Genomic DNA, 62,531 nt, shown 5'->3' with positions numbered 1-62,531 from the left:
TCACTTTGTGTTCGCTGTTTGCCGCAAAACTTTTTTGGCTACACGCTACAGAAACCAAGGGTTTTATTTCAGCCGCAGTGGTTGTAAAAAATAAAATTCTACTAGCTACTGTTGCACACACGGTAGAAATGCATTTAGAAATAAAAAATCTCGCGATTTTTGGGACATTATAAAACCGGATGGAACGGCTGCATACTTTTTCACAAGGACATTTCTATTCGCTTTGGTTTGTGTCCGCTATGTTTCTCATCTATCTGTATTATCATATGCAAATAAACCAATAGGTATCTTATGGTAATACTTAGTGGATGGCCCCGGAAGTTCTATGAATAACAGATAAAACTTTGACACTGCATACATGTATAACATAGTTTATTCGAAGAAAAATGATTATAATTTTTAGATTAATTCCTTAGTTAGTAGAATTCGTGTTTCAAATTGACAGGGTTTTGAAATGTTTATCAAATTTTACCAGAACAAAAAATAAATTGCTTATTAATTTTGTTTATTCTTTTGATGTGTTTTATTATAATTATCTTTACAGAGCGTATTGATGTTAAATATATTTGTTAGGAAGTGACAACACACAATAATGTTTTTTATCTTGAGTTGATGAGTTTCATTTATAATAGTTTGTTTCGTAACAAGGTTTTTATTTAACATATTTTATTACGAAACGAGGGTGAAAATTCTTCATCCACTATAAAATACACTGGCAGGAAATATGTTACTCACATGAGCTGTTTTAAATTCCTTAAGTTCATCGTAAAATGATTGATGATGCCAATCATCGATGGCTATCGATTGGCCGATGATATAAACTGGCTTAACAACAACGAGCAAGGTTCGGCACGGCGCATGTCAGGGTTACGGTATCCGGGGATACGTCGATGCACTGAGGAGATTTTTGTTCCCGCTGTTCGTTCCTTTGCATCACTTTGTGCAGTAGCAAGGGTCCCAGAAACGATGATATCAATGACCCTTTCGTTCCACGCTGCGTCCTTGTAACGTGCCACTTCGCGAGTTCAAACGTGCATAATAGCCCTCGGCCGTCTCGGTCGATAATGATGATTAAAAAGGGCGGCTTCTTTGCTTCCGACTGAACCATGACGATGTCGATGTACTGTGATAAAAACATTCAAGTCTGATTATCGAACGGTTTTCTGGTTTTCATCAAGTAGCATGTTGCAAAGGTGAAGTTTAAAAGCATGAATTACTTTTTCTCATTATAAATTTTACCAAACTTAACCAGAACTAGAGGACTTTCTGCATATTCATCAATTTATATAAAATTTGGAAATGCTTACACTCAGTTGCTCACAAGAAAACACTTGCATACTCCAACATTCTCAAAATACCAATAATAGTAAAGAACATGTAACATTCAAATAATTTCCAATAATTTAAATACAATCTAAACAACATATACAACAAGTTGAGACATAAAAAATTTCATCAATGTTTGTACACACCGCCGCATCAGATCAAATATATTTAGAATAACATTAAAAAATCACTCATCTTCGTATATTAATATATTTACAAAATCATTGCTTCTGTACATTTCATTTGACAGATACAACATTTTTCTGTGAACATTTCACCATAATGAAACGACCCAGCTTTGATAACTGTTTTTATTAATTCAAATTATTGTAAAATTTGCCTTCCATGAATCAAATGGCTGGATAAAAATAATGCAAAAAATCAGGGTTCGTCTAAAAAATCCTTTTATTTATGAAACGGCTTTGAAGCAATAGATCTTAACGGTTGGAATTAATAGAATCAGGAAGTTGTTAATTATTTTTAAATTCGCTCCATAACCTTCTGGGCGCTTAGTTGTGCTGCTTCGTATCACTCAATTCTAGAGAAAAAAAATATCCAAAGATGGGTTTTGCATACGCCCAAGTTTTTCCGAAAATCCTTAAGTACTTTAATCGGTCAGAGGTGAAGTAAAATGTACGGGACATTAATCAATTTTCATATTTTTTTCATTCCAGGTTCTAATGGCAAGCAGCCAAGAATGTACGACGTCCATTTGTGAAGTGCTTTAAGGGTGCTAAACGCACCACGGAAAACAAGATTTGTTCTAGATACCATCTGATATGGTGAAAGTTTGCATCAAACGTACTCACTCTTTCCTGTGGTGGCTTGGCTTTTGTGAACGATAGTTAAACGGTACGTCCCGGTGCCCAAGGAAGCAAACACGTCGACAAACGCTGAATACCAGCCCGGTATTATCTCGCCGAAGCGCAAAAAGCGCCTTCGTATCGCCACTGCACGATGCACGGAATAAACGCCGTCCTTTCACGAGAGCATCTAAGAAGCGGAGCGGATCCAGTTCAACATTCATAGTCCTCGATAATGATCGAAGCGTCGAGTTCAATCAATTGTCATCACCAACCTACATCCAATCAGTGAGCCCAACCACCGTTTCGCCGATTTGATTGGAATGTATTGGACTGAAAGTAGTCACGACGCCGGTGACTGTCCGTAAATCTCTTGAGTAAAGCAGGCAACCCTCGGAAATGTCTTCCGTCGACGCGCGTATGCCGGACACCGGACTGCCTAGTCTTTATGCTGGCGAGGAGCGCCGTCCTCGGAGTCATCATCATGCGTAATACGCCGTCCGTGAGTCACGAAACAATCGCCTTAACATTGCGTCCAGACGATGAGAATATTATGGCTTGACCGGTAACGCCAGCAGTTTTGCAGCAGACCAACATCGGTTTTCAAAGGAACCTACTACATCGCCCGTTGCTGACGGTCGCCTTTAATTGACTACCTTTTGATTTTGGACCCCCGAAAAAAAATTCGTGTATCTCGTCCGTGGCGCGATTGAACGCAAAGGCGTGGAAGACGTTGGCTAAATTGCAACAAATCATTGGGTCACGCCAAGAATGTCAGTTTCTTTTTTAGTGTTGCCGTGATACACTGGTGGAAAAGTGTGCGTGGTTTGATAAAACCTCATTAGTGGTGGTATTAGTTTGAATGTTAAAAAAGGAGAAAAAAAACATTTCAAGATCACCATCGGTGTTCGCTTAGCAACGCATAGTTTACGGCATTTTACTTTATTCGTCGTCATATCCACACGGTTCTGCCTCAAACACGATAGAATATTTATGATACCATCGCGAACTCGTTAGAAGTCGGTCGTTTGCAAGCTGAGGCAAATCGATTATACTGGGTCTGTGCCGTTCACCGTGCCATAAATAACCGATATCCAACTAACCGACCCATACCGTGCGAGCCGCACGGTAGAACGCGTAAGGACAACTTTTCGGACGTTGGTTTGAGTTTTCTTTCTCGTTGCGCGTTTACGCGGCGGCACCGCATGAATGTCCTCACAGATGGGACACTTTCTTGGACCGGACGACTCCTCCGAAATCGAGCCGTTCGATCCGGAGGCCCTACATTACAGAGGCTCGACGACGTCGGGCACCCCGTCAGCGGCTGCGGGTCGCAAGGTGAAACAGAATCCGGTCATCGTTAGCGGGTCCGGTGCTGGAACTAGCAATGGCAGGAACGGTTCCCGATCGAATCAGAAAACTTCACCCAACACACCAAAGCAGAAAACGCGGGATTCCGATTGTTGTAGCATTAACTTCATTAAGTATTCCTTGCACATATTCAACACAATGTTCCTGGTAAGTAACTATCGTTTCATAGCTCTTAATGTAACTCTAGAAGATATAGCTCTACCATAACGTTGTTCGATTCTTAGTTTTTTACCTAGGTTTTTTTTTCAAGTTTATCATAAACAATTTTATTTCAATGTAGTATAGACAAATAAAGCAAATTTCACTCAGTTTTTTGAAGCCAGAACGATTTCATTCAACGAAATATCAGCGATTACAACTGTTCAAATAACATAAACGGAAATATTCTACTGATATGCCCAGGAGCAATTATCCACACGAAAATAGAAATGGGTAGAGTTCATGCCGTCGTTTGCCTCAAATTAGATGCCACCCACCAAATAGCTCTAAAGCTCGAAAGCTTTAGATTCTAATTATCTGATCGGATAGATCATAAATCTACCGATAACAACACGGCGGGCTTAGTTTCGTGGCGAATTTCATTGTATCGAGCTAGCGCGGAATGAAAAGCCTTTGAAACAGGCAGGTGTCTTGGGAAAACTGATTGCTTTCCCCCATTCGTTCAAGCATCCAGCACTCCACAGTAGACATTAAAGTTGTTTGAGAACGTCTAGAAAGCGAAAAATGTCAGGAAACGAACCATATTAAGCTGGCACAAATCATTGAGGCAACTTGCGGTAGCACGTGATGGTGGCCACTATCAAAAAGATGACTTTCTGGGTTGATTTATTTTTATACTTTCTTTTTTGTACCCTTCCTTTCTCTTGATATAGGTTTCGAAAGAGTCGGTTTGACACGTGAAGTCAAAATCGACATCGGGTCAATTTTTGTTTCAAATCTGTCAGGTCGTTAGAGATCAAACTTGTCGTTGGAAAAGTGGTCCGATGTTATCGTCAGACCATCCATCTTTTTGGAGGGAAATGAAAACAAAATCTTTGAAAGAAAAAAACATAGCAGAATGATTGGTACAAAATGCGATGAATTTCAAGCAGTTTGGGGTAGTAGGAGTCGCAACCCCGGCCATTTAGCCCACGCCATGTCGTTTTTCATGAATCGGCCCTTTTGTGAAGACAGATATTCTAACGCTACCGCAACATTATGTTTACCTGCTGACCCGTGCAGGTATTTCTCTTTTATCATCGTTGTTTTTTCTTAACTCTCTACCATTTCACCCTCCGGCGAGACACCTCAGCATAATTTTTAACTACCGTCGACATTTGTATGGTGCATAATTTAGTATCCCATTTGGAGCACCTGTCTGGGAACGGGAGTCCGTGAATGTTTTCTATTTACGAAATCAAAACAAATCACTGGCCCATATAGCATTTTTGCCTCTCTTAGGTATGCAAAAGAAATAATGCGTTGAAATATGCCTGAAAACATGGACTCGGGTTTATTTTAAAATAGCCTCATTGTTGATTACGTTGCTATCATTGTGCATACCTGCGAAACCGTCTCAGAAATTCGTTCGGAATCGTACAAGATCCCAATGCTTAAAGGCACAAATTCAGTAGGGAATCATCATTGTACATTACGATAACTTTTAGAACTTTGGCTGACAGACAGTAATTCATGACCGTTAATACGATCCAGTCTACACCAACTGCGGCTGTAGTCCTCCTTTTTTCTTATTAGAAATGGGATGTGCGCAATAATTCGCTAACTTTAATATGAAAACAGTATCAGTTCCTTATACTTACCTTTGATTTTACTCTACGAATATTTTTTTAAACCTATCTTATTATTTCGTCTTGAACACGGACCACAAAAAGACCTGTTAACAATTGTTAATTGTTTCCTTTTAAAAAAATACTGTAATAGTCGATGTATTTTTACAGTATTGATTAAAATCTCAAATTTTCAACTCACTATGATACTTTTAAAGTATCATTGTTTTTCATTTCTGATGTCTGCAGATTTTTAATGTAAAAGAAAGTTAACATGTAAATCAAACTAAACCTTGCGCAGGACCAATATCGTAGATCAATATCGAAATATTCCATTTAGAACAGTCTTTGACAACGAACATTCTCTACTATCGTGAATATAGTAAGTACTTCCTGTTCTCAAATTGTAATTGACAGCTCAAATTCTCCGTGTAAGGACGAAATGTGTGCTGCATCAACACCACACAGACGAGCATATAATCCGATAAAATAACCGCGCAATCCTGTTTCTGCCAGTTTTGGCCAACGCTGGATTCAATCACCAGTAGACGAAGGTACCAATTATGACTTTCGTTGGGTTGATCCGATTTTGTTCACTCGCTGTTCGTCTAATACTGCTTCGCACATCAACACCTGTCCGGGGGACACCTGTCAAATCTATCATTTAAACCCGTCCATTCCAGAGAGAAAATTGGATTGCATATCGGCATTGCTGTTTTCTCTATCTTTTTTCTTGCTCCGGTTGATTCCACATTGGATTTGCAAGCCTCTAGAGGAAGAATTTAGACTCGTTTCGGATTCCGATTCCTTTTTACGAATGAAATAAAAAAACTGCCCAATCACATAGAAAATCCACAGGGCCATTCGTGAAACGTACTCGCGTTGGGAATGGAAATAATGTTGGCTTTGCTTCCTGGAACCCCCAGAATTTTACCACATCTAACATCTTCCAAAACAGTCCGTCACTGCACCGCAGTGTCGAGTGACTGAACCTTCTCTGTGGGCTCCAAACGAACGGCTTGACAAATATCAGCTTGTGTATGCAACTATTTTCCTTTCCCGGCTCTTCAGGTTTCTTCATCTAGACCCCATAACGAACTGTAGACGAAGGCCTAACCACCACCCACGAATCGAGAGACGCAGGAACAAACTTCCCAGAACGGAACGACTGTGTTTGATTTGTACTTGAAAACTATTTCGTCTACCAATCATCTAGCACCATCGATTAGAACCGCTCCCCAAAATTCGATTTTGCCGCACATTATAGAGCTCTCGAAAACCGGTGTCACATCCGACGGTCCCATTCGTAAAACGACTTGTACGATAGCGTGAGCCAAAAAGCTGCGACTGGTTGCGTGGATACTTGCTGCCGACTAGAAGCCGTAAGCTATTGTGTTCAAATAGAGATGTGACAGCGTCGATTGAAACTGTACGTCAGTATTCCGGGACTGTTGAGACGAGGAATTGCGGCCAAAGTCATTGAAATACCTGTTTCCAATATTTTGCTTTGGTGCGAGCGATAGTACCCGCCGCATGTGTAATAGAAAGCTTTGAACTGTCGTACGCCATATGCCAATAGAAGATTCTGTTGAGCATTACGTAAATATAAATTTAAAAACTCCAACTTTCAAAACTATCAAGCATGCCAATAGGATTCTTATCTTACTTACTAATTTTTTAGTAAAATCTTAAATGTTGCTGTGGTTTCGACCGTTTACCTTTGATAAAATCCCCCTAGTAGGATTTGGTTAGGTGAGTTGCTGTGACCATTTGACGAATGCTCTATTGTTTATCGGTTGTCAGCCATTGTATCAGCGGGGTTCACGGTTAGAACCCCCGATTTCTTACATAATGTGTCCACTCGCACCTGCAAACATGGCATATAAAAACAAATTACAGTTTTGACGTGCATTGCAGAGGTTTCTTTAAAGACACAAAGTAGCCTACAACATACAATTTAATTTGGCTTCTAGTTTCCAAATCTTGCACAAAGGCTGTTCATAGTCAATTGTTTGTCGAAACATTGTTTACAGTAAAAATGATAAATGCCGCGTAAGACGCCCCTGGGACATGGGATTTGACATGAACTCAGAACCACTAGATTGGTTAAGAGCTGGCAAATAAACCTTTCGTATTGTATACGACACAACGGAGAGTAAATTTGGCGAGCTAAACGACACTTGGTGGCCCCATAATGACATCGATTAATAATCACCTGCTGGTTTATTACTCTTTCAAAATTACCTATCATGTGCAAACGAGCGAACACCTTTGTCGGAGTGTTTTATTTGTGGGAAGTAAATCTTGTCTAAATGCTCTAAATGAAATTTAACATCTACCACACATATGGTAAAAATATCAAATAATGAGAATATTTGAGTTCAATCATTTTAAACAAATGGTTAATCAATATATTTTTCATCGACAATAATTAGGTAATCAATATTTGAAATGAATATGTCAGGTATGTGGATCACTTCTGTTGAACTGTTCTGAGTTAAGCAGAATCTAATAAACTTGCAAACTTAACGGTAGTACTTGAATACTGGTCATATGTTCTGAAGAGCATCCTCCAGAACATACCTAGCTCGTTGATTTAGCACATCGACTAGTTTAACGATTTCTTGACCAGGCACAGCAGCAAAATGGACGTCAACCCACGTATCCCGCACGATTCGACTACCGCAATAGGACGTATCTTGTTCGGCAATAAATTTCCCAACTGAAATAGGCCATTAGATGCTAGTCCAAGGAGCTTTCATGGTCGCGCCATGTTGTAGCGGTAATTATGACAACAAATAGTGATTAGACAATCGCAATAAATTTGGATCCAGGACTGTTACATTCCCCGCTTCTGTTACGCTTCATTGCTACGCAGGTCATCACGCCAATGTACGTTGGCACGTGGTCAAATACGGAGCAGTGTTGCGTAGCTAAAGGAATTCCATAAAGTATGTCTCGCAATCAGGTGGGTGCTTGAGTTGAAGAGCTATGAAGTATCCATGCAACAGGGACTATAATTCTGCCGTTGGGTGTGTTCTGCTAGGAACTCAAATAATCAGCCATTCGAATAACAGTATCCTAACAATCAACCTCAGGCCACTTGTGTTTTGAGGCAAACGATATCTCTCCTGTTACAGCTACTTGGCATTACGCTGAGCTTCCGCTTAGATGGCTCTAAAATCACTTCAAATTCCCAGAGAGTGATGTTAAGTTGCTGGTAGGAAATATATTAACACAAATTGTCAATTCTACACCAAACTTTTTTATTTATTGCCTAGATTGGTGGAAACATCTTTTTTCATCAAGAAATTTAAAGTTTTTAACTTAAAATAATTGATTATAAAAAATAGAATGCATGCCCTCCACCAGAGGTAACTATTCTTTAACTTGAGCCTTTCTTTTTTTCTCTCAAGCGTTCACAAATATTGCATGAGCCTTGATGAGTATCTTGGAGGTATTAGAAATATAGCAAGGAGGCTACTATTCTATAAATAAGGAAAACTAATTGAACAGCGGTTACGTCATAATCGTTTATGAGTAAAAAAAGACCAACGAGAACATAGTTTATACGCAATGGATGTTATGTAGATTTCACTGTGTTTGTAAACACATTGCAACATAACCGAAGCCTTAGAAAAACTAAAATTCTGGCTATCTGATTTTAACAGTTTCTTATGATGTGATGTCGCTTTTTTTTTAATTCACTCTTTATTGAACGCTCCTGTTTTTTTGACAAAAAGTAATCGTTTCTTTTTTGCCAAACTTTGGGTGTTGTTCCATGGTCCAAGAAATTAAAGAACTGGAAGGAAGTTGAGTTAAATAGATAGAGAATTGACTTGCCTATGTGCGGCCGCGTGGTAGTGAACGAATAGTGCATTAATTTGTGCGTTCTGTGTTAATGAAGATTTATTGTATGACTGGTCGAATTTCATGCTAGCGTAAATGAATCAGGGTCTTAGAAGTGTTTTCGACTGTTATTGGATGCCAAACCAATCCGAAACCATTACGAGAGCCAACCGGAAACCAACCAGTGACTCGAAATGAAAGCTATTGATTTTTGAACCCTTTTTTAACCGACATCAGAGTGTGTTCGGTCGTTACGATCGATGATGTTAGAATTCTCCGGGTGATTGTACGAATCCTCACAACATTGTATTCCCGAGAATTTGTTCCCAAATAGAAAAGCCCCCATCAATTCTCCGGCCATTGGCCTCGTTCTTTTACAATTTGTTTGGTCATATTTTTCCGATAATGTATGAAATAAATTTTTATTGTTTGCCAGTGAAGCCTTCAGGCAGTTAGCTTATCAGCTAAAAAACATACAGAACGAATGCAGTGGCTGTTAAACTGAATCTGAACAAATAAGATTTAACAAACCGTTATTAAAACATTGATTTCTATGAAGTCATCAGAAGTGTTAAAACTGTTGAATGAGCTCCTTGTATGAGCGCTACAGCAGTTAACGTACAAAATTTAAATCAAAGTAGAAAAGCGAGGTAATTGGGCTTAGGAACAGGAATTTTTGAAGTACATCACTCTAACTTTTTTATGATTCTGAACCGCTTTATCATACTGATGCTTCCTGTTGACTTGAAGACCGAAAGTTTTCAGGATTCACCAGCTGCCGTTTTCAGCAGTTTTTTTTATCTCGTCAATTCAACTGCACCATTTTATGATGACGCTGTTTCAAGTAGACATCCTTCATCAACGGCGAGTCGGGCATACTGTTTTTATGCCACGAAAAACCATCATAGAAAGTGCTAAAAGAAAAAAAATCAACGCTTTCCTATCACTTTCAAGAAATTCACTGCATTTTTTATGTTTGTCCATTATACCATTTCCTAACCCAAGCGCTGAGTGTCACAAACAGCTTTATTGCGTTGCAGAATTGCCACCAGGATAAGGTGCTACAGCTATTGCATGAATGGATATAACGCATTTGAATCATCCTATGGACATTAATATTTCCGCTCTGTCAACTCTGAAACGCAAATTTTAGCACGATAGAACTGCAGTACGTGAGGAATAATAATTGTGCTTCTTGAAGTCTTCCCGTTTTACTTTATTAGCTAATCTCTGCCTTGTCTTGTGTTCTGAAACTATATCTTTTTTAATTTAACTTACATTAAAGAGCGCCGGGGCTCACCACCTCGACGGCGTGGGTTCGAATCCCAACCGAGACCGGACCCTCCCCTGTACGAGAGGACTGACTATCCACGTACAACAGGGAAACAAGTTTCGTAAGCCCTTAACGGGCAGGCATGACCAAGAGGTCGTTACGCCAAGAAGAAGAAGATATTAAAGAGCAATAGAATTCTCAAAAGAACAATGTAAGATCCCAAATATCAAAGGTCAAAACGACTTTTCTTATTTATTTTGTAATTTTTCGAAATTGTTATATTAACGAAAATTATTCCTAAAAACCATTGAGTTTATCGCTATCAGATGATGACCTCATGATGGCGTTGATGTGGAAACTACCCTCGAATACCAAATTTTTTTTTAGTTCTGTATTCGACGCCTGTACTTTAAGCCCCCGTGCATACGATACGATACGACATGTATGGACAAGAAACAGTACAACAGGAAAGAAACATCATAATTTTGTAAAATATCAGTACGTAAACCATAAAACCTATGCAAACTTAACAAACCAGAGGTATGTTTGAATTTTGTTTCCTTTCTCGTTCTTAACTTCGTTGCCTCATGCATTAGTCAACTGGATGTGATATGTAAAGTTGCTCGGGCTGCTTATCGTACTGTGCCTTCGCGTTTATTTATTTTGAATGTTTGCTTTATATGTTAGCGTTAAACCTCATCGAGAACGTTTACTCATGACCAACCAAAATATTTGTTAGACACACTCTAACCAATTTCCTCCAATGATCTTACGAACTGTAGCTCTTTGGAACAATTGTGTTGCTCACATAAAAAATACTCATCTGCAATTTTCTTGTTCTTAGGCAACACATAGCTAGCTGATGAAGCACATGAAGCAACAAACAGCCACTGACTTCGAGGGGTCCGACAAACCCTTCTTTGCCCAATTCAGATGCAGCCTTAAAAATTCAATATAAGCAGACACAACAGTGGCTGCCACTTGAAGCTAATGACTTCTGGTACTTCGAGTGTCGAGTTGGAATCCATCCACTAAAACCAGTCCTCCAAACGACTTCCATTTCTAATCAACCGTCAATGCCACAGATTCGGCCGCCTTTGGTGCAAATGCAGTCAAAAAACCTTGCACCAAAACCAAACCCCAATCCCACCAACACAACTTTTTCTGTCGCGTGCGCCCGCTTGCATTAATCTGGCTGTTGATGTTTGATGAATGTTCTCCATTATTGCTACAGAAACCAGCGCAACCGACTGTGTCTGGAATGCATCTGAATACAGTATCAATATTGTTATGCACTGAAGAAATATGTTTACCACTCACACCCATTGAATCCAATTACGTTGATTTAAACCAATTGGAATAGAATGAATGTAGAGCATAACAGTTTAAGATCCGTTTGATATATTCAGTACAATTTTTGAAAATTTTTAACTCGAATATTTGCAAACGATTTATTTTAATTTTTTATTCTGGGAAATAGTTATGCTGATCCCACAACCAAACATTCTCATATGAAGAAATTATTATTCACGTATAATGAAAGTTAGCTTATAGTCACTTAAATTAAGCGTCAACCTATCTATTAGCAAAGGTTACCGAGCGTATTCGTAAACTTTTCTGAACAAAAAATCTTAACCCGATTTTATTATAATTTGTTTCAACGAACGTTTTACGTCTCCATGGTTTTGTTTTTTACCTGTTGGGAATGAATAATAATCCCCACGATTAACCAAGTAGAAATATTTTAATGAATAACCAGATGATAAAATTTTAACGATCAATCAAACAGTGTTCTTAGGGTTTGAATACAACGAAGCACGATATTTATAAGCATACGTGTATGTATATCAACACTTTAATGATGAAAAAGCTTATAGTTTTTTACTTTAATGTCTTTAATTGATTAAACCGATTCCTTTCTTTCGTTTCGTTGCATCAGCTGTCAAGAATGTTAAAGGGATGCAATATCGATGATGTATCGATGAGTTTGAAGTAAATTAAACCAATACCCATAAAATATTGGGATGAACAGGCGTGCCTTTCAAATGCTCACACAAGCATTTAATCTATACAAATTCCAAAGAAAATCAATCCTATGCTCGCCTGCGTAAGATTGGAATGGTGACTGAATCAAACGAAACGCAAATGTACCCCTCTGTGGCATTCCCATATCACACACAGATCATGGTTTACTGGTCGTTATTCCAACTGATGCTGCGGTCAGCTGAATGAGTCGTCTCATTTAAGATTTGCTCGACTTGCCCAACCAATGTCCAGCTGGAAAGTAAATACATCCAAAATGCTCAGCTTCGCTTTATCTATATCTTAATTGATTCCTAGTGGCCTTGCCTTCGCTTCATTGCCTGGGCATAAAGCTACCGTTATAGAAACTTCAGATGGACAGAATCGTTGTTCCAGGCGATCGATCCAGGCAGACCGCACACAGCTACAAGAGAACCTCCATATTTGGAAAGCGATGAGCTATGCGGGGCACTACTGTAGAACGTGTAACTCTAAAATGCTAACTCTGAAGTACTGGAGAGAATGAAGAAGCCAACGATAAGAACGGTTGAATACGTAATGTTCGGTGCAGATTCGGTTTGTATTATTTTTTCGTCTCAAGTGCTTCAAGAATGTTTGTCTGTAGCTCAATTCAATTGGCTCGTATGTATGTTCGAAAGCGGTTCGGGTGAATGTTAAGAAAATGAAAAGAACTTCGTCAATTAAAATACCATTAATATAGCAGATTGCCAATGCTGGTAGCTTCGGGAAAAGTAAGATTTACGATAAAGTTGTGCATACACCGTGCACCAAAGGGAATGAAAGGAATGGAACATAAAAGTTTTCAAGAGTTTATGTATCTAGAATAACATTAGAATCTGTACAGCTTTCTGTAGTTCAAGATTTGTGATACAATGTAATCCTCAAATAAACCAAAGTTGTAAAACTCACGAAAAATAAAAATAATGTTATTTGTTGGGTGATCGTCGAAACGAAGTGAAGCGGATGCGCAGAGCTACGGCGTTGAACGGCAAAGAAGTCAAAATAATTCCTTGGTGGAAGTTCTGAAAAGAACTGGTGTTTATTTTGCTCCTATCTCTGGATCATGATGTTCACTTGTCGGAGGTTTTCTACGTTGTGACCCTTTTCTAACTGGAATACTCTTTTTATAGCGAGTTAGGCGAGCTGCGCGAATTTTCTACCCTAAATTACTTCTCTAACTTGAATGACCTATCCTTCTCTTTGTAAGTAAGCTGTGAATGACTTATTTCCTGCGCTTGATCATTTTCTAACTATTCTTGTGTGCCACTCAACATTATTACTTGGCTTCTACTAACTACCTCAAGCAATTATTTTACCCTCAACAATAGTGTTGACTTCAATTTAATCGGCAAATGCTTTCATTTTTCTCTGATCGGTTCTAACACAAAGGTAGTATCCAACTTCTACTTTAGCTCCTAACGCAAAAAGTTTGACTTTTGTTCGCTGTGCTATTCCCATAAATTTTATTTCAATTCGATTCTTTTCGATTCGATTTCTCACCGCAAACGAGCTAACGTGTCAGAAACCAATTGCAATAGTCAATAAACCCTGCACCGCTTGATGGTTATAACATTATTCGAATACGGTTGGATACTTGACCAGCTACTTTTTCCTTTCCTTTCGAACTCATTCTGCATTTACTCGTGAGGCTTTCATCAGGAGTCGGAAGTTGATGAAGAAATAATGGTTTCTTCTTCTATGCATTACTGCAAACCTTGAACCCGTCCTGGGAAAGCCAAAGTCCAATTGGACTTTCCGCAGTCCATCGCATCCTGATGGGAACTACCACTTTCGCGTTAAGTGAAGAGCTATCTCTGGACCTATTTTCTCGTTCCCCAAGGAACAATTGAATTTTTACATCTACTACCGGTACCTTATGGACCAGACACTCTGTGAACCTCGGAGAGGAATGACAATTTAGTTTGCGAACAATTTGTAGCATAGCATGGACGAAACGGACCAAGTGCACTCGAACTTTTCTCTTCATTTCATGGCCACTTGATACTCATTCTCTTTTCTGCTCGGTCTTGTGCCAAATCACACTGCTAACGATTTCCATACCCTGCGAATTAGAATTGCTGCTCGTTACACTAACAACCAAGTTAGTGGAGGGATAAAATTGAAGAAAAACAGTTCAGAAGATTATGCCGTTGTATTTTTTTTGTCTATTTGGCTGTATGTAACATGACTTCCATGCCTTCCATGACCATAAGCATGAAAGAGCTATATCGAAAGAAGTTCAGATATTTAAAGTTTTATTGCCCAATTGTACACCAGTTGCAGAGATTTTCTATTATTTACAAAACAAAATTGAATTTAATTTATGTATCCATCTTCGCTATTTCGTCGTTACAATAATCTTTTCATCTTCTATTTATAGATTTCAGGAATGGTTATCGTTGGCGTTACACTTTGGACAGTTTTCTGGAAACATCAGTACATTTCCCTCCTATCAACAACCAACTACGTAATCGGAACGTATGCCCTACTGGCGGCCGGCCTACTTGCAGTAATCGGCGGAGTGCTCGGTTGTTGTGCCGTTTGTCACGAGCACCGAGGTATTTTGTTAATGGTAAGTAGAGGTTTTATAACAATGATACTCAAGTTGATACAGCCGAAACGTTTGTAATCGATTTAACATTATGCATATTGAATTTATGAATCGTTACCATCGTTACCTATTTTTATAAAACCGATTATAAATAAAATAGTACAACAATTTCGTGTACACTTTACGCCACGACCATGTTCCTTCGGAAACAGTACACACCTAAACTGACATAGTATGTAACGGAGAACGAGAAAATATTCATTTAATGTTGGCACTTGTCTAAATTAATGCTGCTCTTGGCAATTTTCCCCCGAAAATCCCCAAACTACCTCATATTCATGAGCTACGCTACATTTGAAGGCCTGCAGCCCGCAGCTGTTTGTGGTTGACTGGCGAAGAAAAATGAATTATTAATCATTCGATTGGTTTTAAATTGTGCCAACACCAACAGCTGCTGGCTCTCGCTCTGACAATCGTTCGTCTGATCGTTCGTGCGTCGTTAGAGGAAAAAATTAGCATCTTGATTTAACTTGCCTGCTGGATGATCTGGAAACATTCTAGGCACCGTTCGGGGGCGATGCTTTCCATCATGGTCGATAAGTTGCGATGAATAATTACAACCGTCAGGCATGATCCCGTTAGAATATTTTATGTTGACTTATCTCTATCAGTACAACGCCTATCTTTTTTATTTCATCTTATTTTTCCTGCGCATGGAAAATCCCTTTCAATTATTCATCGACGAAAAGCAAACAGCGATACTGAACAAATTTTTCGAATCGAATTTGCTCCAGACCCATCGTTTCAACAAATTAAGGTCGGAAATGTATATACCATTCTACTAAAATTTGTCAGTGCTCCAGCCAAAAATAGAATCGTTATAGCGTTATCAACATGAATTAATATTCATAAAAAGAAAGTTGTTTGGTAACCAACTGGAGCATTGTTTTGTAAAATGTTTTTAACCAAACCTTAAAGTTGTGTCACACACAGAACTACTTTTTTATTTCGTATTTCATCAATCATGTAGATCAACTTGAAGGACCTTTTTTGAAAACCCGTATCAATTTGTTGAAATATATTGTTGCACGGCAAAAAAATCCATTGTTGTCATTCTCAGTACATAACATTTCTGCCAAAGTAGTTAATTATCTTTACTTTTAATCACATGAGATTTGTATTGACGGCTTCTGTTTAGACAAACTTGAACCATCTGCACAATCTGGGCAAGAGTGCGCGAGGACTGGCACGTCAGAACATCAATTGTCATGTCCAGAAATTACCTAATGCAAGATCATGCACGACTACTCTTGCTTTCCCCAGCACGCATAGCTTCTCTTTCCACGACGCAGACGATACCCACGTGCCCCTCTAGCATGGTTTGACGCACGAATTCCCGACTTCATCGTTAATCACATTGATGTATGTTCAATTAAACGTCCTACCGACAAGTTTATAATCGATTAATTAATGTCACACTGCTCGTGCTCCTTGGCTTGACTCACCCCTGGTCGCGGTCATAAGCAATGGAAATGTCACGTCCGATAGCCCCAGGTTAAAATGTTTTTACATAACCTCAAATTCCCGATGGCGCTAATGTGACATTTTCCGGCGGCAATTCGTGCGACCCGGTGCATACAGGCCCATCCCATGTCCAAACATTGGCCATTTCACGCCTCGGGAAATGTTTGCTCATAGAATGCTAAAACTAATACACGGCTATTCCACCTGTCCCCACACCGATTCACCAGTGCGCAATAAACACCTAGCTTCCTGGATCATCCCGCGAGCTGTAACATGGCTTTCGGCGCTCTGGGGCTGCCGCCAGTTGCCGTCTAGCTTCGGTTCAATTTCAACCTTCCTCGCTAGCATGCACCAAAGGCACTCCGAATCGTACGGCGAGTAGCCCATCGATAATAAATTAAATTCTATTACTGTCCGCACGCGGTCACGATTTTCATTTTATTGCCGACTGCTTTACGGATGGTGCATTTTGAATCGGTATCTGGTGGACGCGACCGATCGATTCTACCGATACCAGCTGGTTGGTGCAGGAATTTTGTGGATTGTCCGATGCGGTCAGCTACGCGGGACCCGTTTAGTCTGTTAGCAATAATAACGTGAAACTATTCCGGCATCACCACCATAGGGACTATAAGTGTAACGATCCTAACCGTGATGATGGATGGTTTAGTTTTTATTTCCAGGCTGCGTTTGTCGATTAAATCATCGACAGCCGGTCAAACGCACGGCGAATGCAAATTCGCAGTGGTTTGTGTTTGTTTTTTGCATTGTTTTCGCGTGTCACTATAAACTTAAAACCTTTCTAGATATATCTAAAACCGAATAAAATAAGCAAATTAATAGCGTTTTATGTCAAAATGTATAATTTGTACTGTAAAACAACGCTTGAGACTACACATGCCATAAAGTAATTGTTCAAATTAACAAAACATCAAATAATTAATTTTTCGCTTTACAATTTGCCATATCATCTCTTCAAGCATGGCCATACAATATAGTCTTTAAATTCGTGCTTCCACAGCCCATAATCTCCATGTTCCACCTGCATTACAACAGTGTAATCCATTGGCATGAATCATCCCAAATCGGGTCTGTAAATCTAATCCTCTCAAACAAAACCTCAATCGCCGAGATTTATTGTCACTACTGAAGCGGAAGTTGCTCCATGATCTTTAAACATTGCTACCAATCATTCATCCGGGCGGTTGCTTTCATAGCCCATGAGAATGGCCCGAAATTCATGCCTTACCCGTTGATAAATCGTCAAAAATGATGAACGTACCGATAAGTAACTCCCGCTCTGATTCGGCGAAATACTACCGACTAATTTCTGCTGCAGTAAATCTAATGGCACTGATTCATTCCATCGGGAGAAAAGCACGCTTGATTCGAGACGCAATCGCAGAAAGGATGTTTGAACACTGAGCGAGGTGCCCCGTTTAACTGAGAAAAGTAGGGAAGTGGGGCAAGATGCAGATGTTTTGAGATGAATTAAGCCTCTTAAAAATATATGAAGTAGTGACATGTGTTTATAAACATGTGTAGTACATGCTATCACAATTTCACATCACGACATTACCATCTCATAAAGAAAACGAGAAAAAAAAAACAAATTGGCTCTAAATGATAAAATATTTTGTTACTATTATTTAATTTACTGCAAGTGGTAAAATTCCAACCGAATAGAAGCTGTTTAGATAATCTCAACACTTCAAATAAAATAGTAAAAAACAAATGGTCTTGAGAGTGAAGCAAAGAGCGCAGTAGCATTCAAAATACTCGTATAAACGATAAAAAGATTCAATAAATGTTCGAAAATCAGGAACGAGGGTAAAAGAGTAAATGAATACCTTCGTTTTTTCGAAACCTCTTGTGCGACAATATACTTAAATATATGAAATTGATGATATATTAATTCGTTATTTTCAACCATCGAGTAGTTGAACCATTTTGTGGACCGTTAATATTCGCCTACGCAATCAACCTAGCGGTGCGGTATGAGGGGGACCCACGGGTCGGGGCCTCATTAACCTTTTTTTAAAAGATTTTTAAGAATTCAACTATGAAAACTAGAATGCTTTCAATAAACCGGATAGAAGAAAATAATGTTTTTCGGTTAAGGGATTATTTTGCCCCACATTACCTTACATTAATGCCGGGGAATTGATGTACGGAAACGTTTCGTTGCGGAAATATTTCATTCCGACAATTCATGAAGTGCGCCTAAATGTATGCGATACAGTGTTAGTCGTTTAAACTTGATTTGAAGTTTGATTTTTCATCCTTGCGATTGGTGGTTTTTACATCCTTCCTTTTATCATATTCAGTCACAATTTAATATAATATTTATTATTGAAAAGTGTAACACATCGTTTTCACCTGTTGTTTAACCTTTTTGTTTTCCATGCATATTTTTTCAAACCAAATGTTCTCTTTTCTTTCCAGTATACGTTTATTCTACTGCTTGTGTTCCTATTAGAGGCCATTGTAGGAGGACTAGCTTATCTATACGAGACACAAATCGAAATCGAGCTTCAACATAGCCTCAATTCTACTTTCGGGGAATACTACGGTGTGAGCGAGAGCCAAACGCAGGCTATTGATAGCATGCAGCAAGAGGTACGTATCGTGCTGTATGCTCGGATGAATCGGATACATCCATGCCAAAGGATAAGATATAACTTAGTTTACAAAACAACTGTTCGCATGTAATTAAATGATTTGTTTTTATTTTCGTTATTCGTCCCACGTGCTGGCTTCACTGCGCTGGTTGCTCCATCGTTGTACTGGTTCGTTCCGTTCGGTATCTGACCCGAATGTGAATGGGAATTGAATCGTAAAACGCGACCCGGCTCTACCGTGGAATAAATCACCGGAACAACAGTTTTCCTGTTGTGGTGCCGTTCGTTTTGAGGATTGGAGGAACAGCGTTTGGCTACGGTCTCGCCGAAAGGACCTGATAAGACCAACCGAAGGTCGTTTGGTACCAGATTCGTGTTGCATTACGGTTTCACCACTGTGTGGGCTGCGCGATGGTCCCAGCAATATACACTACACGGTAAGGGGCGTTAAACAACGACAATTTGTAATCGATATCCTCGATATCTCCGGCTAACAATATCCTACCGCTACCCACCTTTTGTTATCTTTTCCACGCGAGCAAATGACTACAACTCGGTCTTTTTCTATTCAAGGGATGCATCTACCAAATGACAGATGATGTAAAGCAGCATCTGATTCTGCTCGGTGCCATCGGTCTCGGGCTGAGCGTGATACAAATATTCGGCATGATTCTATCCTGCTGTCTTTACGTGAAGCTCAAAAATGTACTCGACTGACAAAAGCCAGCGGATCCAGTAGTCGAGCTAATGGATCCGCTCCCGGACAACATAAGCCTTATCTTCAGGTACGAGGAAACAGCGCACTTGGAGTAAGACTCGCGTTGGCTTAGGTGATTTGCTACCACACATCGGTAGGATTAGTACGATGTACATTATGTATTTTTATGGACACGAAAAATCTATTGTACAAAATGAAAAGATGAATGCAATCAAAGAACGCACTTTAAAAATTGCGCCATGCGTTTAGATTTTAAAATGTGTAAAAGAATAATCAGAAGAAGTTAATATAAAAACTACACATTACAATGTGAGTATAATATTTTGTTAATAAAAAGTTCAAATTTATATATAAAAAGATTTTCTATAATATCCCGATATATTATTCTAACTGTATTTGTATCTCAATTTAGTTCAATCCATCACAATATTTTGTAGTTACATGAGTTTCAAAACCTGAGTTGAATCATTATTAACCAACACCAAAACTTTATTTCCTTCGGTCATCTTTTATAAATATAAACTTCTGCTGAAATGGAACAATTCGTAAAACACATTTTATTTTCCGGCTATTTACAGAAAGCTCTACTTTGCTTTCGTTCGGCACTAAAGCAACCAGACTCTTTTTTTACACAAAGCAACAAACCCTTCCACAAGAATCCTGTTGACCTGTTGACGTTCATTGTTTTTATAGGTCGTGTGTGCACCTGTAGCTCAATGTGCCATCCAATACCGACTAACGTGCGGCATTCCTCTGCCATATGAAGCCGTTTCCGAACCATCGTACCATCGGAAATGGCACACAATCATCACTAACACTAAATTGAGCCCTTGCAATTTCACCAGCCGCTACTAATTCTAGCTATGAGGGGTATTTATATTTACATTGACCTACATTGTGCACTATCAGCACTGGCAACATTCGTTCATTCATCCTAGGTTCACCTGTTGCTCCCTGTACTGCATTGTATGCTTCATAAAAACCGAACCTTTCTGTACCCGTGGTACATTTAGCTTACCATATTTCTAGCCTATGGATGCTCTTATTTATTGCAAACCATTACAATCGATCCTACTCAACCTCATACCAAGATCCCGGAATTGCGGGAACACAGTGAAACCTCCTGAGAAGAGTAAATAAATAGACAATACACACACACAGCGGATATTTGCTTCCGTTTTTCACAAGCTACAGTCTTATCAATTATATCCTCACATTTGCGCCACGTTTGGGCGTGTTTAAAGTTAACCCTTTCACTCACGTCGTTTCTCGTGCATACAAAACGAGTCATGTTAAATAACGTTGCTTAAAACAAAAACTCGATACTCAATTAGTTTCAAGTTTGTGCCGATGCAGTCTGCTTCATTCGCACCATGCCACCGCCGCATTGCTTCTCGGTACAGCGTCTTCGGTCCACAGCAACGTACTTTGAAAACTAAGCTAATGAAATTACTACCCGTTAGTCCTCGAGCCGGATCTAAAGGGGAAGGTGCGTTGCTAATTGGAATGAGAGTATGCTGTTCTGTAGTAGTGAAATCGTTTACACCCAAAAAGGTAGCGCGCCAGTAACGGTCCCTTGCGTACGACCGGTAGTACCACGTTGTTTAATGAAATAAAGTTTGTCTGCTGACTCGGGAAGGTTCCATAAGCTTACTCCCGATTAACTCTGAATTATTATCTTCCGCTGTACCGTAGGTAGCTAAGGTCGTCCGTCGGCTCGGTGGCGCCTGCCGGAGGACGAAAGGCGGAGGTGAAAGATTTGGCGGCTCCCTGCGCAATGACGGAAGCACCCAAAAGGAAGTGAAAAGACAGAAAAGTTTCAATTTTAGACCATTACAACAAAGGCCGAATAAATGCGGCCTTGCCTGCCGTCGAATCCTACCTGTAGCGCTACGCCTAGGAACTGTGAAACGGCACGAGTCACACCGATTGCTGCATTCAACAGTTGTCCATCGGGATTGATGCCAAACCCACCGAACAGCGACGGAGCCTCTTCGGTAACGCTGGGGTTGATTGGTTTCTGCAATGAGAAAAGTTTCCATTTTAGCACCAACTTGTTCCGGTTTCGCTGTGTGTTCGCAGTATGGCGAATGCGACTACCCTTACCGCATCTGGATCGAGCCCCTCGTCACGATAGGACTGTGTAAGAGACGCAGTACGGACACCCCCGCCCAGCCCCCCACCACCACTTAATCCAAAAGTTCCCGCATTTAGGCTGGCTGGGTTGGCTCCCCCACTGGGAACTCGATTGCGAGGTTGCGGTGCCGTCGCCTGCCATTCACGCCACAACCAGCTCAAGCCGTCCAGGATGGGACTCTGGGAGCGCAGTGGTGGTGGCTGCGGAGGTCGCACTCGTCTCGGCGTTGGCCGTGGCGTCGTTATCACAATGGGGGGCAACGTTGACGTCCGAGCACCGGGTGAAATCTGCGCCAAAATATCCTCGATGTTGCCGTTCGTGTTCGTTGGCCCTATCCCACGCTGCTTTAGTACGGCGGCCAAAATCGCTTCGTTAGTTTTTCCGTAAAATTCTGGCCGCTCGATAACTGCCGGACTGCTGTTGTGTTGCTGCTGCTGTGTAAGTAGTAACTGCTTCAGCAGCTCCCCGTCCGCAGTCGCGCTAGGTCTACGTGTCGTGGTCGTAGTGGTCGTAGTAGTCGCCCTTACCGTCGCCGGTACATTCCCGAGAAACACACTGGAGCCTCCTCCTCCAACTCCACCACCCGCACCACCACCACCAAGTTGCTTAGTTAGATTCGGTAATTCCTTTGCGGAAATAGGTCTTCCGAGCAGGTTCGAGAGCAGTTTCAAGTCATTGTTGTACTGCTGCAACTCGCGATCCAACTGTTTCTTGGTTTTCTCAATCTCCTCCGGCGACAGAGTCGTTGCAGTAGGCTTCGGTATTTCCTTCACCTGGCTTTCGGTTGGCGTCTTATCGAACGAAGGCGACTCATTGCCCGTCGCCAACGGCAGTCGAGCGATGCTCTTGGGATCACGTTGTATGGCCAGCTGAAGGATACGGTTCGCCAGTGGCGTGTCGACGAGCGGATTCGGAGTGGCAAAGTTTGGCAATTTGCGCTAAGAAAATGAAATGAGACAACGAGCACAATCATATTAACATCTCAATGTTTTGACAAGGGAATAGCTGTAACTAAATGATTTACTTTTGTATTATTTAGTTATGTAACTAATTAAAACTGTGACATTGTGACATCAGGAAGTTCGGAATTCCTCGCAAAAAACATCCCCTGTTACGCGTTCCTTAAACTCACCACATCATTCAGGAAGGCAGGATCATCCTTGTCCACGATAACCGTACTTAAGCTAGGCGTTGTCGTCGGTCTTGGAGTGGTAGTAGTGGTTGTGGAAGTAGTAGTGGTCGTAGTGGTGGTAGAGGTAGTCGTAGTGGTTGGTATCGTTGTCGTTGGCCGCGGCGTTGTAGAAGTGGATGTAGTTGGGGTAGGTTTTCTCGTTGTTTTGCGAGCATTGTTGTTTGGTAGTTGTCCTCCGTTCAAAAATCTCGCTAATTGACGCTGAAATGGTTAAAATTCGGCGTCACTTCAACAATTACAGTATAATAATAATAAGAATGTCGGTTATATTACATACCAGGAATGCCAAATCTTCCGTATCCGAGTACGTTGTGGTGCGTGTTCTTTGTGTAGTTGTAGAGTAGCTTCTAGTGGTTGTTGGACGACTGGTTGTTGTTGTCGTGGTTGGTCGCACTGTTGTAGTTGTCGTTTTTGGCTTCGGGGTTGTTGTGGTAGTACTAGTTGTATACGGAGTTGTGGTTGTTCTAGGAGTTTTTGTGGTTATCCTAGGAGTTGTGGTTGTCCTAGGAGTTGTTGTAGTTGTTCTTGTTGTCCTAGGAGTGGTTGTGGATGTTGTGGTTGTTATCCTAGGCGTTGTTGTAGTTGTACTAGAGGTAGTTTCCACAGGGGTTGAATTTTTCAAAATGGTCAAATCTGTCACTGGTTCCTTAGCAGTTGCTGTGGTTACTGTGGAAACTTCGACAGTTTGTGCCGTCGATGAAAATGGTAGTTCAGGCAGAGGAATTATTCTTCTGCTGTCCTGTAATATATTTCCAATGCTGCCCTTTAACACCAGCCCATCGTTCACGGTGTTCTCAGCCGAATCGGATGACTCCTGGGTGGATCCTCCAAATGGCACCTCGCTGCTATCCACATCCACACGCCCACCTTTACCTACGCCGGTCATATCCGGCACCGTGTTTTCGGAAACGCTCGGGGTAGCGGCTGCCGTCGTATATTTGGGTTCACTGGTGGAAGGCAGCTCAACACCATTTTCAACACTCTCCGTCGAGCTTGCTGTCGCCGGCGGTCTCCAGCGATACACCAAATCGGGTGCATTGGGACGAGCAACGCGAACATCCTCTCGACTTTTATCGATCTTTATGAAAAATAATTCGAGGAAGAAGCGAATCATTCCGAAATCGTAAATTAAATCATCACCCATAGGCGCTGTTGTTACTTACTATGCCATCCTCAACTAATGCGGTGGTCGTTGTAGTGCTTACTACACTCGTAGTACGTATAGGCTGCTTCACCTTGGCCGATGCCAAACTGAACACATTATCCGACTTCACCTTAGCATCCAACTGATTCTCCTCGTTGTACTTGCGCAGTATTTCAATAATAGTCGTTGTACCCTGTGGATACGGAGGCAAACGCCATGTTAGACGGACTCCTGTGGCACATGTCTAATCATAAAGCAGTTTATCTACAGTTGGTGCAATCAAGCAAACATACAAACAGAGGCTCAGCTATCTACAGACATAGTGGTTGGTGGATAAGGAACAGACCAAACAGTAAAGAAAGAACAGCATGTGACACGATAGAAAGACATACGTAAATAAAAGGATTATATGTAAATTTGTTACATCCCCGGCTAGCATGCAGACTTTCAACCATAAAAAGTTGCAGTTGAAGCTGGTCCGCTTATAACAAGAGTATGATAGTTTAAAGCGCATGCAAATTTTGTACATAAACCCGTGAAAATACGGCAAACCAGAACTGTTGGTCTAGCACTAGGTGCTAGACGGTGGAACACATTTCAGCATTGTAGATCAAGCATAGCGTGAAGAATTCAATTTTGACCGGATAGACTATGAATTGAGGAGCTACTGGAAAAGGATACTTAGTGACTTTTAAAATGGAAATACTACAAAGGAGCGATCGGCCTACAAGGTATGGAGGTTCAAAAAGTGTTTTCAAGTACCGTAGGTTGGTTCATTGTGGGTGAGATAGTGATACTAGGAGGTAGAGCAGTGGTGGTGGTACTATGGGCAACGGGTCTCTTCTCTCCGGTGGACATGCCAATGGCATTGGTGGTAGTAGTAGTAGTGGTAGTGCTAGTAGTGCTAGTGCTGCTAGAAGAGCTAGTTCTCGGTGGTGCTCGGTACACTAGCGGTGCTTCCGTCGTGTGATAGATCGCACTGTTGGGGTTGCGTAGCTCGCGCGGGTCAATGTTGGTGACTTCAACCAGAGCTTGGCGACGTTTCACCTCCGGCACAATCGTACCGTTGGGGTAGCGTCGCACCACGGTGCCGTTCGGGAAGATCCCGTACACGACTCGCACATTTTCCGTGGTCGTCTGCACGTACTCATCCTCCCCCCCAATTACACGCCGTATGACGGTGTTATTTGGAAGGATACCGTATACCACAATGCCACGCGATCGTGGTGGTGACCTAGGCGTTTCGCTGGTAGTCGCAGGAGCAGTAGTCCTTCGCACAGTAGGTGCTGTAGAGGTGGTGCTGGTGGTAGTAGTGCTAGATAGACTCTTGGCCACAACCGCCACCGGGGTGACAGGGAAGAGTGTGTGACCCGGCGAGGTGACAGGGGCAGACGCATGGAAACCAATGGGCAAGGCCGGCAAACGCACTTGGAATCTCGGACGGTACTCGTCGTCGGTAGTTTCGGGAGATTTAGCGGAACCGAGCCGAGCCGGCAGAGCGGAAGGAGACTGGCGAGTGGTGACATCGGAAACGGTTGGGAATGGGTGGTGTGTCCTACTTACGGTCATTGGTGCTGACGTAACGTATGCGGTGGAGGTCGTCTGTTCCCGATCAGTGGTGGAAGCGATCGTGATGGTGGAGAAGGTGATGGATGGAGGTGTTCTGTTGGTGATCGTGAGCTCGGGCGAATCGGTTGCAAAGTCGGTGAAGGATGAGGAATGTTCTAGGACGGTGTCGCCCCTGTCGTCGGATATTGTAGACTGATGGTTAGTGTAAGCGACCGTTGTTGAAGCAGAGTCTACGAACTCGTCCGAGCTTTCGGTCGGTGCCATACTGAGTGTATGGGTGGAATCATTCGGCGCCGCGCCCAGCATTGCCGTTGTAGTTGAAACCGTCGGCTCAGAAGGGATGGAAGATGGGCTTTCGAAGGGATAAAGTGTATAGCGGGGACTTGGAGGGACGGAGGTATATGGCGAGGGAATCAAAGGTACTTCGGTCGTCACTTCGGAAGGCACGGAGGTAGAAGCAATGGTAGTAGCGCTATCGATTAGTATCGCATCATTATTGTTGGAAGCTGTAACAATAAACACGCGCTCGGATTGTGCTTGCGGATCGGTAGTAGTGGCTTTACTCAGAAGCATGCTCGCTGGGGAAGCGGTGGTAGTAATGGTAGTAGAAGTAGCGGAAGTAGTAGTAGCACTAGTGGTCGAAGTGATCGCTTCCCCTTCGTCCTCGGCTTCAGTCGAGTGAGTCATGTGCAGTGAAGTCTCGGTTCTTGCAGTCGCAGTCGCCGTCGCCGTCGCCGTCGCCGTCGATTCAGCCGCAGTTACCAGCGGGCTCTGTGTGGTGGACAAAGGAACGACATCATCATCAGCATCTAGATCTACGTCGAGGAACCGATCCGTCGACGGTGGTTCGTCAGTGTCCGAGAGAATACGGTTTTCGATATCGTTTCCACTGTCGGCACTATTTTGGCGACTGTCCCAAGCATCGAACGTTGGCGTCGACGCAATTTCAGCAGAGTCTGCCAACGGGGCCGGCCTAATCGTCACCATCCCCTCCGCGATCCGGGTGCTTGCAGTGGTTAGGTCGGGTTTATTTACAATCGTGTTATCAGCGGGATCCTCATAGCTATTATGTACAAACGCATCGCCCACGCGCGGGGGCAACGCGTCGGAAGGGGGGGCAGAACTGTTGCCCAGCAGTTCCAGTACCTTGTCGTTGGATTTGCTAGGAAATAGAGACGATTCTGGTGATGGAAGCGGTGGAGGTGGTGGTGGCGGTGTAGTAGTCGTAGTGGTGGTAGTGGTGGTGGTGGTGGTGGTAGTAGTAGTTGTGGTTGTAGTGGAAGTTGTGGTCGAAGGGGTGCTCGTTGAAGTTGAAGACACGGTAGAAGAGGGTGCATCGGTGCTGGAGGACAATAATTGTAAACTTTCGGTTGGCTGCGAAAGAATCTCGGAGAGGGCGCTGAATATCGACACGGTGACCGCTTGCGCGCGATGTCCCGGCGTGTCCACGTCGATGCGGCTCTGTGTCAAGCCGGACGAGATGGGGTCGACTTGCGTCTCCGAGCCACCCTCTTTCGCCGTCGGGGCATGGCCGATGGCCACCACATTGGCGTCCTGCCGGCTGGTGGATACCGCCCGCTGGACCTCGCCCGGTTCCAGCTCGTTCTCGCTGTAGTCCTCGCTTTCTTCGGGACCGCCGCCCTCGTCCACCTCGGGAGTGGCCACCGCTCGCTCGTCACCATCGTCCAGACCGATTTCGTTAGCAAGTGCAGCGGTGGAGGAGAGGGAAGAAAGACTAGCGAGGCGGCTTGGCTGTTTTGTGCTGGAGTTAGCGGGCTTTTGAATAGTGTGGCCATCAGGTGAAACCATTACCTGAAATTGACGGGGTTACGGTTTTAGTCGTGAGCATCAACTCGTGGACATTCTGGGCAGGATTCTTAGGAGAGGAAAGCCATTGAAAAGGAAGGTACTATACAGAGTGAGCATAAAAGGATCTGTACAATAACAAGTAATAGACGCAAGTAATGGTTAAAAGAAATCATGCGGGATCCCGTTGGCATGTATGGAATTCAATTTAAACATAATTGAAGCATTACAGATCGCGGAGCGGACGATAGAGAATACATTTTGGATTGGCGTTTTAAGACTTTGTCGAATTGTAAAATCTGCAGCAAACACCAGCGATAGATAGTCAAACAGCAGATGGTGGAGGCTTGTGAAATTAAATTTGATTAAAATATCATTGTGCATTATTGCAAAAACAAATCACACAACACAATTGTAAAATATGGGAGAAGAAAAATTTATGACAAACGGATAGCTCGCTTGCCTCACTAACTAAATAAAATACACATCTTACCTTCATACTTAACCAATGTTACACCTTACCATGCAGTGGAGAATTTCCTTCTCCCAAAATTGTATATCTTAAACGCTAATTGTACAACAAACGATTGACGAAGGCAACGAATACTAATAAAACAGTGACGATCTCGTACTAGAAGCGATTCCTCACACAATACCCCGGGTATGATGCTGATGTTAGATAGACCTCCTCGAATGCTTTTAACTTAAAACAATATATTTGAGTGTAAAACAACGGATCATAACATGCGATGTAAAAGAAGCTTTATTCTAGTAGCCGGATGTATGAAGGGAATAGTTTGCGGATGCCGATGACATGTGATACAAAATGGCGTGCTTTAGGTTGTACCAAAGGTTACGCCCAAATATCTGGATGAATTTTATGGGATTAATCTGCTGGAAGAGAATGTGAAGAATAAAGGAATGTAATGAAACTTCGAGCGACTTATCGTAGACAAAGTTCAAGGGGACATTTCCACTTCCCACAACCAGATGTGTCAGCGCAAGCAAATGAAGTTAGTAGAGCAGTTGCAAAAAGCAGGATTTGCATGCTAAGCGTGCTCCCATTAGATGAATGTTTCGGTTTTTTTTTATTACAAGCTTATTGCTCATTAGCTGCAAATCCGAAATGATTCAAACGGAGCAATTAAATTTGATCCATCATCATGCACTCGCGCTAAAGCCGCAGAGTTAAATATTCACTAGAAGAAAAAACACACTTATTGCAGCTGCTAACAGTGCACACATTGGCGCAGCTCACGGTGACGTATTGCTAAGCCCGGAAAATTAATTTAATAATCCTTTGCATCATGTGCCGCTAAACCCACAGACCGGTGCAGTTGTTAGTTGTTTAATCACAACAGTCAATAAGTAAACGAAAAAAAACAGCGTGAATATTTTAATATCAACTATCAACGGGTAGCTGGCCACAGGAATGATAAACTTTCCTTCACTAGCAAATGACCGTGCACGAGACAAACCAGGATTGAAAAATGAAAGCAACACACGCTGCTGCATCGCCTCAAAAGCCATTTGTGAAACAAACCGTGAAGCACCACCGTGTTCTAGTGTGCTCTTCTGCGCTACAGTTGCGCACTGTTGGTGACTAGGCAATCCTGCGTTGGACGGCAAATCAGGTTAGTAGGTAGATAATGGCATCCATTAACCAAAAAGTTCTCATTATCAACATCGAGCTTGGTATGAGTGGGGGGTGCGGGATGAAGACCTAAAGAACCCGTCGGGAGTTGCGTCGTTCGGTGAGATTTCGTCCACTAGCCTCGGTGCCGGTGGCTTCTTCCTTGGCCCAGGGTACGCTCATATCGTCGACTGCTCGGGGCTGAGAATGCGATACCATATTGGGCACGAGAAACACGACCTCCGGTGGTGGAATTTTTCGCCCAATCTATTTTGGCACCGCATCGGAAACCGATGGGATTCGGTGTGCCGAAATGAGACCGGGGAGCCGACTGTCGGGGAACGGACGAGTGAACCTTCCCACGAGCAATCAGTACGGTGCGGTTGAGGCCATCTGCAGACGTCTCCCCGGGCGTTGCCGTGTCCTGCAAAGTTAAACCTACACTCTCGACCCACGCCCAATGTCGTGCTGTAGATGCGTTCCATGCGATAGCCCCGTTGCCAGTGGTAGTGGAAGCGTGTTCCTGCGAAGCCCCAGACACCGTAGTCTCGTCACCGACACCGAATGCCGACAGTTCCGAACCACCGTACGAAGGATGTTGCAACGGAAGGAGTCGTGCAAATAACTCATCATTGTTTGATGAGTCGTTTTCCGCAAACCGCGAACTTTCCCAATGCTCACTATTTACCTTCGGGCGGGCAGAACACGCCAGCCGGGGGTAAGCAAGCGGGGGGAGCGTGTTCGGGATGCGACAGGTAATGAGAAATGCACGATGTTCATGAAAAAGGGGAATAAAATGACAATGATTAGCATCCAGCATCAAAGGTTTCGCCCAGCTCGGTACGATGAAAGCCCCATGCCATGCGAGTTCATTGCGAGTTGTGCAGTGCATAAAGCGAGAGGTTGTGGTAATTTTTAATCCAACATTTGCGTTGACCGGACAGCGTTCGGGCATGGAGTGCAGTGGTCGCACGCCAAACGCAATTAATCTGACGTCAACGTGCTACACAATCCGCGCGCAATAGACAATGAATCCAATTTCGCCCGTTGGTGACCATTTGAAGAAACGTCGCAGTTGATATGTGACAAGTGCGTACGCAGTGAACTCCTATTTTGGGGATATCGAGCATTTGTGCACCGCTGCGTTGTTTGACTATCCGTTTCATCTGGTTAGGCGGGGCAGACAAGTTAAGTATTATGTTTTTCGAATTTCTTTTCTTTTCGTGTATCGGAATCATTCATCGCCTGGGATGGTGAATTGATCGGACAATTTCCGATTGCGCCGGCAAGTCAGCAAAGGAGCCTACACAGTGGGACGGAGAGGGGTGACGGGCGAGGGTTCTCCCAGTAAACGGTCTGCCCCATACTTACCGTCGATTGTGTCGTAAATGTTGGAATCGTTGGCGTATAAACGGCTGCTTTCTTGTTTCCGCGGCCTGCTGCCGAGAAGGATGGTGGTCGTTTGAGCTTAGGGGTGAAAAGAAAAAATACATTTAAGGCGACAGAGTTCATGCTTTTTTTCTTCTTGCAAACACGAGCGCCCTAATGTCTAATGTGTCAATTTTGGAAAAATTACTGGTACATTCTCTGTACCATTGTGCGCCGGCTTGCTTTCTCTTCGGGACACATTTCCTACCCCTTTGCATGTGAAATGCAATGGAGCTCGAAACTGACCGGGCTGAAGTTGGTTTAAAAGCATTCCTTTTTTTTGTCTACTCCACACGTAGCCTTTGTAACATGTCGTGTCGCTGGAAACTCATATAATTTATTACACCTCACTGAACTTCGGTGAAACGTCCATTCAAACCAAACAATCCAAAATGCCTAAGATTATTAAACTTATCAAAGGCTCATTCCAAAGGCATCGATTTATACTTACGGCAGCATTCGCGAATGGTTTGCTTGTCTGTGGTGGACGAATGGTCGTTTTTGCTTCTCCATTGCCAACCCGGGAGGGCAGTGATTTCCTCGTTTGCGCCCCACGGAACAGTTTTTTCACAGGCAGCTCAACAAGATTTTCATTATCCTCTGCGACAGCCGTCGTTGTCTCAGAAGCTGGGCTTGGCGTGGATCTGCGTAAATACTGCAGCGGATCCGTGTACAGCAGTGATATCTTCCTTGGACCGTCCTCAGGATCGGCTTTAGGCTTTGGCGGGTTCGTTTGACGCGTGTAGGACGCAGGCGCCTTTCTCGCGATGGTGGTTGGCTGCCGGGTGCCGGCGGACGATCGTGGCGACAGTGTTGGCCTTTGGGGTTTTTGTGCTGGTTCAGCAGTTACCTTTGTCACCTCTCCTATCTTCGTGTCGGCAACCGGGGTAGGTGGTTTCCGTTGCACCACGGAACTGTTTCTAGGTGCCGGCGAAAACGGCTTCCTGGTGGTGGTGGTCGGTTCCGTCGTCGTCGACGTTAGATAGCTGAGGGTGTTCTGTCTTCTCGTGTACGTCCGGACAGGTCTGGGTGTGATGAGCTTTACAGTAGTCGTTGGCCCAGGCGTGGTGGTACTTAGCACCTTCACACGGAAACGAATGTCGGTATTTTTACGCCCCTCTTGCACCACCGATTGGAGACGTTCTGCGGAGGTTACGTTGGTACCATTTTCTTTTGAATATCTCGCACTTTCCAGAGCTCCCGAGCTAGCTACTTCTTTAGAGGACTGCACTGTGGACTTTATCTTTTCTTCAGACGACTGCTGGCTCCTCTCCGTGTACCGCGAACGTGTTCTGATCTGCCTGGCAGAGGTCAACCGTTCACCAGATTGAGCCGATTCATTGCTCTCCTTCGAGGTGCGGAACGTTTCCACAACGGCTTCAGTAGATGAGGACTTTTCAACAGAGAATCGCGAACTCCTATACGTTTGTTCGGATGATTTTGTTGGCGGCGATCGTTCCCGGGAATTGCGCGCACTAACGTTTTCTCCTGCATTGTCCCCTTGTTGAGCAGTCTCTTGAATAACTCGTCTGGAAATTTTAACCGTTGCCTCCGTGGTTGTCGGTTTTCGCACCAAAGTTCTCGATATCTTTGCCGATTGCTCCGTGGTCGAATGGGTTCTGGTGCCACCCCGTCCGTTCTTTTCCGGCGTATCCTCCAACTTTTTAACATAGGTATTTTTCAGTTTATTATCAATCAGCTTTGCTTTCAGCAGCTTTTTGAACGGTTCGGGATAATTTTCTTCGGACGAGCTCTCGTCACGCTCATCGGAAGTAGGTTTACGCACCGCCTTTGCGGTTCCTCGAGAAATAATTTGACCGGCAGGCCGTTCGCTGGATCCCAATACATCCTCCGAAGCTGCGTTTGATAATTTGGACGTTTCGGCGGTCAGGCGATTGGACTTCCTCTCCAAACGACCCCTCGACACGGTGGGTCTCGGAGATGCGATCGTTGTCGTATCTACGCGAAATTGTCTCTGCTTCGGCCGGCGCCGGTTAATCGCGACATTTTCGGTGTTTGTTGTGACAACCTCGTTGGCAACAGGGGGAAGATAGTCTACGACGTCCGTGTCGACACGTCTGGCGAAAGTATCTCGGGTCGACGATTCCGAACGTGACGGAATCTGCTGCTTCGCACGCTGACCAACCCTACGCACCTTTGGCGGATCTCCATCCTCTTCCGTGGTCGTGAAGCTTCTACGAGTAGCGGTGGGCCTTGGTTGACCTGTCCGCGCTAACTCGCGCCGGAAAGATGGCGATGAAGTATCCTGCTTTACCAACGGAATTGAGGTGGTTGTACGACGCCGAACAAAGCGATCATTTTGAACCGTTTGCGGTGCTCCGTCGAGATTAACCGGCGAATCAAACGATTCTGGTTCAGGGTCGTTCTTTTGGGAGCGCGAAGAAAACCGAACGGCTCCTCGTTGAGCCTGCAATCAAACAAGATGAAGTTGCAATGCATTAGTCTTGGTTTATCAATAAGAACGTAATGTATAAGAATGTTTGCTGACGATACACAATTTATGAAGAATTGTTAGCTACTTTTTAACTTTCGTTTTCAATGTTCTACATCAAGCCTCCCACTAGTATGATTGTCAAAATGAGAGAAGTCAACATGTTTTTCAGCTTTTAATTAACATTGGCAATCGACTGCTCATCCGCTTTTTCTAGGATTAAAACTATTGCATTCAAGGATCACAAAACATATATTGTCGTTTGTGTTCGGATTGGAAGCGGAGTTTGCTAAATTTATTTTTTCTTAGCGTTCATCTACGCCATTGATTTCTAGGCAAAATGTGCCTGGAAAACTTCTTCCTCCTATAGCTTTTCTAGGGATTTCGGATACTTCCAATAGCCATGTTGTACTGGATATCTCCCTCTTCAGCACAAGGCCCAAACGAACTATTAATCTTCTTTAACAAATGATCTTCAACAGATGGAATAACTTACTCTAGAAAGAAAATAATGAGTTAATTCCTCATGAATCTAAATTCGATACACACAAAGTACATTGTGCAGAATGGCTTTATGGCTATGTAGATGATTCACAATTGGCCTAAGCAGCAAGTTGAAGGGCAATGACACGGATAATCGCTTACATTACTTCATGTTTCATGCAATCGCGATTACAGTGAAAAACATGCAAACCCCTCATTCATATTTCGGATGGAAAAATCCAAAGCTCAAACCAAATGCACGTTACGTTGAAACGCATTACAACCTACCTGATCTACCATCAATACAATTTGCTACCAAACGAGATCACAAAAAGGTTTTATCTTACACATGTTGGTTGGCATTGAAAGCGAAAGTAATACAACCACAGATCTTACGGATTTGAGAATCAGCGAGTCCGTAAAAAAATATCCGATTCCAGGTGAACCCAAGCTGCCTACACCTTCACTTGTGCATACACACACCAAATGTCTTCACTCAGTCGGCCACAGGTGCAGATATGCACGTGCTGCTCGTTTTGCAATCGTTTTGCATCGCTGCACCGGCAAAACCGAATCAACGACCGAAAGCGACTGCATGCACATCGTTCGACCAAACAAACGAATGCACCACAGAAGGCGCCCGGGTACGAGCGAGTGCATTCACTGGCTGCCTACACTCTCGCTGGCGCATTTATCTTTCCGGTGCATTTATGCGGCCCGGCACCGGAGGGCTTCCCGAAACCCGCGTGGCGCGCGTGGCTGCAGTCGTTAGTCACGTGTCGCATTCACAGGCGTCGTAAGTATTTCCACTTTCTCTCAGGCGACTGACGCCTCGACCGGTTGCCCGGAACCGCAAGGATAAGCACACCGAAGGGTCTGCGGTAAGCTATCCCGAACAATGCCGGGCAAGATAGTGCTGCGATTGGCAAATGCATACCCCACCGTTAGAGACGCGAAAGGTACGTAAACAGTATCGATACCGAAAACTTATGAATAGTAAATGTAGCAAACTTAATCTAGTTTCAAATTCATTCGTAAAAAGACATGAATATCTAATCGTGGAGAAAATGGGTTCAAAATTGTACCGGAAAATACTGCAATCGTTGAATGTAGTTTTTACTCAAACTGCCTAAGCTATGTTTAGGTAATGATAAGCAACGTCGTTTTAACAAATATCAAACATGGATGTTCTTCCGGATTATAAAACAAATTTTCGTATGGTAAAAAAGTGATAGAAAGCCCGGTTCATATTGATAACGGACGAACAGTACGAAGTAAATTGAAATATGTTCAACAAGCATGCAACAAAAGCTTTAAATCAAATTGATTTCAAACCAGCTCAGAAAGATCCTTCGATTGAAAACTTTAGCTCTTCATATCATACATGTGTTGTGAATCGATAGCAGCTTTCATTGATTGGTGACATTCAACCATCTAGAACCATGAACTAGACTAAACTGAACTTAACAGTTTCCGTACACACAGCACATAACTTTCTGAGTGGAGGTCATCACTACAAAAAAATGATTGATTTTTTAAAGATTTAGGAATCAATCGTCTCACAAACGTTGTTAAAAGAAGCTGTCAAAACCAAAAGTAGCGAAGCATTAAGAATAGTTGCGCTAAAAATGTTTGGTTGGAAGAGATATTAAATTTAACTTTTTCACATTTTTGGTGATTGAAAAGGACCATCTATCTAAAACTCTACAACGTAGTTCAGTATACGAAGCTTTTCTTATCACGATTGTTCTAGTATCTGTTTGTGAACAAAACCATCCAGAATGTGTTTTATGTTCCTGTTCGTTGAATCAAATTTTATGTTTTGTATTTCTGTTTATTGGATTTATATTTTGGATACTTTCTTAAAACATTATTCTCATCGATTGTGGTTAGTTTTGCAAACACGTTAACGTCGTTGGGTGTCGCTGATTCACCCCCATATAATCCACTATTGCAGGGTAAGGTTTCATCTGCAGTCCAATTGCCATACCAGCATCGGGTATTCGTATGTCATAATGCAATTACGATGGTGCCGAAATTGCGCTACAAAACACTGGAACGCCACTTGCCAGACGACTGTTACTCTTGTAACGGAAGACACATGTTAGCCAATTGCGGTTCGCGTCGGGTTTCGATGGTTTAATTTCAATTTCCTTTCAACGAGCCGAATCACTTACGGTGGCGCAGGAGATAGCACATCCCAACTGCCGGACAATCCATTCGCCCTCAGAGGAGCCTACAGCCGAAGTACAATCACTGGCCATGGGGGAATCGTCCGATGCTCATCTTCCTCGAGAGTGCACAGGAAAGTGAACGTGTTTTAGCACCGGTAACGGTCACGCTCTCCAGCCATCGTTGTTTGCCGGTTGCTGATGGCCGGTGGGCTCTGGTCGGAAAATGCTAATTCGAAAGCATAATCTGCCCCCACTCCTCCCGCAACCCCCACCTGTCCGTCATTACCACTTCGGTCAGAGCCATTTGGAAGATGAGCTTATGTTAAGGTTGATTGCTTGGCTCTTTTTCAAGGAGCGTGTGTTCCACATTCGTAGCACTGTCGTGTTTTACATCTCGACCGTGCTCCGGTCGTCCCGAACAAGCTGTTGTGATGTGGGAAAATGGACACCACAGAAAACATACCGAAAGGAATCGAAATACGGCCTCGGTGCACGGAGAAAAACAATCATACTACTCATTTGCGGTTTTCCTGTATTCACCACTAGAAAGGGATACCGGCGTGGGTGCCATATGCAAAGGGATGGCACCTCGCTCCGTCCAGTTGGGTGTACGAGAAGGGGTTACACAATCCCACGGGCCAATTATTGCAATTTATAACGGCTGCAGACAAATGACGCACTGACGTCCCATGACTTTTCAGGTTGGTGATTTTAATACGATAATTGTCTTTGGTTAGATTGCACACGAAACGACCACATTCCGGATGCTACATCTTGTCTAAATTTGGATTTTTGTGCCGCAACCGCTACCGAAAGATTTAAGTGGTCTATTTTGATATCATATCCAATAGGACACCATCCTAGATCAGGGGTCGGCATAGTTCGGCCAAATCTAACCCATCAACTCATTTTATCCGTAAAAAAAATGTCAGCACTACTTACGAAAAACCCATCTCAAATTCTTTCGAACTTGTTCAGAATTTTAATGAAGATTGGAATTATTGAACGACGTGTACCTATAAAATAACCAGAATATAATATTTGACTTCATTACGAACTAAAATCTTGCTCGCAATGCTGAAAACTTCTCGAAGCTGAATTATTTTAATTACTGGGTATACACCAGTAATAACAAGATGCTGTAAAATTATTTGAGTCGATGATTAATATCAAGTACAGTTGAAGAAACTTATTAGTAGTACAACAAACCAACCAAACCAAACAAATTTGTATGTTGAAAATGTTCAAAACTCAACGAAAATGTTCTAACGAGATTAACATTAAAACTTCAATATTTTATCTTTTTCCACTTTTTATGTATTTTTACAATTCAGAAACTCCATTCAAAAGGATTCAAAAGGATTTAATATTATTTTGTAAACATTAAATCGTCGAGTAAAGTACCCGACCAAACGCTTTCGGGTCGGTTTTATCATCTTGCCGTTTTTAAAAGATGTAGGTCGACCTCTGTTCTAGATTTTTGTAGGGTATGGAGAACGAATCAACGTACCAATAAAATGAGCAGAATTGAATCAGTTGATTGAGAGATCAGTATGTAGATATAAATCCTGGAAAATATAAAAGAATAAGTTACCAACACGCCATCATAAATCGAAGGTATTTACTAAAACTCCCGATAATGTCTTTTACACGACAGCCAATTGCATAACGATTGTATTATGGAAAAATCATAAAACGAATTAAAAGGAAATCATGGACCGTGAGGTACCTCTTATCACTGGCTTTATCACTTTCGCATCATAAAGTTGCCAAGCGAGCGCACTTGGCGGTTTGTTTGTTGAACATGAAAAATGTGCAACCTTTTTCAAGTCCGCCGTCGCTCATCGTACAAACATAATTCGCGTTATGGTTGTTTGATGGGATCAGATTAAATGCTCATTACATCCGACGGTGAGGTGTAATATTGGGATGAGATTTTTTGCGTTCATCAAACTTCATGTGCCCTCGTGCCATCGGTTTCTCCATACCGGCCGTTTGTCCAAAGCGGTGTAAATTACGTAACGACCGTAACCTTGATTCGTTAATACTAACGGGACGAGAAAATTTTGGTTCGTCGGCAATTCGCGGTCCGCCGCGGGCAGGCAGGGTGTCTACGGTAAAGAACATTACGCAAATTAATTAGGTGCCTTCTCCCAAACGCTCTACTTTTTCTCCACGTGGTTCGACAGAAGGTTGAATCTGTTGGAAAATTGTATTGCATATCTACCGTAAAGAGAGGCACAGAAACATGATACCTAAATCATCCACAATATCGATTGATCCACAACGACTGTTTTTCTCTAATACAACCGAAGTGATCACCACTTGGTGCAGCTTTCACTTAACCTTCATGCCTCCCGCTCAAAACTAGTGTCTCATTTTCCAACCTGAAATCGGGCACGAATGAGTACCACTTTCGGGTGAAATCTCTCCAACCCTCGATGTATTTAATCGGCCATCCGATCTCTAAGCACCACAGCTTAGCCACTTCCAGCGGCTTGCAGTACCGAATAATCATACGCTGCACATGGCTCCTAATATTACCACAATTATCCTCACTTTTTGGAACGCTTTTCGAACAGGTTTTTGCGAGATTCAGCCCAGCCCCCCAATTTTCTCCCCCCGATTGGTAAAGAGGGGGAAAACACAACGATGTATCACGTGGCGCGGAAGTCATGGCGCTGCACAGTCATTAATTCTCGATGTTTTTGCCCTCGTCGCCCCGTTGCACCCTTGTAGCAACGGTGAAACCCGCTAGTCACCTCTAACGACGCTTCGGCAGCTACTTGCTGCGAGAGAATCACAGATGCTTTTCGTCAGCAGATTTGCCAGAGGAGAAGTGCGACAAGTGCCTTCGATAGTAGACTATACTTATCTCAATCCTGTAATGATATAGCCACGCTCAAGGCTGCTCAACCGGGTCTAGTAGAACCTTATGCGACTGTCGACATAAATCTCTTGTACCTCACTTACTTAAGAAACGCATGTTTGATGCAAATTGCCTAAAATGTCAACAGAGTTTTTTTATTTGAGCAAACTAATAAAAACATATATGTCATAGTCTACGAAGATAGTGAATTTTTTAACTTAAATTTAAATGCATTATTATCGTTGGGCATTGGTGCTAAGAACCATACTCTCTAGCGCTGGCACTTTCCGGCACTTTGAGGAAATTCTAAACTATTTCTACTTCATTTTCTTGTGTCCTTCCGTTTTCTGTAGATTTTTTGTATATTTTTTAGTTATGTATGTATGTTCTTTAAAAACTGATTTGAATAAGCAATTTTCATTCACCAACTAAAAAACATTTCAACAGATGGATTCAAAACATTTAGCGTTACAATCCTATTTCCGGGTTACATGAAGTTTTCGCTTTACAGAATGTCGAAAATTATCGGTGAGTCAAACTAGCTTTAAACGATAGTTGTGACCGGTGTGAAATTATCAAAGACTAGAACGAACATATCAATCTCGTTGGGTGGTCTTAAACACTTGGCACACACACAAATTAATCGCGGTTAACAGGTAGAAACGATTAGCGGAATCAAATTACCGGCAAATCGATCAACCGTCACTACATCATGGTTTACACACCACCTTCGCTCTCTCCATTTCGATTTGCTTCCCTTTCCGTGACCAATATGATTCGCAGTGACTACGGATCAAATTTGCTGAACATAAAACCGACACGCGAGAGAAAAGTTTTCAAAAAGATATTTAGATATTTCAACGCGTTAGACAAAGCCACCAATGTTTTTCCCAACGTTTTCGCTATTTTGTAAGCTTACATTACGCGGTTCCGTTGCGTAAGGGGCGGGAAAACTACAAGCCCTCGCCCGGAGCACCAACGCCGGTCGTGGCTAAGACATTTGAATTTTCTCTTGCTCAAAAAACTTTCGGCCAACCGATCGCCGGCTCGTGCCGGAAGTCTCGCGTGCGCAGCAAGGGCAGCATTTCGGAACACCGGCGTCCAGCGGCGTGGCAAACCCGCTCGCGCCAGAAAAGTCGATTAGTTGTGTTTTCGCCTATTGTGTAAAAGAAGAAAGTCCCGATATCTTGCGCTCGACTCGTGGCCATCAATTGCCACGGCGAAAACTACCGTCGGTCGTTTGGTTGGCTTTTTCGGCAGGGCCATGGTTTTAGTAAACCTGCGCGTGAGAATGTGTGGACAATACAGCGTCATCACCGCACCGGACTCATCCAAATCAGGAAGACGAGCGCGTCCGTTGAGACGAATGTCAGCCAAGAAAAAAGCGCTCGCCAAACAAGCCAAGATGTAGATTCGCTATCGCCGAATGCATGAATAAGCAATGTTTTCTCTGGAAGAAAGTGCGGAAGGTGGAAGATCCAGCGTCCGCACACACAGCTACCACGTTGAGCTAATGGACGAATTAATTTGTTTTGATCGAGCTGTCTTGGGAATGGAAAGGTTTGTATGTTAAATGGGTTCGTTCCACTTTACCAGCACTTGGATGCCGAAAGCAGCATCGGGATGGACAAAGATTGCATAATTCTTCACTGTTTTTTTTCTAAATCAAACTAAACGGGACAGCTATGTGCGCAGTGACATGTTGATATTTAAAACCATCAGTACGAATAGCGTAAGATATTTTATGCAAGAGATAAACACCGTTTTTTAAGCTAAATCAACGAACAAATCTGCTAAACTAGATCAACATTTTATTTTCGAGATTTTTTTGAACTATTTACATTCTGCCGTTGCTCCGAAAACTTCCAAGCAGGTTTCGGTTTGTGACTTTAAAACATTGGTGCAACGTTACGTTTGGCTCCCGCGTTTCGACGATGACTCAGCTCGCTCGTGTCACTCTGAAGGACCCACACCAGTAGCACCTACCGTGGTGAGAGAGCCCCCGCTCCTCGATGGCCGAGTGCAGTAAGTAAACGAAATAAACTAAATAAACCAAAACCTGCCGCAAGGCTCGACACTGCACCATCACGCCAATGTGGTGGCTCGTCGAGATGAAAATGAAAGTATGCTGAGGCAATACGCTAGCAAATCCAGCGCAAGACCGCAACACGTACTGGCGGCCGGAACTGGTTCCACAAACCACGCCGGCAGAAGACGGAACAGCGGCGGGTGGTGGGCAGAAAGGCCCAAGCGAACCAAAGCGAAAAAAAAGGTCCCCAAACCAACGGGCAAACAAGGGTGCGCTAGAAGTGCATTGCAGACACCACGAGCGTACCGTGCAAACCTGGGGTGTTAGGGTGCCGGGACAAGTTTTCCGGCCGCCGGTCCGCCGATGGAGAGGATATGCATCGTGCATGCGTAAGAACGTTCGTCTTGATAACCGGATTTTCCGGCACAATTGTCTGCTGGATATGGCGAAACAAGCGAAACGAAAAGAACCAAACAAAATGAAGCGCTCGGAAAAAGCGTGGAAAAATATATGTATGACACCCAAATGCACACAAAGGGTACAGCGAAAATCCGCGGTGCGAATCATAACTGCGGTGGTAACATCACACGAGCACCAAAACAAAAAGCAAATCGAAACCAACAAAAAAAGAAAAGGTGGCGGAAACACTGCAGCCACGCGTTCGCTAAGCCGGATCATGTTTATTACTGACATTTTCCCGAGATCCCCGTTGGCCACATACGACTGCATGTGCAGTTGCAACAGTAAACCGATGCGTACATGTAAAACCACCGTTCACATTTCCTTTACGCGACCGAACTGCAAGGAAAAGTTGTGTAAGTGAGGTGTTGTTGGGAAATAATTACAAATCCTGTTCTTTTTTTTAAAATCGTAGGTAAAACGTTTTCATTGCTAAGAAAGTAGTTGGCAAACGATTTACCAAAACTGTCCTCTGCACGATTTCAACCATCAGTTACACTTAGCACTCCCCAGTAGCTCGTAATATAGCAGCACATTTATTTGTCCAGCACTGTACAATATAGGTGATGGTGCCGTTTTTTACCGACATTCTGGTGCAATCGCCCTTTCCCGTGCTCGTTTCCCGTTCCCTTTTTCCACGGTGGCCAAGTCTGGGTCGGGTTTGCTCTTGTTTGTTTCCTCGAATACAGGCGCAACCACTTCCCGGGGTCATGTGCGCCCTCCTGCAACCTTTACAAGCCGGATTGCTCCGGTTTCAGTTGTTGTGCTGACCCTTGGTTTCCTCTTTTTTGGAGTACCGCACACTTGAGAGGACTAACGCCCAGTTGCCAACCTTCCTCTTACGTCGCTTCTTCCTTGCGCCGCCCCGCACGCATCACGTGCCCCAGCTCCGAGCCCTGACGGACGACCATTTAGCGATCCGTCCAGCATAAACCAGTTTATCAGTTCAACTCTGTTACGTAAACTCCACCCGGGCGGCGCTGCAGCAATGGGGGCTTTAGAGGTGGAGAAAGGACTATGTACGAAAAAAAATAAAAGAAAAATAGATCTCAACAGTACTACACTACCAGTATCCCCACCCCCCCCCTCCCGGCAACAACCCCGGGGACCACCGTATTGACCAACCATGCTGGATTAATGGAGGGCAAGCGGCAGTAACGGGAAAGGCGGCGGCCGGACGGTGCTGCCTTCTAAAGTCGGGCTCTCCGTTCGGCGAAGGACGTGACGAGGGAAAAACCTGGCGGCACTGGGAATGGTCCAGTTTTATTTAGTTTTATTTCCGTCCATTAATTTTCGCACTTTTTCCTGTCGAATGGCGGCGCTTTCGCTCTCTCGGGGCGCTGTTCGACGGACGAAGCGCTTCGTACGTACGTACGTACGTAATATTCCATACGGTCTTGGACGCGACGATTACGAAAAGTGGCCCACATCTTCGTCCACCGCTCTCGTTGCCGGGCGCTGCTCTGTTTGTGGAAACATTCTTTCCACTTTTTGCTCCAGTCTCCCACTTTCTCCTAATTGGTGCCAGAATAAGATAAATAATAAAACCAGCGCCACCATCCAGCGCGATGGCTAATGCAAAGCAATCGAGAGCAACTGTTACGTTGCCGGACGCACTTCAATCGGGCCCCCTCCGCCTCGCCACTCCGCCCTCGTCCCCGCCCCGAGACGCAATTAACACTGCGTCGAAAAGCGGATTATTTCACATTATAAATTAACAAATAAATCCTCATTACACACCACAGCGTCGCAGTTTCCAGCCGGCCGGGTGGCTTTGGCCACTTTTTTGTTACAAGTTTATCCAGAGAGTTGGTGGAAAATGAAAAATCACTGCACCAAAATCACGTTCTCATCCACGGAATCCCGGGGTTTTTGCGCCCATTCCCGGCAGCAGCAGCAAAATAAAACAGCATCCCTAATGCGAACCGGGCAGTGCAGCAACGGATCTTCAAGGATAAAGTTAAGTCCGCGCTTTGGTCCAGCACGGAACACGGGGGTGTTTGTTTATTCCGGCTGCGATGTTTGCACCGGCCATATGAACTAGCTGAACACCGGCTAGCCTTTAAGATGCGGCTTGGTACCGAAATGGTCGTGATATATCCTAAAACACGGCCCATTTGTGACCGGGACCATCTGCAGGGGCGGGGGGGGGAGGGGGGGGGTGGCAGGTTGGCCTGTAAATGCCACCGCCATCGAGGATTTGCCAATCCTAATGCATCCAAACATCCAAGGCTCTTCGGCCACTTGATCATCATGGAGGGGAATACGTGCGAACCTCCCGGCAACATATTAGCCAAAATGTCAGTAATCGTTCGGTTTGCTTTGGCCTAAGGTTGTCGACATTTTCGCCATCACATACAAAGCACAGATCGCAAAGCAGGTGCGTTTATGACAAGCGATCTTTCTCGATTCCCGATGTCTAGGAAATATACTAAGGGGCCCCTTAATCCTTAAGCCTTAGCACACGATTTATCCAAAAGTTAAAATGTCATCCGATTAGCATCAATTAACAAGACCGAAGAACGGAATGATTTGTCATTTTTAGGGGTCTCTATTCTTATAATTCGCCGCCAGACGAATGAGCACACCAAGGAACAGAATAACAATCCGGTGTAAAGAAATCAAAAGTATTTCGAAAAATATACCCTTTGCATTCCTCCAAGGCAGCGATATTGTTTTATTTTTGTATAATACTTCATCAGACTTAAATGTCACATAACTTTTTTAGTCGATGGCTAAATGTCAACATCATCCTGTGGTCCTGAGCCCAATATTGAACCATTTTAGTCGCAACCAACGATACCGCTTTGGTCGGAGAGGGGATGGTCCATTAAAAAATCGTAGCAAAACGTAAAGCAGACCACAACCAGTTGCTTAAAGCTACCTCGTTGATGGCCCGGATCAACTTTTAGCAACAAACTAGCAATCTACACACTGCGCTGCCACCGTAATTTTCAGGATGTTTGCTCTGGCCTTGGCATTCTAGTAGCGTAACTGGTTTTCCTGAACCGTTCGTAGAACGCATTCGAATGCGATCAAAGCTGATTGAGACGAAAGAAGAAAAAAAAAGGTAAGATCATCCAGATTATACAGACTGCATCTTGAAGAAAGACAGGAAAGGGAACACCTACGGACACTTATCAATGCATCTGCTATGCGATAACATCGGACGTGCTTTTGACACCGTTGCAAAAAGCCTGCTCCCAAAGGGTTTCCTTTTCAATCCTACATTGGAGCACCCAGAAAGTGTCAATTCATATGAAATGCTCTTGATACACCACTGACGAACGGCAAAGCGTTTCGATTTTCCATTCCTCTCATGAAGGAGCAATTGCCTACCTACAAGTGTCAATCGCCTGTCTGCGAGAAATCGATCGCACACTTCAGCCTTCAGCCAAGTGATCTTCAATGATGCTCAGCCCAGTAGCCGAGCCGAGAACGTGGCCTGTGAAGGGGTTTCGGTTACGCTACAATCGCAGCTATAGTATAATACCTTGATTAATGATCCACCGCCCTGGCCACGGCAAGGCAAGATAGCTGTTGGAGGGAATAAAAACCCAAACCTGTCCGGGGCTACCAAGGGCCACCCGTTTATGCGGGTTCGAAGTGGGCTTCGATCCTTTTCCTTTCACTTTACTGCACGAATGTATCTGTGTGTGTGTGTGAGTGTGTAGCCGGCATGATGTTCATTTGGTGCAGCAAGTGCGCCCGGTGAAATATACGTCTTTGTACGACTTCCGTGATTCAAATCGTAGTCCCTGAGGAGTTTCCGCAAATTGTCAAATTTCCGGTAGGCTCAAAGGTCTTCAAGGTTTTTATAGGTTAATATGGATTATTTTCAATAGTAGCAATATTTTCCGTATTATAACATAAACAAACCCTGCTGAAAAAATAACCAATAAATACTCCAAAAGCGACACAACAAAACGATGGGGTGAATGCATATCGATTATCCAACCGGTGCAAACCGAATGCCATCTGGAGGTTGCAAAACAACACAAACTTGGGCGCCGGTGAAAGTTTTAAAATTGGGAGAAATGCCCACTTTCACCATATTGCTAAAGTAAGTGAATGAATTTGGTATGACTTGAACGATGGGAAAAGCTTTTACGACAATGTGTAAGGCATCATTTTGAAGGGCCAAAACGTTCTTATGACATTTCCCTTATTTGTCCCATCACGTGGCATATTGACACAAAGTCTCAGTATACAACTAAAACAACCTATTTCGTTCTCCAAAACAGTTGCTACATTAAATTCTCATGCAATTTTGAGCGTCAATACTGTTACACAATCTATTTTTTTTTTTGTAAGTTCTCTTAAGTAAAATTATTGAATAACTGTTGTGCAACGATCTCGACAATCGAGAATCAAATGCTTTCAAATTATTTAAATCGATCAACGACGCGATTCGACTCGCTTTCATGCTCACTGAAGCGGTTCATTTCCAATGCCTCTCCAACGTCATCATTGCTACACAAGAAATGTATATTCAGCAACCTGTTTAAATGCTTTTCGATGTCTCCAAACATAGATGAATGCAACAATATCAAATTTATGAAACGGTGTCGTGAGGTTTCAGTGGAATTGGCAAAAAGCGTATACTTTATGTTTCTGTGGCAAAGTTTCTCTTTCCAACTCTTAATGAAAATCAATTCCTGTAGTGTCAGCTATGTACAACTGTTGTCTTATTTAACGTTCTTCTTAGTGTTTTCTTTGTAACAAACGATTTGAATACAATTTTAAAACCCTTTTTCAATTTATTTATTTTTTTTTTCATTTGTTATGTTACGCACAATGTCTTTCACCAGAATGCTGTTCATCAGTTAGCATTTTGAGGCTAAGCGGTTTCTTAGTTTAAATTATCTAAGTTTAAATTATCTTAGTTGTCTTTTCTTTAAACCTTTCATGAATAAAATCGAACAAATAATCTGATGACATCGTCAAGATTGGCTCAGCCGATTTTGAGTTTTAGCGTTAAAAACAAACAAACACTCATTTTTATAAATTTCAATTTTTTTATGGAAAAAAATATCGAGTTTTCTGGGTTTTTGGCTTTTCCTAAGAATTTTTCTAACTTTTATTGTTTTTATTAAGCCAAAAGAAACAAATCATCGGAAGACTTCGTTGGGATAAGTCCAACCGTTTTCGTTAGAAAAGGTAATATTTTTTTTTATATATGGAAAAAAGTCGTTTTGACCGAATTTTCCCATTTTCCGGCTTTTCCTTGGGAATTTTTAAATTCTCTTTTTTCCTAAACCTTCCTTGGGTAAAAAGGAACAAATCATACGAAGACGTCATCAAGATTGGTCCAGCCGATTTTGAGTTTTAGCATCACGAACATACAAACATTCATTTTTATAGATATAGAGATGTAGTACATTTATTTTTACTTTTTTGTCGTGAAAAAGCCTTTAAGCATTTCATAATGGCTTTTGTTTTCTTCCCCGTATTTGATGATTGCTGTAGTTTCGTGCTTGAATCAGTCGCTGAACGCACTGGTAATTCGTTTAATTATAGCTTTTGGGAGTCTAGCAGAGTTGACTACAGTGCTCCTATACTCAACAGGGGGTATGGTTATGTTTTGAGAAAAACTTTAACGCCTGTTATGTCATCATGTGAACTGTTGATGTTTAACTAGCATCTGTGAGTTTTTATAACAATTTACGTGTGCTGTCACTAAGGTTTTTCATTTGTGCTAAGTACACCTTGTTATACTTTTTTGCGTATTGTACATACCAAATGTTTCTGCACATTTATGCGCTGTTATGGCTACTGTACAGTTTCTGCGACGTAAAAGTACGTTAAAATGAAAATCATGTAAACACCAAAAGCACCGTTGATCAGCAATTCTGCTAATTTGCGATTCATCAAGCCATGCTGAAATTTGCAATAATTGAGTGCCTACGAAAAGGCAGAAACGAACGAAATGTTCATGGTAATCAATGATTTGTTTACATAGGACTACCGGCTTTTGCCGTCTCTTCGAAGAATCGGGATGATATGAACAATCTTTTCTGTGTAGTAGCATATTGAATAAATCTGTGTTGGCGTGGTTGCTGTGGGAGGTGTAAATCAAGTATGGCTTTCTCGAATTGATTTAATTTCGAAAATTGTTCAAATGCTCAACAATAAGTTTCTTTCGACGAATCAGAGACGATTAATAATTATCGAATTTATGTGCAGCAGTGGAACCTGCGCCGAGAGAGATAGCAATTTATCACAATTCCGGTGCTCCGGTAGACCCATTTAGGAGGTGGCTCCAGTTGATTGTCCCTCGTACGCGTCTCATCCATTATTCGCGCTAGCAAGGAGAATAATCCACGAAATTAATTAAACTGGACTAATTTATGCTCGCCTTTAATTACATAACAAACATTTTCCCTGTACGTTTGGTGTCGTATCGCCTGCGAACAGAAGGTGACACATTTACTTACTAGAGCCGTGGGATGAATAATTAGGATGTTCCAGGGAAGAGGATTTCCTTGTTTTTTTACGGTGAGATTGTGCTAGTGGCTAACGAAAATTGTATATTTAGGTCATTTACTGATGTGATTTATATTTGCCATGAAGCGCCTGAGTTATCGACCTCGGTTTGGCGGCAAGCAATTGCAAATTACTGGAGGCAACACGCTCTTTAATGATATTGATCCTCTACGTCAGGGGTTGGCTTATTTTATCCGGCCCGTAAAAAAATTGTAATTATTTCCCTGTAGAAGAAATATGATTCATTTAAATTACGAAAAACAAACAGTGACAAGTTGAAAAAGTAACAAATTCAAAGAAAATAAGAATCAACACGAATTATTAATTGTAACATTTTGCAATAATTGGATAATTAAATTGATAAACCGTTTAAAAAGGGTTTAATACCACTTTCAAAACATTAAATCTTCGTTTATCTTTTCTGGCCCGCGGTTTCGGGTTCTTTTTCATAATCTGGTTCCTTTTAGGAAACTTGTGACAACCTCTGCCCTACGTTTTCCTGCAGGAATGGACATCAGTTGTTTGGATGAACCTGTTCATGACCATATATTATTAAGGTGGTGAGAGAGTTACAAAGCATATTTTTTACCATAAGGGATACGTTTCAACTTTAATGTTAACTCTTTTCAAAAATAAGTTCAGCCAAGAGTCGATATGACATGTCGTGCGTATCAAACTGTGCTTATTCAATAAAAACACAGTGAATAAACAAAACTTATTAGCAGTCCCCTGTTCTATTAGTGGTGAAACCGCTAGCAGCAGTAAGCGACTTAAAATTATCTACAAACTTTTTTTCTTATGATCCACTTCTTTTTATGTGAGCGGTTTCAAACAAGTTCACGCTTCAAGAACCACTAACGAATCGAAACCAACCGGTATTATTTAATAGTAGCTTATTTGATGGGCCTATGGAAAACGAATTATAAATTAGGTATCCAGGAAAGTGTGCTTCTCATTTTCATTTTACACATAACATAGCGTAACAATTTGCACACAATCATTAATTTAACCCCGTTTTAATATGTTAGGTTATATTAATTGCAACTGCACATTCTGTAATTATCCCTGAAATTGTTTCTTTGATGTTCTCCCTTCTGATACTCCTGTACTAATTGCAGCACGCAATTGGCAAGCGTATCATCGGAAAACTACCAAACTTTAATTGGTGAGTAATATAATACGGACAAAGTCAAACATACAACGACTCCTAGAGCCGCCTGAATCACCATACAAAATCAGATAGCATTTATCAAGACAATCGCTGACAAACATGCCAATACACGCACAACACTTGCCAGATTGTTTGTCACGTAAAGTCAGTTTGTCTTTCTGCAATTAGCTGGCGATGTTCCCATTTCCAGCGCAAAAACTACGCCCAACCGAGCTCCGCCGGTCACAGCGGCCAGTTGCCCAAGGTTGTCACTAGGGGGCGAAGGTAAGGTGCAATGGCTGCACCGAACTGCATACCTTCAGCCGCTGCAATCTGAGACCTCTTAACCGTGGTGGGGGAGTATATGTCACGGCTCAGTTTGCAGGGCTGGTCGGATACAATTGGTATATGTCAACGACACCTCTCGGGCAAACGAGCACCTATCAAGGTACAGTATGCACAGTACATGGCATATCAGTGCCACGCCGCGAGCGCACCGTACCATGTCTACTGGTGAGGAAAACTTCCACTCGATTGATTCGAAGGAATGCCATCCATCCGACCCGATTGAACGGGCAAAAGAAGATGGAAGCGAGCCGACATGCAAAGTAGCAGAGAAAGCATGCAACGCTGCCCGAAAACAGTGTTTGTACAGTGCACATGACACTCCGCCCAGGCGCCATCCGGGGGTCAAAACTATGCTCCGTGAAACCATTCGCGCGCCTAATTCTATTGTTCATTTCCGTTCAATCATTAGCGCTGGCTCCGCGCTTCGTTGGCGCGAGCCGTCCTGGTTGATTATGCCTGTGTGTATTTGGTGGCATAATTTACATCGTCATCAACATCATTAGCATTTAAATCCTGTGCTAAGTGAGAGCAGTTCGATGAGTGATTGGTTCGACGGGCCCGCTTGTTTTTTACATAATCTTACAAGAGCGCCCGCGAATTCAGCAAGGCTTTCCTGCAAGAACTGTTTTGCTTTAAACATCGTTTATTTTTACACTTAATCGCCAGCAGCAAAATCCGTTCTACCCTAAATGGGAAATTGAGTGGAACAATGAACTCCTGCACCATCACACTCTCGTTCGAATTTCCACTTCTTTGCCCTTCCTGACAAAGAAAGTCGTTATGGTGGGGAGATTTCTTCTGTCGTTCCGTTTGGTGATCGATCAGCATCGAACTGATGTGGGCTCTATTATTCAGCATAAAAAAGGCTATTAATAATCTTTCGCAAGACGAAAAAACATACGAATACCTATGGAAATTTAGAATACAGTAATCCGGGGTATTGCTTCTCAGGTGTTTACGCTAATGCACACGAGATTTATGGCTTCGCAAATGTCGCAGCATGCCAACAGCCGCAGTAGATGTACTAAAATAACGAATGAAGTTGAAATACACTGCCTGAAGATGATAGTTAGTGATAGCCTTAGTTTTCTGTTATTCGGGTTTGAAAATGTAAATTGTGAATAATGCTAATGTACGAAAAGACGAATTAATGTTGTAGAACGGACCACTTCTTTTTAACACCACAAAACTAGGAAAGAATAGGCGATAAGACAAATACATTAAACGATTACTGGTCTGAATCGCATTTCCAATATTAGTCCCCTATAATCGGAGACGCTTCGTTCGGGAACAGTTTCCCTTAGCCTGTAGCCCCTTTACGCATTAACCGATATTGCAAAGAGTCGTCTTTAAATACCCGTAGCCCGATTAAACCAATTACTCCTGCCAGGAAAGGACCGTACGCAACCAGACCTGGGTGGTTGCGCAACTGCATATTCCATTTTTCCTTACTTTTTCTCGCGTAACGCTCATTTTCTCCTTTCTCCTCGCATACGGTTAGCGAAGGTTTTAGCATTTCCCTTCGTACATCGGGCGTATGCATTTTCCAGACGCTGGGTGTCGAGCGTCTCCCCGCCGCTCCCCGTCGTTAGTCTGGGTCTCCCAAGTGCTCCAACTCCCCTGGAGGATATGACTTTGCATGCCCGCGTAAGACATTGCGCATTGCTGGCGTTCCGCGGGGTTTGTGCAACGTTGTCTGCACCGAAACGCGCATATGTATGCCCATAACCCGCCCGTAGCCGGTACTACCTTCCGTGTTGTCCAACATAAACGGGCCGCCAGAAGGAAGTGGGCTGCTGTCGAACAGGTAGTGCCAATGACTTCAGGAAGCAAGCTTCAACCCGCGACGTAAAATAGGTACGACGTGAGGAGACGCAAAATGCAACATTTGTAAGCTTCAGTTTTCGCACAGGTGATGCAGTTTTTTTGCGGTTTGAACACCTAGAAATGGAGCCTTTTAATCTACTTCTGCGGTTTAATAGCAAATGCACAAAAGCCCGCCCAAAAAGGTATCTGTGAAGAACCTTTAATGGAAACCGCAACGTGCAAAGTAAATCATTGCAGGTCGGTTAGGTTTTCCCATTCAAGCCGGCGATGAAGAAAGTGCAGAAGGCATTAACTTAGACTAACATGCAAGAAAATAGCCAAAATTACACTAGTTTTTGTAGCTGTTTGAATGGATGAAGAACTATGTGAGTTAAGTTAATTAAATATGCCTCAGGGCTTATCGTCTTTGAAAAGTTAATTGCATTTTCAACAATTTGCTATGAAAAACATAACTAGACCTAGAAAAAAGAGAATACAGTAGTAACATTAATATCTATCGGTCAAAAAGGCTACAACTAAACTCGCTTTTTGTTTCTGTATACCGTACATGTGTAAATATTAATTTTAAAAAAAATCAGAACAATTCAACGTGTTGTAATGAGACCAAAATCTCAGAATATTCTTCATATAGCTCAGGAGTGAGTTTGTTCATTAACTTTTCCATCACTCTATTCCACGCACAATATTTCACTATTACTTTAAATATTTTTTTTTAAAGCAATACTTGGTTTTTAACCAAACTTCGGGACCTATTAAATCCTATTTGTATGCCCACTGAATTTTTCACGTTCATGAGTTGGAAATGAAAATATCACTCACCAGTCGTTCACCGAGCAAGCAGAAGCACAAAAAATCGCACTTGATTACTCGTTGGAGTTGTGTAACAAATGCAAAACACAAATAACAAAGTGCAAAAAAAGTTAGTTTCAATCATCGATTTAATTACTTTCATTCGTTGAGCGTGCATGCTCTCTTATGACGCTTCGATTACTATACACACAAACCCTCAGGTTCGAACCGTACAACACGCAGCTTGATTACGTTTGGCTGGATTGACTTTGTTTCTTTTTCCCTTCGCCAAATGAAACGACTTTTCCCTTTTTTCGGTGAAAGTATCATAAGTTGATTACGGCCGGCCACGGTGCAAGTTGTTGTACTCTGTTTTCGCTACTTCTCGCGCATTAGACCCTTGCAAACAAAAGTAAAGAGACAATACTACTCGGGCACAGATTGATGGAGCAAATTAGAAGAAGGTTGCGACTGCGGGCGCCGGCGGATAATCCAATTTTACCAAGTTGCCACTTTGTAAAACTTTGCGCAAGATACCCATCCAGAGATATCTCGCTGATCCTAATGGTAAGCAGATTTGAGCAAAACGCACGCCCTTGGAGGGAGTAGCGCTCCCCGCAGGGCTTCGGGAAAAGTTTACTACTCTCTGTTCCGTAAAAATGTCGCATTAGGAGAGCTTAATGCAGACACCGCACCCTTATCGGTACAAGATTTCGTGAAAACTCGCGGGAAAGTCATTTCATTACGCCGTGACCATTTCCGGTGGCTTTTCCGCGTCAATTGCTCCGAATGGGACGAAGGAGACCGCGTGGCGCGGCGGTCCGTTGTAATTTAAAGAAGTTCATTTTTCATCGCATGATTTGTTTGCAAAAGGCCGTCTGTGTTTCAGGTGTTACGGGGCTTAGGGTGTCACCCTTAGTCTGGTCCTGTTTGCTCAGTCCCCTTTTGTTTAATTTGATTTCTAACACAATTTACTCTAACACACTTTTGACAACGGGTCCTATTACAGATAATCTTTAAATTATAATTACAATAATTCAATTTTAATAATTTAAAAATAATCACAAGCCAAATCATAAGATAGGCATTATAAAAAGTAGGTATATTATCTCAAAAACAGATCCAACTTCTTCGATTGCATCACCCTTAAGCTCGCTTTTGATAGATACACACAAATCAATGACCCTTTCGCTTGTTTGATTCAATTTCGATTCATTTTGTGCGAGCCCAGTCAACAAATCAAAAATAGTGCACCTTCAGCAGCATTTTGGTCTGGCGTGCCTTTCGAACAAAGTTTATCTCGCAATTGATATCGGCGACATGAAACACCCAGAGTTTATTTCCAGCATTTAACCCATGCTGACCGGCATCAGCCAATCAGGAGATTGTTGGCTAATCTCCAAAGGTGCCCGACCGCAAACCGTCACCCATGACCATGCCCCAAACTCGTGAACGGATAATAATTGCATTTTCAACAATGAATGCTGCTGACTGATCGACGCCATTCCGAAGGCTTCGCCATGTGTTGGGCAGTTTACTTTCGATCTCTTTCTTCTCGTTGAAAATAGAACGACATTTTTAGGCAATTTGCTCCTTTGAAGTTTAGAGCGTGAATTCAAACCGAAGTCCACTAATTTTCTTTATTACCGACGTTAAGTTTGAATCGCTTTGTTAATCTACTTTGGCGCATGGTAGCTAATTCAACAAAGATTTGCAACGGTCATGCCTGAAGGGTGCAGGTTTAAGCTACATTTAAAAATAACTACAATAGATTGCAACACATGTGTCCACCTTTACGTGTGAAGCTGTCACTCTCGTTGTCGTCAATGAGCCATACCGCACCCTTCAGGCATGACCGTTCGGGTAATCTCCAATGAAGGTGTCATGTACAACATCCATTCGCTAAGCTAATATGCTACACCAACAAAACAAAGGTACCACAGCTTAAAACGACGTCGTCGAACAACACGGCAACCACAAGCACCCGTTGTTACTTTAGGCACACTTTTACTTTTCACGAGCACGCACGTATACGCCCCTCGTTTGAATGCTGCAGCGACACCGGGACACCTTGGCTGGTCACGAACTTATGCTAGTTAGTGCAAGAGCAATGGAAAACCCTACCAAATTTCAAGTCATAGAACGGGTTCCCCTCGCTGGTTGAGTATTTATAAATCGTGATTCTGATCGATCGACATATAATTGCGTAGATTGTTGTTTAGTCGAATTGCAAAAAGATTTACATCGTGCACGTACATTTGATTGGTTCAACTTGTTTGAACTATTTTTAAGTTTTCCATAATAATCCATCAATTTAAACATACAACGAATCACAAGATATGGTGAAATGTTATCTTACGCAACACGAAGGTCGTACGGACAGGAAGATTCAAGGTTGCATTTGAGAGTGCTTGAGGGTGACTTGTGTCCATCGATCCTCGGAGGCAAGCACACATAAATTACCTACCGATTGGAACGGCCTACGGTATCCGTTTGCCTGGGTTAACGGTGTGGCGTTCTCACGCCACGATTCGGAACGATCGTATTACAGGTTTTGACAATCTTTTCCTATGCTTTGTGGTTTCCGCTACGACCCAACGAACTCAAACGGGGCGTTCGGAGAGAATGGCCTACTTTTAAAATTTTGTGTTCATTGATGCATTGGTAGCCCACAAACTTAGCTGATCTATGGCACTATTTGTCCTAGCCGTCCAAAAATTAGAGTAGATCAATATCGTTTCACCGTTTGGAAACGGTTTTCTTTAGGAATAGGTGTCACTCGTTTTTTTTCAGTTGCGTAGTCTTAAAGAACATAAAACAGTTGACTTTTTATGTCAGCGCACGGTGAATCTGATTCAACTTTTAATTCAGTCTTTAACTTTTCACGAATGTATACAACAAACATTAAGGTTTCTTTTTATTCCTTTGTGAAAATCATTTACAACTGTGAATCATGTAATGTTAAAGTAACAGTTTATATCTACTAGTATGAAAGAAAGATTCGGTTATAAGATTACAGTGAGCCTTACCTGAGCTACCGTCCACAGTCCAGGGATGAAAAATAACGACAATACTGTCGTTATTAGTAGACTGCTCCACTTCATCGCATCGGTAGATCTGAGGCGGGCCTTCTGTACGGCCGACCAACGGTACCAATATCTGTTAATGAATGAAACAAAACAAAAATTTCCGTCAACTTTTTTTTCAATAAAAACATAACCATTCAAATGAACGAACCTTGACGCTCAGAGGCTTGTTATGCATGTATTTAAGAGAACAATGTGCAATGTGTTAGTAAATCTTTTTTTTTTGGCAAAATTCCACAATATGCGTGCCTGTAGACTTTGGTCAATGTAAGCCGCATTTGCTTCCAATTTTCCATGGTTCATTTGTAAAATGTTTTTTTAGAAACAAACTCGTGCTTTACTGAATCATTCCGTTGTCGTTGGCATAGATAAAAGAACAGAGTTTTCGGCATAGCCTAACCTTTACCGCAATTAGCTGCCCTTTGCCTTAGACATACATTTCAAGAGCATTCTTATATGGATGTAAAAATCAGAAAATATTTAAAGCTGGTTCAATCTAATAAGGCGAATGGAATTAACAAGGCCGAGCTTTTCATCATGGACAGAGCGATTAGAAAGTAATAGTTTTATTGTGCATATTACAACAATTTTAAATCTACACATTTTTGACGGAATGACTATGATATTAGCGTAACAAACAGATGAAATGTTAACAATAAAAATAATTAGTAAAAAATAGTACATGTTTGGTTGTCTATCAATATTTTAAATGTCGATCTCTACGATGAGTGATAAACAACATTCTTTGACAACAACTTTATTTTCATTATGAAAAGTTTTTATGAAGCATACAATACATGTTAACCTTGGACAACACGTCGAGGGTGTGATTGTACCTGATTAAACTTCATTACCGGCTCATTGCTATCAAACACATTCAAGTTGAGTTTAAACGTCCGCTACGTCCGTTTACTGGCATTTACTCTAATTTTGAAATGGTAAGGATAGAAAAGACGACATTTACTTGAATTCTATGCCGTAACATATCTCAAACCAACGTTGCAAATGCCCAAGATCTTCCGTTGACGCTAGTGTTCGGCTCTGTGCAACAGTCGGTATGCAATTTATCCTCCCAGTGCTGTGACATGACCAACCGAACGGAGGATCATAAAAAGATGACAAAACACTGAACGTGAGCCGAAGATGACGGCATAGTTGTGACAGCCCATACTCCTGAACTCCTCCATGCGCAACGAAAACTTGCATAAAACTGTCCACACCGAGCGGCTCACGGTCAAGACTTGCATCAAGACCACGCAAAATCCAACAACCAGCTCCAGTTTTGCTCTAAGCTCTGCATTTCCTGCCGTTAAAACCAAATCACCATCATCTTCTCCCAGCCAAGTATTTTTTTCCAGTTTATTCCTCTCGTTTAGCGTTTCACCGCTGTAAAATGGCCCGCCCAACGGTTGACGATCGCGGAAAAATCGAACGCTTGCCTGATTTATTGACCAACAGTGCAGCGTTGGTTCGATCCCCGTTCGGTACAATTTCACTGTCCATTGCTACATCTTATCGGTAAATTTCGCCAAGCCGCAGTAACCCACCAGCCAATGACGTATCATTTTTTTTTCTTATCTAGAAAGTATCATAAGGTGAAAACAGTACCTTCTACCGATTCTTTAAAACATATGAACTTGCAATAATGAAATCTTCAATCTAGAATTTTGTTTCTTATCTTGCGTTTATCACAGTACAAAACATACATCGAACATGATAGGAAGCAATAAAAATTAATTTAAAAATAAATAACGGTACTGTTTGCTGTAGAAGAATAGATTATTTTTCATTCAGTTATCACTTTCTTACCAAAGTATTGAGCAATAATCGTCAATAAACTTATTCTTTTTACATTTAGTCAGCAAATATTCTGACAGAGAAAGAATCAGAAGTTCATTCAATGTATATGCATGTAGCCATTGATCAATTAACATTACTCTTACATTAATGTAACTACAAGAATTCAATTTAAATTAATCTTGAGTCGAAAAGAAAGATTTCAGTTCATAAACCATTATTGACATTTCATAAGCCCCTATTAAAGATCATTGGGTTTTCATTAACACACGAAACAAAAGACTTCGTCACACGATAAAGATACAAACCCTGCCAATGATCCGTTCAATCCGGCAGACAGGAATTGCAAGGCCACACTTTCTATTTCGCTTGTGCCGTTCGCTGTGGGTTTTTCGGTTGAAGTCTTTTGATTTTGAACATTGTATGTCAACCGATTGGTTGGACCCCCAGACCAAACCATTTTGAATGCAGCTACGTGGTTGGCCGTATAAAAGTTTTTTTTTTCTTCCTTTTCCGTCGGGATGTTGCCATCTTTCCAAACACGTTGCGAAACTGGGGCTATTTCGTTATAAATGTCACTATTTGAATTTGGAAAAAATAGAAAAATTATCTTAAAAACTCTCGCGCCTCTTATTCAATCGACTGGTCTAGCTACGCCGATCCACCTACACTATGTATTCGCAATGTTTTCTCTTTTATGTTTTAAGCAACAAGTATAAATTGCTGTTTGCTAAAGAGTAAACAAATCAAACACACACACTCCTTCCAACGACTTTCAAACTTGTTTAGCTTATTTAATACACATTTTAAACATGAGAGCAAAAACTCTTTATTGTAACCGACTGCCATAATTTAAAACAACGTGTTAGGTACCAACATGTCTTGTACATTTACAACTCTCTTTAGTAAACATATAAGAGCAATGCTGACACAGATACTAACATGATTATATTTCTTTCAACGTCTGAAACTAGGAAGCAAACAAGGTTGATAATGATCATGCCAAATCAGCTGTTCGATGCTGTTACAAAAAAGTTATTGAACAATCGATTTGCATAGAAGAACTGAGTAACAAACCGGAATAGGTAAGAAAAAAAGAAAGAGATTAAAAATTCACGCCTCGCATGTTTTTTATAAAAGGAGCGTCGACACGTATTTGCATGGGACGGATATAATCTGATACTATTACCAGCGCGCCACGCCAAACTTAGTGAAAGTATTACGTTCGAAGCAGTCGAAAAGTAAGTCAGAGCTGGTCGAAGCTGGCGCTTACTACTTGCTAAAGGCCGACTAGGGGCAACCCGGGTCGCATTCGGGCAAGATCACGCACATGAGTAAGCGTGTCCACCAGGGACCGGTTTAATGCAATTGCATCAGACATGTTATGTTATCTCCGGGCAACCAACCACAGTTACAAGATGGAAACTGCTAGTACCAAATAAACTTGCTAACCGAGTAATAACTATCTACAGCAGAATATAAAATAAGTACCGAGCAAATAAGAAAGTACCGATTTCTAATGATTTTAAATGGATAGAATAAACTGACTTTCGTGTTATGCTTTCACAGTGCGTTAAAACTGAAAAAAATATACGAAATAGTTTAATTTTCCCAACAAAGGCAAATAACTCCAGGTTATGGGTTGTATTCAAGCTAGTACTTACATACGTACTTTCAAAGTAACTTAGTATTTAAGAGAGACGCAGCGAATTGTAATAGGATTTATTTATCATTAAGACTGGAGGAATGTTTACAAGTCCCTACAAGAGACACTAAATATCGTCAAAGGTAATTTTGGAAAACTCTGCGTAAATGCCATTATCATAACTAACAATAAGAATAAAAGGAAGAAGTCTTGTAACGAAGAGGAAAATCCATCTAACATTTCAGCACTCCGATAAGAAAGAAGCATACTATTTATTAGATTTATAACGAAGTATGCAAACATATTGACAAAACCAGAATGAGCCAAAAAATTACAACAACTGGCAAGTTAGTACTTTAAATAAACCACCTTAGGTACCTTTTCATAATACGTTTCCGTTCATCAAAGTATATGAAATATTTTTTTAATTGGAAAACTTACATTTGGGAGTCCGAACAAATGTACTTCCTCTCACTTGCCTCACTTTAAAACTTGCTAACCTTCGGCGATCGGTGCGTCGTTTTTTCAACCAGGATCCTTAGCACTTTTTACTCGATCGATTCCCTTTCTCGCACTCGTTTTTCAGCACGGGGAATAATCCTTTCACCGGATGCACTCAACACGCTGGTTCACCATCGAGGTAATAAGGGAACAACGGAAAACTATTTTTAACTATATCGTTAAGGATTGTTGCACTTACACACAATAACACACACATACCTATAGCAGAACATACATCTACATATAATCACACCCAGCTCTTAGGTTCCACAAAGTTTAGAACTGAAGAAATATATTCACATTTCCATCAAGATGGAACAAAATTTAAGCGATCGCTATACTATTACATACCATGCGCATGACAAAACACCCAAAAGGCTTTATGAAACGAATCGCCGACCACGAATGGTTTCACCGTTTATTCCGAACTTTTGACACTCAGCACCATAGACTGCGTAGCGATCAAGCTGATGTAAAATATTTAGCAACAATATCCAAAAACGATCGGCATGATTGCCAAACTATCCACACAAGCCTCGCTATCGATTTTAACGGTTACCGGATCATGAAAATTCATCAAAAATTCCCCACCGCCACACGTTTGTGCGAAAGTACGTACATCAGCTCGAATCACTACGGGAAGTCCCACGAACGCATCAAAATTGGATCTCAAACCTGCTACCCGTCGATGGGAAAACGGCGATCGCCACGTTTCTTTAGCGCCACTGTACCACTATCTTAGGCCGGTATAATCTTCGTCGTCGTTAAGACGATCTACCACATCCGTACGGCACCGCTCGTCAAGTGCAACTAACCTCCACCGGACGGATCGAATGGGTCTCTGGGCCATGCTGTAGCGCCTCTCTCCCACCCCTTTGCGCCTTTTACGCACTGATCACTAAGGTGCCCTGCTTCGATGACTATGTTGCACTATGGACGCTTTCCAAGAGAATAATTCCTTCAGTACCAGCAATGGGGATGTTCCAGCAATTCCTGGGATGTGAATAGTTCATTTAGGCTGACTTTACAATTTTAGTATCATATAAAACAATGGGTAGTTAGATTTTTATTTGTTTACTTATTTATTTAATTTATTTGTTCTCTTACAAAACTGCATAATGTCAACAGAGCAAAAAATGAGCTTCAGTTTATTTAGACTTTTCTGTTTTGATCATAATTGAAAACATCGATTAAACATTTTTGAAATATGTTTGTTCCTTTTGAGTTGGTCTTTCCAATTAGTCTTTCACAAGACAAATGTGTAAAATCATGAAGTTACATAAGAACTTAATACTTGTTTTTCAAATCTAGCATTTTCGGAAGTCAAATATTCAATATTTTTAATTTTTTTCATTCAAAGATTCATATTTTAAATCATTCACTGATGGAAAGGTGCTCTGTTTTCGGCTTCTATAAAGAACCGTGCCCGTGCCCACAGTGCGTTCGAGCGGTCGTCATGTTTTGAACGATTTTTTGTTTCAGTCACTTGATTGCGCCTTTTGCGCGAATCTCTCCCCCGGCCTTTCAAGTATAGCAGCACGCTACAACTATAGCACGCGTTATAACCAGCGCGAAGAAAAATGTTATATTCGCCCTGTCCTTCACACATTGTTCTCAATACACAATTTAAGAGGAAAGTTTATTTCCTAGGCTGCGCGATCTATCACATCTTTCATAAAGTTACACTATTCAAAATGCCTACTCAATTCTCGCTGATACAACGCCATTCGGCATAATTTTATTCTTTTTTTTCGAATATACTCCAGTAAGTCATACATTTTTTTATTGAAATTGTTGATTCATTGTGCTGCTTTGCAGGTGGTGCAAGCAGTTTGTTCTTGTTTTGCTTACAAGAAGAGTAATAGATTTGAGAAAATTTAGGATCCACATGAAATAAAGCTTCATCCTTTATTTGGCCTAATGCGATGGTACCATTATTATGCCCTCTTTAACACGGTGGCGCTTTTGCAGGGCAAGGTTTATGGCTGGCATGGACAGTTTCAATACACTACACACGCCATATCCGGTTTATGAAACAGTGAACTGCACCTAATAACCTACAAAAGGCAAGTTCAAGGCTGTGTTATTGAGGTGCTATCCTTAGTTTTACAGTCCAACGAACACGTTAAACTAATTTGATGAAAGTTTACCATATCTATTGTTCCAAAGTATTGTTTTTGGCACAACAAATCGAAATATCACATTATTACTTGATTTCGGAACAAATGCCTTATTGCACAAAATGTTTGGTACAATCAGTGGCATCTCGCCCACCTAAGCAAACTGTGCACTGCAGAGTCATGAATTTTTAAAATGAATCACTAATGATTTGTTTATCTATAGCATTGTAATTTCCACCTGCAAAAGTTGCGTTCAAAATCTACTTAACTCGTTGTAACGCTGCGCTGTGCACTTCTGCTGGTGCGCTGCTACAAATGAGCATCTTAAATCAAATAAGAACAGTTCACTTATCCGCGTTCTCATAATACCATTCTTACTACGGTCGATGATGTAGCGCTAGTATTTTTATTAATTTTTTTATGTGGCACGACATCCCCTAGTGGGACAAGGCCTCTCTCCGAAGAGAGTTTCGGTGACCAAAAGACCAGACTCGAGCTCCGATCCCACACGATCGAGAGGTGAAAGAAGCAAAAAGTAAATATATTTTATAGAGGCTTTGAGCCAAAACCTCTATAAAATATATATACATACTCCGATCCCACACCGTGGTGTTTCCTCGCGCTACCGCTGCGCCATGGGCATGTCCAGTTTTCTTATTAGAAAGAGTAAAATCCAGTTGGAAATACAATTTGGACATTTTTTTCAATTAATTTAGAAGCAAGTAAACTTTTCAATAAAATCGGGGAAATAAACGCCCAAATATAGCCAACATTTAGAAGCTAATTAAAAAAAGGTTTAAGCAGGCACGCTGAACTGGGCACTACAGCTGGTGCACACACTTGCATTCAAAGGCTTTCTTGTTGTAATTGTTCTATTTAGCGTAACATTACCAGTCAAATTTGTACATCGGTATGGAGCAGGACATCGTAGATGAGCTGTTGAACTCCTTTTTCAGGAAGATTCATTTAGTAGCAATTAAAGATTGCCGAACCAAATATACCATTCATTTCCTAAAGCTATTTATTGTTTCCCTCAACATCCTGACAATATTCGTCGGACCATTTGTATTCTGGTTCAAATAAACTACGTTTTATAATTTACCTAAGTAGGTATTACTTTTTAAGAGCATAACCATCTCATTGCCTCACGAGTCGCCGCTGCGCACAATACAATGTGTATTCAAACAGCTAAGCAATCAGTTATACAGTTTTCCTTCATATATTGTTGGTTTAAAATATTCAACATGTACAATATTTTACCGCAATCAATTTCGTTATACTCTTCTTCTTTCTTTCACATCTGCAGCACCAAACCTAAAAGCAACTGATAAAGCAAATGTTTTTAAATCTCTCTAGATGTAGAAAATAAAAAGACTCCTTTTAAATGATCATAACAAATTCATTATTATATTTCGATTTCATTTCATCATCTAATCTCAACCGGTAAAGAAAATGTTCGCCAGGTTGAAACACCTGGGAATGTTTCCCCGAAAATACTTAACGTCCCAGGAGTATTCGATTTGCGATACAGTAACAGGAAAGATAAAATGTAATCGTGTTAC

The 62,531-nt window shown here is 42.1% G+C and overlaps 2 protein-coding genes across 2 annotated transcripts; one reads left to right on the top strand and one right to left on the bottom strand.

The window, feature by feature from the left end:
• The first annotated feature begins 2,834 nt into the window (after positions 1-2,834).
• On the top strand, positions 2,835-20,122 carry LOC131287875 (CD151 antigen-like). The gene is made up of 5 exons (XM_058316964.1): positions 2,835-3,647; positions 14,812-15,003; positions 18,952-19,125; positions 19,391-19,564; positions 19,701-20,122. Exons 1-5 carry the CDS (start codon positions 3,339-3,341, stop codon positions 19,842-19,844), a joined length of 993 nt encoding a protein of 330 aa, XP_058172947.1. The 5' UTR covers positions 2,835-3,338; the 3' UTR covers positions 19,845-20,122.
• Positions 20,123-21,519: 1,397 nt separating this feature from the next.
• LOC131285103 (mucin-2-like) lies at positions 21,520-33,989 on the bottom strand. The gene is made up of 11 exons (XM_058313960.1): positions 33,978-33,989; positions 31,206-33,182; positions 30,698-30,793; positions 26,595-27,699; positions 25,081-26,516; positions 24,338-24,511; positions 23,452-24,252; positions 23,115-23,375; positions 21,952-22,920; positions 21,728-21,865; positions 21,520-21,615 (listed from the first exon to the last, which is right to left on the bottom strand). The coding sequence occupies exons 1-11, from the start codon at positions 33,987-33,989 to the stop codon at positions 21,520-21,522; spliced, it is 7,065 nt and encodes a 2,354-aa protein (XP_058169943.1).
• Positions 33,990-62,531: the final 28,542 nt, after the last annotated feature.

This window comes from Anopheles ziemanni, chromosome 3 (assembly GCF_943734765.1).
Source record: "Anopheles ziemanni chromosome 3, idAnoZiCoDA_A2_x.2, whole genome shotgun sequence".
Lineage (NCBI taxonomy): Eukaryota > Metazoa > Arthropoda > Insecta > Diptera > Culicidae > Anopheles > Anopheles ziemanni.
This window is presented reverse-complemented; position numbering and strand designations above follow the sequence as displayed.

Excerpts from the sequence above, each read along its gene's own strand:
- LOC131287875 (XM_058316964.1), top strand. The coding sequence starts at position 3,339 with ATGTCCTCACAGATGGGACACTTTCTTGGACCGGACGACTCCTCCGAA. Across the intron at positions 3,648-14,811 it reads TATTCAACACAATGTTCCTG|ATTTCAGGAATGGTTATCGT; the intron begins GTAAGTAACTAT and ends TTCTATTTATAG. Across the intron at positions 19,126-19,390 it reads TTGATAGCATGCAGCAAGAG|TTTTCCTGTTGTGGTGCCGT; the intron begins GTACGTATCGTG and ends CCGGAACAACAG.
- LOC131285103 (XM_058313960.1), bottom strand. Across the intron at positions 30,794-31,205 it reads AACCATTCGCGAATGCTGCC|CTCAAACGACCACCATCCTT; the intron begins GTAAGTATAAAT and ends TTCACCCCTAAG. Across the intron at positions 24,253-24,337 it reads CATTAGTTGAGGATGGCATA|ATCGATAAAAGTCGAGAGGA; the intron begins GTAAGTAACAAC and ends TTTTTCATAAAG.